This window comes from Anguilla rostrata, chromosome 13 (genome assembly GCF_018555375.3).
Source record: "Anguilla rostrata isolate EN2019 chromosome 13, ASM1855537v3, whole genome shotgun sequence".
NCBI classification, from domain to species: domain Eukaryota; kingdom Metazoa; phylum Chordata; class Actinopteri; order Anguilliformes; family Anguillidae; genus Anguilla; species Anguilla rostrata.
In genome coordinates, this window is record NC_057945.1 from 39,763,532 (window position 1) to 39,835,276 (window position 71,745).

A 71,745-nucleotide genomic window follows, 5' to 3' on the forward strand; every position below is an offset into this window, starting at 1 on the left:
TTCTCTAATTATTTTTCACTGATGTTCTGCTAGAAGAATGCCTTTTGACTGCCAGAGAGTTTGAAAGACCCATCTGATTCAAAAAACACAATGTGTGTGGCGTGCTTGCACTGGAAATTGAACTCTGACGAAACTCAAATGTTGCAAACACTTTGTCTCGCCCAGATGTGAAAAATTTGTCACAAATGCCGAATTCTATAACTTGTGAAAGCCAGAGAGAGGGTCCATCCTTGACTTGTAATAGCATTCATAAAAATATAATATGAAAAAGCTTCTGATGAAATAGAATAGCCTGTGGAAAGTGGAAAAAAAAATTGTAAAAGTGAAAGTGTAAAAATTGCACAATTGTTTATATGTACTCCCTCAACTTCAGATGTGAAAGCGAAAGTCTGTCTTAGGCCCTGTTTACACTTGGTTTTAAAATGTGTTTCGGTGATCCAAACACAAGTGGACAGCTGAGACACATCGCTGTTCACACCTGTGTCTATCATGCGTCTTACAACGTAAACAGGGTCTTGTACACTTATACACTACACTTATACATAAATGACCGAACATATCTGGACACCCTTTGGTCTGGGGCTGTTTCTCATGGTTAGTTCCAGTAAAGGCAATTATTAATGCTATAGCATACAGTGACATTCTAGATGATTCTGTACTTCCCCAACAGTTTGGGGAAGGCCCTTTCCTGTTTCAGCATGACAGTGCTCCTGGGCACACAGCATGGTCCATATAGAAATGGATTTGTCAAGAACGGTGTAGGAAAACTTGACTGGCCTGCTCAGAGCCCTGTACCTCAACACCATCCAATGCCTTTGGGATCAATTGGAAAGCCAACTGCGAGCCAGGCCTAATTGCCCAATCAGTGCCCAACTAACTAGTGCTCTTCTGGCTGAATGGAAGCAAATCTGTGCAGCAATGCTCCAATATCTAGTATAAAGCCTTGCCAGAAGAGTGCAGGTTGTTATAGCAGCAAAGGGTGGACCAACTCCATATTAATGCCGATTAATTTTGGATGAGATGTTGGATGTCAGATGTCCACATACTTTTGGCCATGTAGTGTATTTGAATAATCAATGAAAAGGTCATTACAATTACCGGGGTTGGTGTGAAAAAGGAAGGATGAAATTAAGAGATGGGAGATGGAACAACAAAAGTAGAAAGGGAGGTCCAGGAAGAAGCTCGAGAAAGAGGAGGGAGGGTACAGAAATGAATGTTGTATAGAGCCTGAATGCATCTACTAAGACATCTGAAGGATACTGAAATCTGAGAAAAATGTAAGTTACTGTTGCACTGTTTGACAGTGAAATAACATTGTAAGGTTATTTCTATAGCAGGCCTTACAAGGAATCTGGAAGCACATGATATCTCACTATTTAAAAATTCTTTGGAAAGATGTGCCACTGAAAAATCCCCCCCCCCCCCTCCACCAATAGGCTTTTCAGTACCCTAAAAGCAATCACTGAGATCAGTGGAGAGAAGACAGAAGCCATCGGTCATTCAATAAGTCAAGTCAGGGGTTCTAATGATATATTAAAGCCATATATTTATATATACATCTGTTTATAAAATAAAGAATCCTTTTACACAAGATACACAAGCAAGCCAGAGAACAGAAACAGAGGTCAGCATTCTCCCTGCTGACTGAACAGTTCTTCACGTAAGGCACTAACTGAACAGAGATTTTTTTATCAGTTAGGAATACAAAAAAAAAGTATGTGTAAATGTGTCTAATTCACTCACTCTTCAGCTAATGGCCATAGTGCAGTTTCATCTTCAGAAAAAGACCACGATTCCTTGCTCCGATTCTCCTTTAAGACCAGTTCAGACCAAAGATTTGTGATTCAATGAGCCGCAACTGGGGACTTTTCAGTGTTCTAAAGCTTGCTGTCTGCGATTAGACAAGTTGAACTGCCTGCAGCATCAGGCGCCATCATCAGACGAGGCGGGTAGTTCCCACTGCTGCAACTTATCTCTGCTGCATCCTAAAATGGTTTCATTGCATCACAAAACTTTTGGTCTGAAATTGGCACTACACAGCCTTTCGTCCTTCACACTTGGCTTCAGGGCAAAGAACCAGCTTGTTTGAGCATCACTGGACCATAGACTGATCCCGTTTAGCTCATATACAGAACTTCATGTCCATCTTCTCAAGGACATTTATGATGCTTCAACATTTTACTCATTACCACAGACAAGCTCAACCAAACTTCAGAAGCCTTGGTCTCAGTCACATTCTACTGTCTGACATACAATGCACTGAGCAAAGTGGTCGAGTGTACACTCCCTGGTAGAGAAACCAGCAGTCTCCAAAAAAAAATTTAAATACACAAAATCATCCCTCTACAACTGCAAAAGGTGAAATTGAAAAAATATATATATTTTAAAGCTTTTTTTTAAAGCAGCTTTTCTGTTTTGTACTTTTCCCACCTCCAAGTAAAAATAAACAAAAACTCAAATGACATATTTCCCCCTCCCAAAAAAAAAAACACAAAATGGTCATAGCTTATGAACATACTGTTGCTTGCAGTCCCATAATTGCCCCATTCAAAACAATACAATAAACCAGATCTGCAGGGCACAGGGAGGGGGCTTGTGGGAAATGTGGTGTTCTTAGTGCTTTCACAAGGACAGTTAAATAAAGCGACATGACAGGGAAATGAAGTGAGGGGCTGGAACGGGGGTTCTACAAAGGTTCTGGACTCTGTCTCCCAGAATGCAATGGCCTGAGGGAAATCCTGATTTGGGGGATGCTGGAGGCAGCCTTCAGGTGTGGTTCAGCCAGTTGACGTGTCTGGGGGCCTTGCAGGTGTGCACGTCCACCGTCTCCTCGCAGTCCTTGCACTCCACCGCGCAGCACCACTTGAACTTGCACTCGCACTTGGTGACACGTCTGACGCGGGTGGTGTCGTAACCCCGCCCACAACACATGACCTCACAGCCATCGCTGCCCAGTGAAGACTTGCTGCAGACACGACCGGAGGTGCCCAAGGAGCCTGGAAAAAAGTACAAGACAAAGTCATATCATATGCAAGGTTGTGTGTGTGTGTGCGCGTATGTGCGTTGTGTGCATCTTTGTCAGCCAACTTACAGTGAGACAAACAGAAATCAGCTCCCCAGCTAAGGTCAACAATGCCCAAGTACGATACCTAGATGTTCAAAATGCTGCATACCCATCAGCTGGATACAGTGTTCTGAATTTAATATACTAGTACTGTTTATGAATAGCAAATAAGAGTAACCCATTTGTAACAAGCAAATAATGTTCACAGCTGTAATCGGGCCCATGTGCTGCACTGTGTGCCTCTCCTGTGCCTGGATGGGTGTAATGGATTGGCCAATAGGAGAGAGACAGGTCCTCTGTTTTCTTCTTCAGTTTTGAGATTGTTATGATCGCTTTGATGCTCACTCTGATAAATGCAGTCTCACTCAAGTTCATTACCCTTTTATGAAATATGGTTTTCTGTTTGAGAGACCCTGATTAAGGCTGAGTAATTGCAGACCAGCAGTGGCCAGTGTTGCCACATACTGATGATTTAGTGGCGATTTAGCAGACGTAGACTGGGTGGTTATTTTCTCTGCACAGTGTTTCGAAAAACCCCTTGAGGAAAAACAGCTACACAACTCCATTAGGACTGTACTGTAATGCATGATGTAATCCACAGTTCGGCATTCAAAAATGATGTGATGACATCATCGAGCCTGCAGTGGGGAGCGCATTCATCTAGACTGCACGCAGGGTCCATTGGGGTGGAGTATAAATTTTTACAACAGCAGCGCTTTTTTTATTTTATAAATTTGGCACCCAACGTGGGGGCTGTGCATCTCCAATTCCCACTCCAATTTGGAATGGCCAATCATCTGCAACCACAGTCACATCCATGCTGCGATCTCCACTGCTGATTCGCGACAGTATAGACATCCACGGTTCTACTCCGGAACACGTGATGTCACCAAATGCTTCTTTTCACACCGCAGACTACAGCTAAGCTTGCAAGGAGTGGAAGCGGAGGAAGACCTTTCCTATGCGGCTTTAGCATGCAGTCCACGAGTTCCTGATCAACCAGTGGGGGGCACTAACAGCACAGCAAAACAGTTATGGTCTAACCAGTATTTTTACACTTTTCAATTTCATAATCAAGGTGCCTACTTCTTACAAATTTGCATGTTTCCCATTAAAAATAACAAGGAGATATGGAGAGCTTGCTGAGCTCAGTTCAGCAACCCCACAGATACCACTGAACTGGGTCAACAGAACCCAAACATCAAAGCGCTTTGAATTAGGTGCAACTAGAGCGCAGTGAAAGGTCATGTGACTGTGAACTCTGATGGAAGAGACGGCGAGCCCCCAGCAGCTGGAGGTTGGGTCAGAGATCCTCCACCTCCTCCCTTTATTTACCTAAAGTCTGACTGCCTCACTACTCAACCGTAAAGACAAACAGCAAAGCTAGCAATTCTGTAGATCACCTGTGAATGATCTTCCCCTCCCAAACTTAATAAAAGCGGCCTTAACTGATGCCAACCATCTATAACGCAATTGTCTGACAGCACAATGAGTACAGGAAGTTTTTTTCAAAATGGGTTTGGTGTTTATAGAAACCTGGATGAAAATTGCCTCTCACTTGTCTGGTCTTCTGTAACAAGAGTAAGACTGATTCTGAAATTATGCTTTATGTAATTTGCTGCTGATCCTGTTACTACCTATTTTCAAAGATCCACCCCACAAAACACATATTAGCATACTAGTTGGGGAGCTGGACTTCTTAAAACTGTGAGGTTGCAGGTTTGATTCCCAGGTGGGACACTGCTGTTGAACCTTTGAACAAGGGTACTTAACCTGAACTGCTTCAGTAAATATCCACCTGTATGAATGTAAAGAATGCACGCTGTATAAGTTGCCTTGGATATGAAAAAAGCTTAAATGTGATGGTGCCCCAGGGGTCCACAGTATCTCGGGATCCGGACCCACCTGCGGCCTTGTTCCTGAGGCAGTAGTCTGGCGAATCCTCCACGTACACCAGGCTGTTCTTGATGGGCCTGCGGAGCTCCCTGTCAGCCACCGCAAACCCCGTGCCGTCCTGGTTCATGGTGACCTCTACGGCCCCGTTGTACTTCTCCCGGAGGTAGTCCCCCGTCGTGCGAAAGTCGGCCATGGCCTGCCAGCACGTCCGGAGCACGCAGGAGCCGCTGACGCCGTGACACTTGCACTCCAGCTTCATAAAGCGCTTCACCGCCTGCAAAGGGCAAAGGGTCACATGACCGCGCTATTCTGCTGGACGCTCACTGACTGGAAACATCCGGTGTATGACCATCAGAACTCAAGTACTTGCACGACAACTGACTGATGGACGTGTTTCCACACCATGCTTGGATTCTGCTGTGAATAAACAATCACTGACTAGAAACATCTCGTTGAGGACAATCGGACAATGGGAACTTGAGGAAACAGACCGCAGTACAATTTGTGAATGCATCAACAGTACGAAGGATATTGTGATACACAACAACAGATCTATCATAGCTGACAGGCACCAGGAATCAAGGTGCCATCTTTAAGCAAGTGTTGAAAGGTCCTCCACAGGCATGGAATTACGACCCACTCTCACTGTAGAGTTACCCTGAACGAGACATAAAGATTAAGGATGTTCTCCTGGAATTGTTAAATAATTTGTCTATATTTCCTTGGCACACATTTATTCCCTCACCTCAGTTTTGGCCAAGCAAACCTATCCTTTGGAAACTCACCAAATGAACTGCGATTACTTCACACTTTCAGTATGTGAGTGAGTGAGTTGCCTCACACATCACTGGAGAAAGGAGGAAAGCAGAGGACTCAGTCTAGCTTATAATACATAAAATATAAACTGTAAACTGGTCACTCGGAACCTCAGTGTCTGTAGGTTTCTACTCTGAGAGACTCTACACCAGTGGTAACCAACCTTGTTCATGAAGATCTACTTTCCTGTAGGTTTTCATTTCAACCCTAAGAAAGAACATCTCATTCAATAGCTGGAGATCTTGTTGAGCTGCTAGTTAGTAGAATCAGGTGTGCCAGATTAGGATTGAAATGAAAACCTACAGAATGGCAGATCTCCAGGAACAGGGTTTGGCAGCCTTGCTGTACAGAGACTGATTCAGAATATTCATCATCTGCCCTGAACCAGTTCAGCTACCCATCCCTGTTCCGAGATGTCCCACGATGCCTTTCCCCTGCTGAACGCTCTGCTTTATTAACAGTACTGTACTGAGCATCCCATGTGACCAGGCGGTTGACCCAGAGGTCACGGGGTCACGAGAAGGTCACCCACCGTCCTCCCGCAGCGGTTGTTGTGCAGGTTCATCAGCGCCCGCGCGTCCCGGACCGCCCGTTCCCGCGCGTCCACGAACGCCTTGGCGAACTTGATGCCGTAGTTGACGTTGTCGCTGCAGCCGCCCCAGTCGAAGTTGCCCCGGTTGTCGCTGGCGCGGCCCCTCTTGTGGGGGTCGCAGCTGCAGATCTTTAGCTCCCCCTGGCTGCAGGCCCGGGTAATGGCGTAGACCACTCCGGCCGAGGAGATGGCGTACACGAAGGCGGCTTCGCGACTGCCTGTGGAGGACAAACCATGACCAGAAGCGCCCGTCAACCCCCGACAATAAAGTGCATTATGCATGTACATGAGTGTCTGCTACATTATATTCATTTACCGGATGCTCACCTCAAGAGCATCTTACATGAGAAACATAAGTGCATTCACCTGATTCATATGAGCAATAGAGCCAGATCTGACTAACAACTTTCACAGAGCAGCTTGTACAGATGCTAAATCATGAAAGCACCAAAGAAGCTAACTATGTTAACCAGGAATCAAAGTTCAAATTCTGTGCATACAACACGATGGTTCCAATTTAAACAAAAATAACCACAGACCGTTACATGTAAATGCAATGTCAGGGTTGTCAGGTGGATCATTGAACGAACAGGCATATCACTTCTCCATTTTAAATATTATTATATGTGTAAGTCGACTCAGATGTTAAATGCTCTACTCTATAAACTGTTTAGAGATATCCTTCTGATACCTAATTTATCACTGCGCTTGTGTATTTTGATGGAAAGACGAGAATTGTGTTCTGGGATCCAAGCGGTCTGCTGCTACGTTTGCGTGAGCCATGATTGATGAGGACCGGCACAGTAAATGAGTTTTCATAGAAGCCTGGGTTATGTATATTCTGTGCTTCTATCTGTGGTTCTGTTCCCATTGATTAAACAGGCCAGTGAATGCACAGTGCTGGTTTTATTTCTGCATCAAGTTCTCTGAGATTTTTTTTGCCTGTGTTGCATGCTCACTAAATAAGTAAAATATACTGAAGATCACTGAGACCAATCAGATGCAGTCTCATTTTACACGCACCACATGCAGTATAGTTGTAATAATACACACAAGATTTGCCATAGTAAGAGCATCGAGAGAAATGCGTGCATACTATCTCCCACCAGTGAAATATTTTTTCCCGCTTTTATCATTTGTATACCTTATACATTGACTCCTCATACAGTTGAGCAAAAAGCAAAAATAAGTAGCACTTGAAGTTCTAAACTTAATTGAACTTAAATGAAGGTTAAGGATAAAGCAGATTGTAGGGTTGTTTTTATTTTGTTTGCTTCATGATGACAACAAACATTTGTTTGGAAACAGTAACTCCAGTTCACCTTCTTCTTCTCATGAAATACAAAACGTCTGTAGACAGAATCAAGAACCCAGCAAGCTATTCCAGAATCATCTGAGAGATGTGCTGTAGATAGTTTAACAAACCTGCTAAACCATTATCAATCGATTCAATTAATGATGTTTAGAGACTCCTACGTATAGCAAGCAATGTCCTTGGCTTTTTAATAGTTATGCAGAATAAGAACCCTTGGTGTGAAATGTCTCACTTGAAAGATGGCACCCAGAATACTTATGGACGAGGCTTAAATTCAGCATCAAGAGAAGCTGTTAGAGTATGATAAAGTAAAAAAGTAAAAAGTATTAAACCTACTGAACTTTTCCTTCCCAGAGGAAATGCTATAGCCAAATGTTCAAAGTATTGAGGTGATTCTGAACCAATGGACACTATATCAATCAAGGCCTAGGGTTTAGCGGGATGTTAAATGGTAGTGAATATGGCGGTAATTGATAATGGCGACAAACGAGCAAACTGGCAGCCGCAGGGGTTGAAATATTTCCACCATTCCATTAGCTTCAGGCCGTCCGTCAGAAACTATGAGCATCCAGGGGTCAGAGCTACTCTGCAGCGTTCCAGTGATAGATATTAAAGGATGATTTACGTGCTTCCCTGTCTGGCACACTCACATGCACATACACACTTGCACTCACACACACGTGTGCGCGGACGCATACACACATGTACGTACACACACACACACACACACACACACGTACCCTCCTCACACACACACATACCAGACAAGCTCTCCTGCCAAGCAATGTACCCTTGAGTTACATCACTGTCAGACTGCAGGGAGCCTGATCCGGGCTGCATGTGACTGTATCGTCCGCACCTGTGCGTGCACACACACACTCACTCGCACACGCACTCACACACACTCTACTTACTCATACTCACACACTCACGGACACTCACACGCGCGCCACACACACACACACACTCACTCACACATACACGCACTCACACACACACACTCTCACTCACACACACACTCACACACGCACACACACATACACGCACTCACACACACACACACACTCACTCTCACTCACACACGCACACACACATACACGCACACACACACACTTACTCACACTCACTTACACACACACTCACACACACAGACACACACACACTCGCTCACTCACTTACACACACACACACACACACACATACTCACTCACTCACACACACATACACGCACACACACACACACACGCACACACACTCACTGCGCAGCATGACGCGTCCAAAGACGGTGTGGTCGCGGTCGAGCGTGCTGCAGTTCCAGCGGTGGTGGCGGAACTGGTGCTGGCACTCGTGGATCCACTCTTTGGCTCCCCGGCCGATGGACTGCATGATGTCCGGGTGCCTCTGGCACAGCTGCCGCTGCTTGTTCACCAGGCCTGGGATGTTGTCACAGATGACCCCCGCCCCCAATGCGCCAATGTACCTGTGGGACAGAACATACTGTCACAACACCGCTAAAGCTAACTATCGTCAGGTCATAAAATCACATCTAAAGTATGACTAATGTGACTAATGTGTGTGCAAGGTCGACAGCCTATTTTAGGAAATTATAGTTCAATTTCTTCCGCTCCCTTAGATGTATTGTAGGATGGCATAGCAAACTGAATGTCTTGTAAAATGTATTCTATAACACTTGCATAGAATTGTGTTCTTATAATTTATTTAGCCAATAATTTAAAATAATGCATTTTTCTGGACACCAGGAAACCCTTGAATCTTTGACATAAGTTCTGTGGGATCTTTTGTTGACCTTAGCAAGTCAAGGCCAATGTCTCATATGAGATACACTGTGTCCTACAATGCAGTGTCCCCATCACTGGGCAGCAGTACTGGTGTTCTAACTGGCCCAATGGGAAGATCACTTCTTGCTGGCTCTACCACCAGTGCCAGCAGCAGCCCGGATCAGTTGTTTGACATGTGGATGGGTTTCCCAATTGAGCCAACTTCTGCCATAACCGATAAGAGGGAAGAAGGCTGGTGGGGCTGGATTAGAGATCACTTGCTTATATACCGTTCAAGAGTTTGACAATACACACCGACAGACTTTTCACTACAAAACAAGACCAGGTCAAAACCTAGTATATAGCTGGACCTCTCCGGCCGACCAATGGTGTAACTTCATAACTCGGCCAACCAATGGTGTAACTTCATCACTCATTCACTCTGTCTGATCACTCAGTCACAGACGTTCGCATTTGTAGGGCTGGCCCCGCTGTTGCGGTCCAGCCAAATAGTTCACCGGGATTAGTCAAACTTAAATTTAGTTTGTACTCTGAAACTGAATGTGTGCAGCAAGCATGCAGCGGCAATTCACCGGAGTGGTTCGCCAGTGAAAGCGCTGCAGTGTCAGGATCTCACAGCGCCCACGAGGCTGCCGTAAGCCGGCACATTTAGACAAAGCCAAGATACGGAACCCAACACACTGAGCGGATGAGGAATGTAGCACAGTGGGTAAGGAACTGGGCTTGTAACCGAAAGGTCGCAGGTTCGATTCCCGGGTAGGACACTGCCGTTGTACCCTTGAGCGAGGTACTTAACCTGCATTGCTTCAGTATATATCCAGCTGTATAAATGGATACAATGTAAAATGCTATGTGAAAGTTGTGTAAGTTGCTCTGGATAAGAGCGTCTGCTAAATGCCTGTAATGTAATGTAATGTAAGGAATGACACCTTCGTGGGGTTGCATCCCTGAGACTGAAAGCCACGGTGCGGTTAACGTGTCATCGTGCCAGGGCTCGCTCCCATGAGCCTTCATTCTCATTGTCACGGTAACGATCAAACTGCGACTGGAGACGGGGAGCGGTTTCTCCTGGTTCCTGTCGGCTTTCCCCCAAAATCCCTCCTGGCAGTGCTACCGTACGGAGGCAGCGTTTTGTTGTTTCAAATATTTTTTATGGGCTTTTTATAGCTTTATTGGACAGGACAGTGTAGAGAGACAGGAAGAACAGGGAAGAGTGAGGGAGACACATGCGACAAAGGTCGCGCGGTTGGACTCGAACCGCCGATGTCGCGGCTCGTAATGAGCATGTGGACAGTGCTCTACAGGCTGTGCCACGAGACTCCCCAGCAGTGCGTTTACTCTTCCTTCAGACAGCAAGCGGTCAAGACAAACCTGGTTTTGTCTGCTTCAGCTACGGTCGAGAAACGGGCAGCCCGGGGCGCCGAAACACTACTTATCTAAACCATCATGATGACAACTGCTTCTCCCCAACTCTGAATTATGAAGAGAGAAATGCACACAATACTAACCGGAATGGAAATCGGAAACCAATCGTATCATGGAGGTTCATTCATAGCCATTTTTCTTGCGAAGGAGAATATACTGTACCTCTAAAATGTGTCATTTAATTGCTGACAACCTTTCCATACTATTTCACAGCGGTGTTCAATGTTAGAAAAATGTTGCTGGAACACATACTTAGCCAACAGCGATTTACTACTTAAATGTACACTTAACCTTTAATCACGTGGTCCTAGCTGACATGATCTTCTGGAGATATTAACTTGGGCTTAAATAATGAGCTCATTCATGACTGCTGACCCAAATTTGCAGTCAAGCATACCAGAAAAGAGACTGTAAAAAAAAAAAAGTCATGCAAAAAAATTCCAAACGAAACGGATTCATTCTGGCACAATACAAACTAAAAGCACCTTGGATATGTTTTACTTTATCCAGGTTCCTGTAGGATAACTCGGCATCGTTTCTAAGCAACCTAGATATACAACCATTCTACAGCGGGACAACAATGGACAGGACTTACCGCAGCGGTCATCTGCTTTTTAGGAAAACAGAAACAGTTTTAATTGCGCAAAGCTGCATGCTGCAAGTTTCCCTTTTACTCCACAGGATTAATGTGAGCAGGTAAAAGCCGAGACACTGTGCCAGCAAAACTCTTCTGGACCACTCCTTAAAATTCTGCTCCTTCGTCATCCTGCACTTATTTTTACAATACCAGTCAAAACCGCTTCTTCATCCACAAGGCAAAGACAATGTGGGCTGGCCTGATGAAATGTTTTCAGGCATGAAAAATAAGCTTTCAAACTATGATCCAGAAACATCTGGTGGTGAAGACCTCAACATGTTGAATGTCTACATTAACTGTGTTAACATAACACAACCATGTCCTTTCAAATTTCAATCAAAATAATAGCGCACCTATGTTGTTAAATCGCACTCATCATATAATAATAAGCAAGTGTTAAATCACATCTAACAAAACCCAATGACTTGCCACTGACAATTGTCATTTATATTTGTCCTGCAAATTTAACAATGAGTGTCACATTATAAGGAACATTCATAACAACAAGTAATTATAAACAAAGTCATGCAATTGTTGATTTAGCATGCGTTGAATGTGACATAACCTCAAAAATGAATCGATTATTTATAACTGGTCTGGTGCATCTAGAATATTGGTCCTGCTGATCCTTCTCATGTATTGTATTCTGATAACTAGTTAATGAGGTGTGGAAAGACGTATAGGGTGCCTTTATGCAAGTACAACCGTTACAGACATTTATTTACCCCTCTCTCAGTAACACCCATTAATAACCCACTGGAGGTGGATAGACAAATTGGTAGATATAGATGACAAATTGGCATACCGATTGACCGACTATAATATGAGATGGTGATGTGAGTAAGTTTATATTGTAATGTATGAAACTGTGAATGTGAAATGTGAGATGTCTTGTTTTTCTTTTATGCAGTAGGATGTCTCTGATCCAAGATATTTTTCTCCCTTGGGAGACAATAAAGTAAACCTTAACCTGAAATGTTCAACATCTCCACGACCTACTCACAAGGATGCAGATACTAAACCATCAAAAAGAACAACCTGCCATAGACTCTTTCACTTAGTAGCGAACAAAATACATACAACAAGTATCTGTGAGAGAGAAAGTACTTACCACCACGAAGAATCCACTCTGGGTGTGAACAACAAAAGAAGCAATATAAAGGCAACGTATAGCCTTGAGGTAGCGTTTGAGCCTTCCGAAGAGGATACCAGGTTTCTCGATGCGCGCCTTAATCCCAATCCGCTGGTGGCTCCCGAGGCGTCGCTGCGATTCCTAGAAAAGCCTCGCGCTTTACTTAAACCGAACATTTTACAACCGTTTTCCAGCGAACAAAAGAAACGCTCCTTTGTCGTTTGATTTCCGTCAGCGCCGGTCAGCTGTAACGGTCGGTAACATTTTCTTCAAGTGAACAGCTCCGTCCTACGTCGTAAAAACGCGGTGTTTATTAGATTCACGCACCTGACATGTTCATTTACAATACCGTGTGAATTGTGTACCTGTATTCCATCCAAGTTACCAGGTAGTGAAAAGCAACGTTCATAATCCAAGTCAGAGGGGCTGCGCCGCCAATGTAATTTATCAGGACTTTTGGAAGTAAACGTCGCCTCAGTTATGTTCCATTTTCTCTGACAAAACACAGTACTCCCGAATTGTTTGGCCAGATGTGTCATTTTCTTTGATATTACGCATGGCTCCCTTTGTTGATGCAGGCGAAGAACAAAATATCGCTGGACACTTTGGCAACTGATCCTTTTTTTCCCAATTTGATATTTCTCGTTGTCTAGCCTACTGACAGTAATCAGTCCCCGTCAGTGATAAACCCACGTTCTGAACTGAAGAAATTCTGAGAAAAAAAGCAACCAAAAAACAACTGTAGGGGCGGCGGGGAACTAAACCGGACAGCTCTCTTGCCGCTCTGTTCTCACTGGGTTCAACCAGCGGGGGTCGATGGGGTGTCTTTGGTTGGGGTAGTGGGGTATGCTGCTGTCCCCTAATCTTCGGACAGGAACGGAGAGATGCAGAAAATGACGGCACTATATCACCTGACCCTGCCAGAAACAAATGCAAACAGTCAGACGAGCTGCCTTTTGAAAGACGCCAACACAAGTGCTGAAAGAATGACGCCGCACACTTGCATGCAGGCTGTGAGTCCGCTATTCATGACCACGCCCAGAAATTTCGATAATTCATTCAGTGCGATAATTCAGATCAGACATGGATCAGTGTTGTCCGTAGATTGATTAAATGCTAAACTTGTAAAGTTAATTTAAATAAATAATAGTACAATTTACAATTTGGCCATTTAACATCGTTTAAAAAAAACCACTCGCGTTGGTAATAATGAAAGCTTTCGCTCAAAATTAATTCAAAAAGTGGCATAATTCTTTGCAATCAAATGTTAAAAAACCAGCCACTTTTACGCAGATGAATGAATTTTGCGAGATGCTTTGTGAAACTTGTGTCAAGATATTATACATAATGAATGACGAACTACACATATTAATTATTTTTTGAGAAAATAGCTACACGTCAAATGTATATTTACAATCAACGCTATCATCAGGGACATTTAGCTGCATATTCTGGGACACGTTCAAGCAAAGCTTCCAATAAAGAACAAACACCACGCACAACTTTCGCCATAACTTTCGATGTTAAAAGTGAAGAAAAATAATTAAAAGGCGTCCTAAATTCGTTATCACGAAATGTAAATAGATGGTGGCGGTTTTGTTTTCCTACAACCACTGAAGTATTGTGCATGTTCTGGACTCTGATAACATGTGCACAACGTAGAACCGTACATTAGCTGGTCTTCTAACCAACGCGCAAATATTGTGCCACTGCGCGCAAGGCACAGAACTAAGGCGCATATCAAACAAGGTAGTCCTCAATGTCAAGTTCTCAGAATAGTTCGTGAGATAGATGTTCTGGCCGGCAGTTCACCTGAACGCAGTTCTGAGAATGGGCCCTGGTTGGGATTCTCTACACTAAAACAGCTGCAGATTGTAACATCGGTTTAAGAGTGGATGCAATGCTCCTGGATTTTAAAATACAAAAAACAAATATTTGGACAATGTTTGCCATCGCGCGTAAACAAAAACAGTTATTTTTTAAATAACCGAGTGCAGCGGTTATGATTTTGTATGTCTGGTTAGAGCTCTAAAGACAAGAAAAACAACAGTATGCTTTCACCAGCTGTTTCGAAACGGAACCAATGCCCCAAATGAACACGATTACTCGTAGGCCTAACGCACATTAATTTGCCTGAATGTAAAAAATAAAAACCACTCACAATTTTTTATAACTGACTGATTCAAATACCTAGTCCCTGAGTGTTGTTAAATTAAATAGACTAATTAAAACGATTTAGTCTTAAATGCTTTCAGTAACGCTAACTTTATTTCTTAAACGTAAGAAAGGAGCACAGAAGTACGCCCTTGAGCTAACTAAAATTTGCCTAAAATTTTACTTTTTTTTCGTTGACTTCCTCAATGAATTAATCTTTATGGATTGGTATATATTTGGTAAAAAAAAATAATCAGGCTAATAAATATTTTGATTTCTTAGCAATTCTAGATGGCACTAAAATTTTATCTGCTCCTTGTTTTCCATGCTATCAACCCCGACGACACCAAAATACGTTTACTTCTGAATTGTATGAAAGATGCGGCTTTTGGGGTAACATTACGATGAACGAACATGAGCCAACGATGTTTGGCGGACTGTTTGACAACTAACTGGGAAATGAAAATTAACTTACTGAAACAGGAACATCGAAGACAAACTCCGGCAACTGAGGCCTGAGCTGGTAAAAAGCCTGTAGCCTGCACAGGAGCGCGTCACACTGCCCCCGGACACCAGGCGGTTACAACTGACCAAGGTAGGTCGAGTAAACAATGTAAAGGCGTAACTTGACGGGATGGCATACCTGCCATCCCAATAAGTCACGCGCGGAGATTACATGCATGCTCAAGATTAAAATGACGACAGTGATAATGAAACCTTTTTTTTTTTGCCTGGTATATTTTGGCACTTTACTGTTGCTTAGGAAACTACATGGACTGAACCCGCTGCCATCTTTTCGGTGGACTAAGTATGTTCCGCATGCTATTTGCTAAATCGATCTAACAAGATAACACGTTTCTTGTTTAAAAATATAAATTTATTGGCTGCATTTAAATACACAAATCTCGTTTAAGCACAGATTAGTTTTGTTATATTTGGAAAACCTGTGCACGATAACGCAATGGGGAAAGACACAGTCAGACCCTCCACCTACTCCCTATAGTAAGGATAATGATTTTTTTTTAAATACATATTTTCCTCCAAAATTAACTAGGTTAACTAGGACTATATCATGGACCTCAAACTTTGGTCTTGGGGAGCTGCAGTGTGCCGACTCTTTAGATAAATGAATGACTTAAAATTAAGCACTTAAGTGCAGGAACACATCACAATCCAACAGCCGCTGTGGCCTTCCATGATTTGAGTTGGAGATCCCTGGACTAGATTATGTCTTGAGAGAAATTTGGGTTTTCATATTTGAGGGCAGTGAGGTCTGATAAACACATTCAATTAATGTCGTTTTGTTTTGTTTGTTGTTGCATTTAAAATAATTTTATCAGTAAATAATAAGTAGTCGAGGTGTAAATGCGGGTTCTTTTTATTCTTTTATAATGTCTTTTACATTCTTTTATAATGTCTGACGAATGAGCGTGTGGCTACAATTTCAAACTCAGAACAAAAAAATGTTTAGTGGATTATTTCAGGAACTGGAGGGGAACAACCAGGGAACCTATTTTTAATCCAGTAAGCCCATTATTCATTTATTTTGGGAACTGACATTGCCATTGCCCATAAGTATGGTGCATGGCTTATTTCACAGTATGAATTAAAATAAGCAGATGAAACAATTTTATTTCATATTACCTTCAACTGAACAATGACATGTTTTTTTCCTTGACATCCTTCAATCAGTTGTATTTCGTAGTTACTAAATTAGGCTTAATAATGAAAATAGTTATGGTCCATTTTAATACAGAGAGCTTGGAGGTGAGGTACCTGAGGTGTACCTGGTACTCTCTTTAATCAAGGACTCTGTGTCAGTGACTTGTTTTACCTTGCGCACAGGCAGCACACTGGCCAGCGCGAAAACAAAAAAAAACGACACCCAAAACTGTCAGTAACCCGAGAACCGGACTTCCCCTGTAGCACTGAGGGACAGCTCCATCTATCCAAAAAGCAGCGCTGCGGGTTGAGCGAAAGAACCCCATACCCAGCCAGCTCTGATCTGAGGCTCTGAACGACGGCCAGGGAATGAGGCCGGGGTCGGGACGCAGGTATGCGGGCGGTGAACCTGATCTCTGTGTGTCAGCGCGTGTATTTTGGGGCCCAGGGGGGGGCAAGGGGGGGGAGGGGGGGTCAGTGCAGGTGGTTCCCCGCCTGCCCACCTGTTCGCTCCAGAGCTCGCCGTGCTTGTGGAGGAATGCTATGGGGAGCATCGCTGGCAGACGCAGACGCTTTTACAAAGATAGTCTCTGACCTCACTGTCATTTTAATGGGTAATCGCCCATCGCGGCTGTGTGGCACAAGGACGTCTGGCTGTGTGTGTCTGCCCTCTCCGAATCCCTGCTCTTTATTAAACCTGTGCAGTATTAATTCAGTTAAATAAAAAAAATAGTCATCCATTTTAAAAGAATGACCCAGTTTAATGTGAGTACCGTAAGATGGCTGTGTGTAGCTGCCCTCTCTGAATCCCGCCCTGCTATCTGCTCTTTATTAAACCTGTGCAGTATTCATTTCCTTTAAAAAGTTTTTTAAAATAAAGTCACCCATTTTAAAAGAATGACCCGGTATAATTTGAGTACCGTTACCTTCCTTGTTTCCTGATTACAGTTTTACGTTTTTAGGTCATTTAACGTGGTTTTGAGAACAACTGAAACGTTGTGTTCAAGGCAGCGGCTTCCCCCTTTTAGAACAGAGGCACAGGGGCACCGCCAGAACTTTAAAAAAAAGCTTCTTTGAGGATTTTCCAGCTCAGGACTCCATGCCGGACACCGTGTGTGGCAGGGCTCTGGTACAAACCGTAAGCACGGGCTGCATGAATGTGCGGGTTCACTTTAATCAGCACAAATCCACGAGCATTAGTCCTAAACCAAAGCAAAGGTCGAAAGCTATGCATCATACTATAAATACCGCAGAGCTGGCTGATGTGGTGCAGGAGGATGAGGATGGCGGATTTTCCCATTTGGTAGACTTTCGTAGCTTAAAGGATCTGCGGCATCTTACTCAGTTCATCATCTTGTATTTATAGCTCTGTTGAAGACAGTCACGCCTTTTCTCAGTTCCATGGTTACCAGGTTTAGGATTCCTGTCTCCTGCAACCTGTAGTTAATTCTGTGAGTATAAGACAAGGAAGGAATTGGTTAATGCTGTGTGTTTCCTCTTGCCCTGTCACACACACACACACACACACACACTTGCAAACTCACAGATTTGCATACACACACACACACACACACGCTTACATACACACACTGACACCCACATGCTTGCGTACACACACTCTCACCCACACACACACACACACACACACACATACCAGACAAGCTCTCCTGCCAAGCAATGTACCCTTGAGTTACATCACTGTCAGACTGCAGGGAGCCTGATCCGTTCCGCATGTGACCGTGGCTTTCTTTGTCCCGGAGGCCGGATGGGTCGCATTGTGCTCTGATGTCCCGGGTTGAGTTGCATTGTGCTCTGATGTCCTGGGATGAGTCGCATTGTGCTGTGATGTCCTGGGATGAGTCGCATTGTGCTGTGATGTCTCTGAGCGGGGATGAGTCGCATTGTGCTCTGATGTCTCTGAGCGGGGATGAGTAGCATTGTGCTCTGATGTCCCGGGATGAGTTGCATTGTGCATTGATGTCCCAGGTTGAGTTGCATTGTGCTCTGATGTCCCGGGATGAGTTGCATTGTGCTCTGATGTCCCGGGAGTAGTCGCATTGTGCTCTGAAGTCCCGGGATGAGTCGCATTGTGCTCTGATGTCCCGGGATGAGTCGCATTGTGCTCTTGTGTGCTGGGTTGAGTCGCATTGTGCTCTGATTTCTCTGAGCGGGGATGAGTAGCATTGTGCTCTGATGTCCCGGGATGAGTCGCATTGTGCTCTGATGTCCCGGGATGAGTCGCATTGTGCTCTGATGTCCCGGGATGAGTCGCATTGTGCTCTGATGTCTCTGAGCGGGGATGAGTAGCATTGTGCTCTTGTGTGCCGGGTTGAGTCGCATTGTGCTCTGATGTCTCTATACTATTACAGACTGTTAGAGGCTGGAGCATGCCACTGAGTTCCACCATTTACAGTTAAGACCTCCGGCAGGTCAGAGATCACAGACCTCGTGACATTAACTCCCCCCCCACCCCCCTCAGCTGTAGACTTAGGTACAGAGGCAGTGCAGTATGCTGACTGGATCCTTCTCTCGCCCTTGTCTGTGACCCAAAATATTTGAGACGGAGACAAAAAAAATAGTGAATCGGACTCACACAGCTGACTCTTCTCATTTCTTGTCATTTCCAACATTTATAAATTTCCCCCGAATGCTGCTGGGGTGGGAAAATGTAGGTTGAGGTTTTGCGACCATTTCTGTGCAGTTGCTTAAGACTTTTTTTTCAACCGTTTAATATAAATATTCCACATATCTGTGCATTCTGTCAACTGTTTTATAGCTTCCTTTCTTAAATCTGAATTTTTCGTTCCTACTCTCTCTCTCTCTCTCTCACACACACACACACACAGGCACACACATTATTAATTAATGCATTATTATTCATTGTTTAGATTAATTCAGAGGAGCATTTGGATTTTGTAGTTTTGACAGTCATAATGGTTTCGCAAAACTGATTTCTGAACAATGACGATTATACTGGACCTGTTGATAACTGGGATTGTATCACCATAGATCGACCATTAGGGCTACTTTTTCAAGGAATTATATTTAATTTCTTGTGCCCTTTGGTCCGTTCGATATTTAGCATAAATATCAGACGGACCAAAGGGCACAGACAGCCTTTTCTCTTTAAAGCAACAGCCAAGCGGTCAAGGTTGTTGTGTATAGGCGTGATTAATCGCGGCCGCGGTTCTTCACACTGCGCGCGAGTAAGGGCGCGCGCACTGTGGGAGAATGCGTCGTCAGCAGAGCTGTCAAGTCGCTTCGGAATCGCGGCGCATTGATTTGGCTACGAAGCCCCGCAGAAATCCAGCGCCAGACAGCGGACCCGCGGGCCGCAGTCCAGAGGAAGTTAAGGGGGAGCAGCGAGATTAGTTCGCTGAATCGCTGGCCTTGACGTTGTTATGATTGTGCAGCTAATTGACGGCTAAGCCAGGCAAGTGTTTGTTTAGCCCCATAAGCTTCCGTTTCCTCGCTGTGGGGGAAAAATGCATACCCTCATTAAATATGCAGTGATGGCACATAGCAGTGTCTGAAATCTTCAGTAGATTGATCTTTCAGTTAGATACTGTGGCGCTGTAAAATTTGAAACTGAAAAACCAGTAGGGAAGGTATCAGAAAAATTGGAACAATTCCTCAGAGAGAATGGTCAAGTTTGGGATATGCATTCAGCATGATGTGTTGACAGGTTTTCCCTTGAATGTTTTCTCTAGACCATGTTGATCGGTTTCCGTTTGTGCAATGTTGTGAAGGGCCATTCACTGGCATTACAATTAGGAGCTCTCATTACAGGACCAATTCACTGGTGAACTCATATAAAGATTATATGAGATTATGTTCAAGGGGATTAAAGTGAAATACATGAGATGTTTCAGGTTGAGTTCTGTTAGCAGAACAAGGGGACATGAATGGAAATTAGCAGAAGGTCAATTCCAAACAGACATTAGGAAGAATTTCTTCACGCAGAGAGTAGTCAATGTGTGGAATAGCCTGCCAGGTCACATAGAGGCAGAAACTCTGGGGATTTTCAAGACCAGGCTTGATACAGTGTTAGATACCATCTTGTCTGTTGGTGATCAGAGCACTAGGTACAATTTAGATAAATGTCAAACATTGTTGTGCTGAATGGCCTGTTCTTGTCATTATGTTATGCTTTGTCGTGTTATTATTACTTTTAAATGAACTGCTTACCCTCTCCAGAACATTCAGTCAGAGTCTTTGTGATTCTGTTTGCTCAGTGACGCTGATGATACCTTTACCTTTATCATTTCTGTAGAAGCTCATTTTCCCATGAACTATGCTAAGAGCTGAAGCTTTGAACCCATTTCCGAGGTGCACCTGTACTTGCGCAAACAATTAAAAGGCAGACTGGAGGACCATTTAACAAAAAATTATATGAATTAACAATAAACTTTAGAAAATACTGGAATATAAAACAAGGACTCTCCCTGGATGGCTACTTTGAGAAGCCATGAAACTGATATGAATTCATATCTGAAGACCTGGGTCACTGTCAGATGTATTACATGGATCTGGGACGCTACACAGAAAAATAACCAGTGTTAAATCAACTCGAGCAGTGTTAAATCAACTCTAACAGAGACCAAAGGGGACACTATTATAAAATTACTCTTGTAAGAGTTTATTTTATATTGATGATTTTGCTGTGTAGCAATGGGATATCTACTCTGTTGATATTACTTGTTCTGTTCAAGTTTATAAATAGAAAATATGTAATGATTTCATATGACTTGATATTTTAAGGTCCATCCGCGCCACAGTATTCCCACTGAATGTAAATAAGTAAATAACTTGATCCAACTGCGCCATCTAGTGGATACATTCAAAGCCACATGACAGGAATTTAAAACGAGTAAACAAAAGACTGCCCAACTGCAGTAAACTAGTTCAGCAAAAACAATGTTTGTTTGATATTTGGAGCTGGACCAGCGACCGCTAAAGATACACACAGATCCACTGGGGAGATTTACTTTTCATCGTCTGACATCTGCCATGAACTTGCAGACCGTTTTGGTTTCTGTGGAGCAGAAACAACACGACACTGATTGCAGTTCAGAGCGAACTCTGCAGACTCGGATATTTGAAACACGTGTGATTTCAAAGGCTCCTGAAACTGGGTGTAAAGGACATCCTCTTCTGACCGGCCAAGCCAAGAGCCGCAAAGAATAGCAGATTTCTGTGTACGTGGACCAAAACACTAGTCATAGCCAGATTTAATGAATGGGATTTGCTTTGTATGCTTTAAAGAGGATATAATAATGTGCCGTGTACAGTGCATGTTTTTATAGTTAGAATATGTCTGATGAAGATAACAATAATAAAAGACAATGGGCCACATTTTTGCTGACTAAGCTCAAACTCGGCAGTTTTTCCTGAGCCGAGTTTCAGACCCCAGGAAGATTTTTTTTTCTTACTTTTGTTCAAAACGCGTAATCGAAACTAATTCTGAGGGTCCGTATCGACACCAGTCAGTGACCGTGCAGAGGTCCAGCACGCTCGGGCAGGTCTGACAACACAGACATTACTGTGTGATGAAAGGAATGAAACCGAACACGTGCGTTTTATATTCCGTGTTGATATTAATGAATGCCATTGTACAGAGAAACACAGCGATGTACAACAGGAGGCCTTTTTTATGAAAACAGAGGACAACAGAAATGCCCTGTCTGCAGGAAAAAGATGAAGAGTGACACATCTCCCAACACAGTGCTCTGGATCATTTACATGAACGTATAAAAGACTGTGGAGAGAACGACTGTGAATTAAAATAACAGGAAATTTCCAAATGCATCTGTTAGAATGGACTGCACGTTGTCAACTTTAAAAAAGTTTTCTAAATTCAGTGTCTGCCAGCCTGATAACCATTCTATTTGGCTGCAGACACAAAAAGGCAGATTTATGCATAGTTTAATCTTAGGATACAATATGTAAAAATAGCATACATGGTATCATGGTCTTACTCTGTAAAAAAAAAAAAAAAAATTAAGATTCAGTGTATTTACTTTTATCAATACATTTATCAATATAGACGTGCACATCCTTGTCCGCTCACACACACACACACACACACACAAACGTACACTTTTAATAAAAAAAACAGTGCTATTGGATTTGGTCCTTAATGTCAAATGATGGTGGTGATCGGTGAAACAATTTTGAGGGAATATATATATATATCGATTAATATACATAAATGTGCATAAATTACTTTGCTTTTCTTACAAACATGATTTTAAAATGTAGAAGCTGGCTTCGATATGCTTAATGTCAGAACCTGTCCATATGAACAGTTTGAAGGGAGAGAATCCCTGTCCTGGTCTAAAATGCTCGTGACCTTGTGCAAATGGAGGTCACTTATCTGGGAGGTTAAGTGCCGAGCCGGGTGGGTGAAAAGCACAGGAAAGCTAACGAGGCTAAACTAGCATTGGGCGGACGGTACCTTCTTCACTGGCTTTTGAAAGATTCCACTACTGCCATTCCGTGGCCTGAAAACCTGCCCCTTTTGATTTCCCTGTAAGCAGAGACAGTTTTCCCTCACCATTATTGGAATCAATCAATAAGCCAAATCACCCATGAAGTACAGAATAATAATCATTGAATGAGTGACGCCTTTTATAGAGACTTCTGAAAGGAAAGGCCTGTAGTTTGGGTTAAAAAAAAAACCCCACTTAATTACATTTGCAGAAGCGTAAATAAGGAGCCTTCGTTGTCTCTCCTCTCCTCCAAACTGAGGCAGAATAGGCCTTTTCATAAAAGCAACCAATAAGAGTCCTGCCTTTTCATTTAAACAACCAATAAGAGAGGCCTGCCTTTTCATAACAGCAGCCAACCAATCCCATTCTAGATTGTGAGGAGGAAGCCATGGAGGATCAACTCATGGCAAAGGAGGGAATATCAACCGTCAGAACTGAAGCAGTGGGTAAACACTCACTCTCACTGACATTTCACAGTGTTGCTGATGCCCTCCAGAATTAATGGACTTCATTTCCCAGCAGCACTCTGCTACTTTATGTCCTATCTAAATGCATAGCAGCTCTCACCAGCTTCCTGATTCCTAACTGACTTCTTTTGTTCTGTTCAAGACAGAGAAAAAGAGAAACAAAAATGTATGCTGCTCACCTGAGCGAGCAGTTAGGCACTTCAGCCAGAACTATTCATTACATTTTATATTACATTTTACTCATCATTCACTCGCTGTGTTGAGTTAATATCAGTACCCATAATGGTCGAGATTAAATTTCTGCACCCCTGTACAGGCGGAGATAATGTAGGAAAGGTTTGAAGGTGAAAAACTGAAATAAATAAACTGGACAGTGTTTCAGATATCTGAGTCTTTGAGTATAGGGGGGTGTGTCAGGGTGTAATGTGCGGTGGGAGGGGACAGGGGGCGCTGTTGCACAGGTTAGCTGGTGGAGGACAGGACCAGGTCTGGCTCTTTGCTGCCCTCCTGGCTGCTGGTGAGGCTGCAGGTGCTGGAGAGATCGTGGAAGTGGCTGGCCCGGGGCGAGGGTCCGGGGGACATGGGGGTCTGGGCCAGACCGGGCTTTTTTGGGGGTATGGGGGGTGGGTGGCCCCTCTCGGCACGGGGAATGATGGGGGACTTCACTCCCGGGGAGATGGGGCTAGTGACTCTGGCGGGGGTGGGGGCCGCGCCCAGAGGTGGGCTGCGGCAGTCGCTGCCGGTGGGGGAGCTGGGGGGGGCCGCAGGCTTAGCGCCGCCCTGCTGGCCAGTGAAGCGGGACAGCGCCTGGGTGAGCGTGTTGCGGGCGAGCTGCTTCACTGAGGCGGGCTCTGGCGGGGCGGAGGGGGGGGTAGGGGTGGAGGGGGTGGGCGGGTCAGCGGGAATGGGCGGGGTGGGTAGAGCGGAGGGGGTGGACGGGGCGGAGGGGGTGGGTGCGGTGGGTAAGGCAGACGGGGTTGGAGGGGCGGCTGGATTCGGAGACAGATCTCGGGGGGAGCGGGGTGTGGCGCCGCCCTGCTGGTCCTGCTCCGGCTGGCCCTGGAACTTGTGTCGCGTGGCGTGGAAACGCTGGTGGATTCCCGCCTGGTAGGACGCCTGGTAGGAGGGGCTGGATGGAGCCACGCCCACCGGATGCCGGGCCAGGAGGGGGGAGGAGCAGGGGGAGGAGCCGAGGGTGTGGCATGGCACGGGGGCGGGGTTTTGCTGAGGTTGTAAAGTAGGGGGCGGGGCCCTGTTGTCACACCCGTTTTCCTTGCAGGCCTCCGCCTCCCTGTCACTATGGTGCCCGTTCAGCTTGTGTGGGGCAGAGGAGTCACCGCTCGGCTTCTCCCCCGAGTCAGTCTGGGTGCGGCTCTCCTCCTCCGCGCCTCCTCCCAGCCTGGCCAGCGCGCTCCTCAGCTGCTCCACCTCCGCCTGCAGCTCCTGGCCCCGCCCCTCCTCCCTCCTCAGCCACGCCCTCAGCTGCTCCTTCTCCGTGTCGAACTCGGCCAGCTGCTCCTCCGCCCGCGCCTCCGCCCGCAGGGCCTGCCTCCGCTCCGCCTCCAGCTCCGCCCTCAGCGCCTCCGCGGCGGCCCGCTCCTCCTCCAGCCTGCGGCTGAGCTCCGCCCCCCGCTGGCCCTCCTTGGCCAGGGAGGAGGTGAGCTGCTTGTGCTGCAGACGGCTCTCCTCCAGCTGCGTCCTCAGCCTCCTCTGCTCCTTCTGCATGCGCTTCACCTGGGAGCTCTCAAAGCCCAGCTACACATATACATGTACACACCACAGATACATACACACACACACACATACACACCACACACACACACATACACACACACCACATGCACACACACAGGGGAAGAAAGAGGAGAAAACAGCTCATCACAACAATGAAGATGAAAGGTTAGAAATTATAGAAGGACCTGTGGCTAGTTATTTTCCTCTTCTGTACACTAGGGGGAGACAATGTACATTATATAAGCTTTCCGTGTGGGGAAAATTTCTCTAATAAACCAACAAAAATAAAATAAGTGAAAACGTTCTAAAATATTTTTGAAGATTTATGTTACAGGAATGTTTTTGAATTGTTTAGTTGCTTAGTTGATTTGCAGTTGCAATGTGACTGCTGACAAGTTCACCGGACTTTTTGTCCACCATCCAGAAATTTAATTGAAGCAAAGCCTATACACACATTTGCATTTTTCATGAAGAGTGAGATTAACAGTCGAGCTGAAATACTGCTCAAATGGGGAAATGAAACCGGCCGCTGTCATCAAAATAAACAAGAGCGAATCGGTTGTGCTGAACACAGCGAGCCCCTCGGGCCTCATCGAGGTGTAAATGAATCAGCGTGATTTCACACAGACGCGCTGCAGCTCCTCACGGGGCAGGAGTTCTGATGACGGGGCGGCGGCGGCGGTAACGGGGCTAAATAATGGCGGTAATCTCAGCCGTGAAGCAGGCCTGGGCTCTGCGCTCTGCGCTCTGCGCTGTGTGGGAGAGCAGGAAACGGCTTATATAACGGCACTTTGTGTGTGTGTGTGTGTGTGTGTGTGTGTGTCTCCGCCTGTCCCTGATCGACCAGGCTTCGCGCGGGGCCTTCTGTGCCCCCCCCCCCCCCCCACATAACCAGACAGCCAGCTTCCCCTCCGCTGACTGCGCTGGAAGGGGCGGAGCTTCCGTACACGCTGGCCCCTCCCCCCGTCTGCCCGAAAAAGAAAACAAAAAATGTAGCACGGTTTCCATGGCAACTTGCTTTGGGGAACCAAAAAAAACAGAAAAAACACTTATGCGAAGTCTTTGAGAAAAACTGGATGAATGACAGCAGAAAAAAAAAAGGCTTCAGCAGACGCTTACCTCAGTGATACCAAACCTCTGCAATGCTGACAGATGGACTTGGGCCCTGAGTGCTGTAAACTGCGCCTTTCTCTCCTGCTGGCTACGTAATAGGGACTCTGTGAGTACTGAGTCTTTGCCTCTCTCTCTATACATCTTTTAAGGGCCTCATTTGGCTTTTCTTGGAGTTTAATACAGTGCCTGCCCACAAAACAGTCTGCATGTAATGTATTTTGTGATGTAATGTGATGTAATTTCACATCCGTGACGTGTTCATATGGACAGACCTCCTGTTTTGGAGGTTTATGTTCGCTGATAAGCGCCAGTGGAGAGGCCGAAAGCAGCTCCCTGAAACCCTGATTTTTACTGTGAGAAAGCGCCGCTCTGCTCCAGTCTCTAATCAGCATGTGCCCGCGTTATGTAGGGGCGTTAGCCATGGAGAGCCGTGGCGGTCCAGGTTCTGCGAGGCGGGGAAACGTTTATCAGACGCTGGCAGAACGTTGAGAGAACCTCACCTGCTGCAGGAGCCGCTCCCGCTCCTTCTCCAGCATGCAGGTGACATCATCGCCTTCCGCCGTGTCCTGCGCATGCCGCCGCTTCTCCTCCTCCAGGTCCGCGATGACCTGCCGTGGACACAAGGGGGCAGCGGTGGAGAGTCGAGGGGTCAGGGGGCAAGTTAAAGTCCTGCCATGTGTCTTCCACTCGTGCACTCAGACAGCTAATATCACTCATTAGTTTGACCTCCTGACTGATGACGTGGCTTCAGACTGACGCTTGACTGAACAAGGCCTCTGCCCTCGCGTCCTTTTCTCGAGTCCTTCCGTGGGTGGAGCAAAGGAAGCGAGGAGAGGACGCAAGGAAAGGATGAAAGGAGGTAAAATAAGCGATGAGAAAGAGCCCTTTTGCTTTCTGAACCTGGATTTTCCACCTCTGGCTGATCAGAGCTGAGGGCTGTAAGCCACCCTAAATCCCTCTCAGACCTATTAGACACAGGGGAGAGAGGTCCGGGTACTGCAGATCTTAGCTGGATCCAGTCCCTCTCGTTCTCCATCTTAATCTGCTCTTCCTGTAGTGACTCACCTTATTATGCTGATTATGGACGTCTGGGGACGCACATAAGAGTCACTGTGGTCCCCAGGACACAGACTACAGTGCACATTACACACATTTTCCCCTAATCGCCCACTAATTGAATACAGGCGGTAAACTGGTTGTAATGTTCTGTGGGGTTATTCCTGGAATGGCTTTCAAATGGCGCTTCATACGAAGGTATCAGGATTTACGCGTCTGATTTGAATCTAGGAGTCTGTTCTTCCATGTGTATTTCTACACAGATTATTCTCACTGTGTGTGGTGGTGGTGGTGGTGGGGGAGCCGAGGGGCTTGGCTTTTGGCTGGCAGTTGGTGACCATTTCTCAGGCGATCATGTGAGCCTCGCACACCACTGTCATGTGACGGGGTCCTCATAACTCCTCAGAGTGTGACTGTGTGACATTCGCTACAGTCTGATTCATATCTGAGTAAGGCTGCCGATGCCTTTCTGTTCCCGTGACAAACAACAGCCCCTTGTGGGTTCCTGTCAGGTCAGTGTGATGCAAAGACTTGAGGCTCTTTCACACAAACAGTGCTTTTGGTTTTGTGTAGCGGTATAGCCGCATCTTTACAAACAAAATTAACTGTTTTTTTAAATTTCATTCTCAGAAAGGGCCAGTGTGGGTGCAGGCTTTCATTCCAACCAAGCAGTTACACATTTGATTCTACTAATCAACCACTAGTACACATTACCACATTAGTAGAATCAGGGGTGTAACTGCTTAGTTGGAATGAAAGCCTGCACCCACACCGGCCCTTTCTGGATAAGATTGAGGACCCCCTGTTCTAACTGGTTCAGGAAAGTTATGTTGCAGGAGGAACAAAAGAACAGAAACCTTAAAATTCAGATTCTACTCAGAACTAAATGATAGAATTTTTTTTTGTTTTCAAGCCCGGGTTTTTATGAAGTGGGATTTGCGCGGTGTTATAAAGCGGTGGGTTTTTTTGTAGCGGGATTTGCGCGGTGTTATAAAGCGGTGGGTGTTTTTGTAGCGGGATTTGCGCGGTGTTATAAAGCGCTGGGTGTTTTTGTAGCAGGATTTGCGCGGTGTTGTAAAGCGGTGGGTGTTTTTGTAGTGGGATTTGCGCGGTGTTATAAAGCGGTGGGTGTTTTTGTAGCGGGATTTGCGCGGTGTTATAAAGCGGTGGGTGTTTTTGTAGCGGGATTTGCGCGGTGTTATAAAGCGGTGGGTGTTTTTGTAGCGGGATGTGCACGGTGTTATAAAGCGGTGGGTTTTTTTGTAGCGGGATTTGCGCGGTGTTGTAAAGCGGTGGGTGTTTTTGTAGCGGGATTTGCGCGGTGTTGTAAAGCGGTGGGTGTTTTTGTAGTGGGATTTGCGCGGTGTTATAAAGCGGTGGGTGTTTTTGTAGCGGGATTTGCGCGGTGTTATAAAGCGGTGGGTGTTTTTGTAGCGGGATTTGCGCGGTGTTATAAAGCGGTGGGTGTTTTTGTAGCGGGATTTGCGCGGTGTTATAAAGCGGTGGGTGTTTTTGTAGCGGGATTTGCGCGGTGTTATAAAGCGGTGGGTGTTTTTGTAGCGGGATGTGCGCGGTGTTATAAAGCGGTGGGTTTTTTTGTAGCGGGATTTGCGCGGTGTTATAAAGCGGTGGGTGTTTTTGTAGCGGGATTTGCGCGGTGTTATAAAGCGGTGGGTTTTTTGTAGCGGGATTTGTGCGGTGTTATAAAGCGGTGGGTTTTTTTGTAGCGGGATTTGCGCGGTGTTATAAAGCGGTGGGTTTTTTTGTAGCGGGATTTGCGCGGTGTTATAAAGCGGTGGGTGTTTTTGTAGCGGGATTTGTGCTGTGTTATAAAGCGGTGGGTTTTTTTGTAGCGGGATTTGCGCGGTGTTGTAAAGCGGTGGGTGTTTTTGTAGCGGGATTTGCGCGGTGTTATAAAGCGGTGGGTGTTTTTGTAGTGGGATTTGCGCGGTGTTATAAAGCGGTGGGTGTTTTGTAGACGGGATTTGCGCGGTGTTATAAAGCGGTGGGTGTTTTTGTAGCGGGATTTGCGCGGTGTTATAAAGCGGTGGGTGTTTTTGTAGGATTTGCGCGGTGTATAAGCGGGGGTTTTTGTAGCGGATTGCGGGTGTTATAAAGCGGTGGGTTTTTTGTAGCGGGATTTGTGCGGTGTTATAAAGCGGTGGGTTTTTTTGTAGCGGGATTTGCGCGGTGTTATAAAGCGGTGGGTTTTTTTGTAGCGGGATTTGCGCGGTGTTATAAAGCGGTGGGTTTTTTTGTAGCGGGATTTGCGCGGTGTTATAAAGCGGTGGGTTTTTTTGTAGCGGGATTTGTGCTGTGTTATAAAGCGGTGGGTTTTTTTGTAGCGGGATTTGCGCGGTGTTATAAAGCGGTGGGTGTTTTTGTAGCGGGATTTGCGCGGTGTTATAAAGCGGTGGGTGTTTTTGTAGCGGGATTTGCGCGGTGTTATAAAGCGGTGGGTGTTTTTGTAGCGGGATTTGCGCTGTGTTATAAAGCGGTGGGTGTTTTTGTAGCGGGATTTGCGCGGTGTTATAAAGCGGTGGGTGTTTTTGTAGCGGGATTTGCGCGGTGTTATAAAGCGGTGGGTGTTTTTGTAGCGGGATTTGCGCGGTGTTATAAAGCGGTGGGTGTTTTGTAGGGGATTTGCGCGTGTTATAAAGCGGTGGGTGTTTTTGTAGCGGGATTTGCGCGGTGTTATAAAGCGGCTGGGTGTTTTTGTAGCGGGATTTGCGCGGTGTTATAAAGCGTGGGTGTTTTTGTAGCGGATTTGCGCGGTGTTATAAAGCGGTTGGGTTTTTTGTAGCGGATTTGCTGCGGGTTATAAAGCGGTTGGGTTTTTTGTAGCGGGATTTGGCGGGTTATAAAGCGGTGGGTGTTTTTGTAGCGGGATTTGCGCGGTGTTATAAAGCGGTGGGTGTTTTTGTAGCGGGATTTGCGCGGTGTTATAAAGCGGTGGGTGTTTTTGTAGCGGGATTTGCGCAGGTGTTATAAAGCGGTGGTGTTTTTGTAGCGGGATTTGCGCGGTGTTATAAAGCGGTGGGTGTTTTTGTAGGGGATTTTGCGGTGTTATAAAGCGGTGGGTGTTTTTGTAGGGGATTTTTGCGGTGTTATAAAGCGGTGGGTTTTTTTGTAGCGGGATTTGCGCGGTGTTATAAAGCGGTGGGTTTTTTTGTAGCGGGATTTGCGCGGTGTTGTAAAGCGGTGGGTGTTTTTGTAGCGGGATTTGCGCGGTGTTGTAAAGCGGTGGGTGTTTTTGTAGCGGGATTTGCGCTGTGTTATAAAGCGGTGGGTGTTTTTGTAGCGGGATTTGCGCGGTGTTATAAAGCGGTGGGTGTTTTTGTAGCGGGATTTGCGCGGTGTTATAAAGCGGTGGGTTTTTGTAGCGGGATTTGCGCGGTGTTATAAAGCGGTGGGTTTTTTTGTAGCGGGATTTGCGCGGTGTTATAAAGCGGTGGGTGTTTTTGTAGCTGGATTTGCGCGGTGTTATAAAGCGGTGGGTGTTTTTGTAGCGGGATTTGCGCGGTGTTATAAAGCGGTGGGTTTCTTTGTAGCGGGATTTGTGCGAGGGCCTACCTTTCTGTGCCTGCTCTCGGCGGCGGCGAGCTGGGCCAGCATCTTCTCCTGCATGCGCTTGCAGTGGGACATGACCAGCTTGAGCACGGCCAGGGGGCTGGGGGGGGCCGCCGGGGGGGCGGGGCTCACCTGGCCCGCGGGGCTCCGCCCCCTCATGACCTCACCGTCCCGCTGCAGGGCCAGGAAGGGGTCGCTCAGGTTGTACTTCCCGTAGCGCTCCTGCACAAAGGCATCTCTGCGCTGGGCCTGGAGGAGAGAGGAACATTGGCTCAGACCAGAGGAACCAATCACAACACAGCACAGATCGGAGCAACCAATCACAACACCGCTCAGATCATGAGAGGAACCAATCACAACACTGAGAGAAGACCTGTCCAAACCTGTGTACCCTGCATGTGTAATGCATAACAGATATGCACACACTGCACACACTCACATACACGCACGCCCGCCAATTATATAACTCCACAAGGCCACCTCTGCTACAGCTGCAGTCCCACTCATAATAACGCACAAATGAGTCAGCAAAGCCAGTGTCTCTCCCTCAGTCTCCCCCAAGGGGACTGGGCTAAGTGGGACTACATGGGACTATGTGGCAGTGACATGACCTGTGCGTGGATATTTCATGTACTGTGAACTGAATCACATCAACAGTCAACTAAACGTGCCAGTTTAATTTCAGTGTGGAGTTTCAACCACAAGTTTAAACCTCAAGATTATAGAACTGCATTAAAACTGTAACACCTAATCCTTATTCCACATCCTTGGACAGCTGTTCCAGTTGTAATGCAGTTCTGTGGTCTAGAGGTTTAAACTCCAGCTAAGCAAACTGCAATCAAGCCGACGTGACTATCAGCATGTTGTTTACCTACATTTCATCCTCATGTGACGTCAAAATGTCTGGTGAAAAAGTTGAGAGAACATCTGTTTTTTTTATCAAGAAGACATAGGATTGACTATCAATAGAATCTCAATAAGTTGTTAGTTAGTTCAGTGTCACCTTTGGCAACTCAAACCCCAATTTTAGAAGTATTAAATCAGGGCTGCCCAACCCTGTTCCTGGAGATCTTTTGTCTTGTAGGTTTTTACTCCAACCCTAACAAAGCATGCCTCATTAAACAGCTAGAGATCTCATTGAGCTGCTAATTAGTAGTATCAGGTGTGCCAAATTAGGGTTGAACCCAATACCAACAGGATGGTAGATCTCCAGGAACAGGGTTGGGCAGCCCTGTGCTAAATCATAATTGAAATCATTCCTGAAAGCAAATCAAGCATGTGATCACTGAACCATAAAACAGCTATAAACAGTGTCGTATGAAAAGAAATCTTTCTTCCCATTTTATCAATAATGGTGAAATGATTGCATGTGTTTCAATCTGAATGTATAAGGATTATGCACAATTGACTGCATTTTATTGGTACCTCCCCAGGAACATCCAAGCCAATTTAGTATGTGTAGAAGAAGGTAATAACCCAGGTTTTGATAGATTGATTTAACTTGCATGATGAGACTAAGCATGAGAATGTGGCAACAACCCGGATATTTGATTGGATGACTAGTTAGTGACAATATGACTGAGCATGAGAATGTGGCAGCAATCAGACTTTTGATTGGTTGAGGAATAGGTGGCAGCGTGTGTAAGCATGGCAATGCGGAAACAATGCAGGGATTGATTGGCTGACTAAGTAGCCAAGAGGTTATAAGTGCTGAGGTTGAGTTGTTGGGAAGAAAAATAAGGCAAAAATTGGAGTGTGTGGGCTAGGAGACTGGGGACTTGATGCAGGCATTAGTTCGTTTGTACGACATGAAATGCAACATTATTTCAATTAACTTCATTTATAGGTTTTACTGGCCTAATTCACAAGCAAGATTCTAATGAGTTTAACGTTGTAGACTACTGCTTGCTAAAGTAATCACCCTAACCTTGCTTTGTGCTCATCTGCGTCTAACCTGCAGTATGCATTTGCACTGCAATGTAAAATTGGGGAAGGCATTTGCTAGCATGGCCAGACCAATACTTGTTATTGGAGTTTCCATTCTGTGCGCTCCTCCCAGTTACCTTGGCTCAACTGGCAGGTGTTCTCTCTTAAAACCAATGCCTGTTCACTTCAAGATTGCATCACGGTGAAGTGTTCAGCTGTTATCTTTTGGAGGAGTATAGTAAATGCTAGATCTTATGATTGGGCTACTTGTATGGGCAGGAGTTGATATGAGACCTTCAAATAGGTGTGGTTGTATTTCCCCTCTCCTGCTCAACAGGTGGATTTAGAACTTTGAGTAGCCACCTCAATCAGATCATTCACAGCTCCTCTCTATAGCCCATATGGACAATGAGCTCTTGGCTAACCCAGAATGCATCAGTGACCCATCTGCATTTCTGTGGTGGTGACTTCAGGGGTAGGCAAGCGTCTTCACATCTCCTTTTAAGCCATACTGGCTTCTCTCACTGTAAACTAATTCAGGTAACGAGTCGAACCTGCTTTCGGTTCCAAACCTCCCAGAAATGCTCTTGGACTTGACATTTAGACTGTTCTTCCTCTTCAGTGCTGTTCACGACCAGTTTCATGTTTAATCTGGCTTTTTGCCATCCGGTAGCCCCAACCCAATAGCCGCCAAAGTCCCATGGGTCATAATGATCCATGTACTGTAGGTGTGTGTGTGTGTGTGTGTGTGTGGTTCTTGTTTTCTCTGAGCCTGGCATGGTGTGTGAAATGCACACAAACACCCAAACTCACCCAGGCTTGGTTAATGCCCCACATTCCTTCCCCACTCCCATCTATTGCATAAGCCCTGCTGGGTGTCAGGTTATCCTCTGATACTTCCTCTGCCTGAGAACAAATTGAGAATGTGAATCTATCTGCCCAACAGATTAAAGGATTAATGCAGAGACCAGGTTGAGCTGTTAACCTTTTGGGGTGTTTTTGTTTGAAGACTCCTTTCAGGGAGGTTGTGAGGGGTGCAGTCTCAGTTTTTGGGAGGGGGCTTTGAGGACACTCTTGAACTCTGGGTAATGTTCAGTCAATAAGCTCTGAAGGATGGTCTTCCTTCCTTGGAAAGGTATGAAGGACATAGGTCTTCATTCCTCTCACTATCAAAGTACCATAACACAGTTAAGCAAGTACAGCTTTGTGTGTTTTTGTGGAGAAACTTGGAGCTCTGAGAAGCTCTGGGATTTTAAGGTTTTTTTGTGCTTTCTCACACTGAGTTTTTGGCTGCCCGAGAGCAGTTTTCCCCTGCTGAAGAGACCCAAGCACCTTCCTGCCACATGCAGGCGAGGACTTTCTGCAGCTGGTGCTCACCATGGGGATGCAACTCCAGCGGTTTCCTGTTTGACCGAAACATCTGTAACCTTTCTTGCTTGCTGGCCATTTTTCAGTGTTTTTCAGAACAATGAACCCCTACCATGAGTGTGCAAAATTGGAAAAGTGTCTGTTTATGAATAATCCCTTGTTAAACTTTTTTTTTAAATTTTTTTTTTTAGTATGACCTATTTTAACTTATGATGGGGGGGGGGGGGTCCCCTGGATGCCTTTGAGTCTGGGTGGGAGGTCCCTGGACCAGAAATGTTTGAAAACCCCTGTTTTGGCTCAATGTTCTTATGGCAAGTTTATTTTATCCTGTGTGTGTGTGTGTGTGTTTGGACGACTATCTGAATGTGGTGGCCATGGGAATAAAGTCACTGGCTGCAGCTTAAATTCTCCCCCCCCCATTTGGGGAGAGAGGGAAGGGGGGGGTCCTGGGAACAGTGGGCTTGTGAAAGGAACTCAACTCCAGACCTACAGGAATCCAGTCCATGACCGTGAAATGCACATCTCAGGTTATGAGCAAACGGGCAGCGCTGCAGGGTATCATCTTGCTTTCTGGCAGAACACCGCCGATTTCTTCCCGACCGGAACCGTGGCCAGAGCTAACGCGGGTGTTTTAATGAGCCTGGAAGCTGCTTCACTGCAGAGCAACGCACGGTTTACATCACGGGGAGAAATGTTTCAGAGATCTCTCATCAGCCACCAGAATTGGCAGCCAGGGTGCGTGCTTTCAGCGCTGAACCAAACACCGCCCCTCCACCCCCCACCCACACCCCCACCCCCAACACCCGCCAGACTGGCTGGTGGAGTTCGAGCAGAAACTCGCTTTTAATTTTGCGTGTGAAGTTATGCGAGATGAAGGAGAGCAGGGGGCATATCTCTCGCGCGGATCTGGCTCGACCCGCATCCTGGTCCTGACAGATAAGCCTCGAGCGGGGACACGGGATTCCCAACAAAAAAACAAAAACACAAACTCCAGTGAAGTTGTGGGAACCACTGGCGAACTCAAAAAAATCTCTGCAGAGGGTTTTTTTTTTTTTTTGTGTGTGTTTCAGTGGCCCAGAGGCCTCAAAGAATTTGCCGTTGTGAGCCAGGCGTTCTCCTCTCGCCAACGCAAGCCAATCAAATCCTCCTTGGCTCCGCTTCCACGCTTTATCCCACACGCTTTCCAGGGGAAATTCAACATGGAGCCCCTCACTGGAAATCAGAGGCTCGCCTGGCTGTATGCGTCCTGGCACGAAGGCCCGTTAGGCCTCTCAGCGTCTGTCAGTTTAAATAAACACTCCTGACAACATCCAGATTTAATACTGGTCCGCTGTGCTGAAGCCTCCGTGCGGGCAGGCAGGCAAGCAGGCCCCAGAGTGGTGGAGCTGGATCCCTACGCTGCTGCACGGGTGGCGTTCCGTCCACCCGGGCTAGATGGCGCTAGGCTAACGGTAGCACGTTAGCAATGTAGCTTTCTGCACCTGAGCCAAAAGCAACCTTGACCGGAATCCGCCGCTCGGCTGCCCAGCTTCATTACGAGCCATTATGCCGATTTGGCCCCATTATCCCCGTTGCATTTCCTTCGTCTATTTTTAGGATCCTCCGGCTTAGAGAATTTTTTTTTTTTCAGGCAGTGACTTCTGATAGTCGCTAATGAGCCTGGGACAGCCCTTTGATCCGCCAGTCATCTCCTGGCCCGGTTTATCTCGTTCGGTTACTGTCTCTAGGTCAGGGGCTGCCTGCTCTGTTTCCTGGTCTGTCCAGGAACATGCCCAGTCCCTACTGCCCCGGTCCCTATTGCCCCGGTCCCTATTGCCCTGGTCCCTACTGCCCCGGTCCCTACTGCCCCGGTCCTTACTGCCCTGGTCCTCATTGCCCAGTCCTTTGTTACAAATGAAAATGATTGGGGGCAACATAGCTCAGGAGGTAAGAGCGATTGTCTGGCAGTCGGAGGGTTGCCGGTTTGATCCCCGCCCTGGGCGTGTCAAAGTGTTCCTGAGCAATTGCTCCTCTAATTGCTCTGGTGAATGAGAGGCATCAACTGTAAAGCGCTTTGGATAAAAGTGCCATATAAATGAGGTCCATTTACCATCCATTTACGATTGACAGGTTAAGCAGGATTGGAAATAGAAATTTAACAGTAGTGAAGAATTTGGTAGATTAGTTTTGTTTTTTACAGGTATGGGTTCATACCTTGTACAGCCTGAGGGACTTTTAATGATTGCATTGTGGGACATTTATTAAGTGCCTTGCTCAAGGCTATGACGGCAGTGTCCTACCTGGGAATCGAATCCCTGACCTTTAGGTTACAAGGCCAGTGCCTGACCCATTATAAAATCCTGCTCTAAATGAGTAATGAGTAAATTGTCATTGGGTAGCCTGTCCTGGACAAGGGAAATTTCCAAGCAGATGGGCGATGGTACACTTGCTTTGAAATGGGACCAATTTGACAGCCATTTTGGCTCGATCTTCAGCCTTTTCTTTTCTGTCACAACATAGCAGAGGCTACTGCAGTAACGTGTCACAGCTTGCCTTACATCTGGCTCAATGCTGCCACACACAAACTGTTCTGTTCACATGGCTACACCTGCAGTCACGTGCTGGTTTTGTGATGTCATTGAATGTTTCTCCTATGACATGCCAAATGGGGCTTTTTCCGGTCTAGGCTGCTTGTTGAATAAGGTCTTTTAAAGAAATTACTTTCTTTTTTTCTTTTATATATAAAGTTTTTAAGATTAAACTTTTTGAAGTTTTATGATCGGGGAAAATATGAGTTGAACACTGTGTGTATATGCTTCATTTCACATTATTTTATTTGTGTCAGTGTTCTGCAATGTTATCATATCCATTAAAATACTCCTTTAAAGGAAACAAATCCTGAAAATTATGCAGCAGAGCAAAACATAAGAAAATACAGAAATTTTTACGGTCCTGCTTTTTACCATCTGAAATACTGAATGTGCAAGTCCTCACATTGTGTCTTCACATAAAAAAAACCAAAAGAAAACCCATTCCCTTAAAGCAAGCCTGCTTCCCACATATGCTGTTAAATTAAGCCATCAATCAAATTTAAGGATTTGAGGTTATGATGTTGTTATAATATTCAGATCTCTGTAAAGCTATGACTTGTTCTTTAAGTGTGTGTTTATTAGTCTGTTAAATGGACTAGGTGTTTCAATTCAGAATTTAATTCTCTTCCAATTATGTAATTCATTAATTTTGAACAATTTATTAAATTAACCATGAACACAAATGCTGGCAAACCTTTTATGCTCATTTAGTCTTTATTATGACTTAACTGAAATTTACTCTGGAGATCTGAACAAAGCAGAAATTGTATTTTTTTTTAATTCCTTTATTATGTTTTTTAAATACAAATTTCTGCCTCCCAAGGGGTCAAGTCCTATTTCCAATACCCTCAAACTGGGTCTGGAGCATTTGATAATGCTATTCACGCATTTCCAATATAACTAGATTGGCTTCTAGAGAGAGCATTCCAGTATTCCTGGTAGAACAAGGAAGTATCTGTTGTGAAACTATTTACTTGGTAGCGTTTCAAGATTACCAAGTTTTGGGAGTACAGTACTGCATCCAGTATGTCTGCGTTACTACAAAGGGTGTTGCTTAGTGTGGTAATTCTGTTGTATTTGTGAATATGAGTAAGTCTCTGCAGCGATATGCAGTGTAGCTGATTCGGCCATATTGGAGATGCATGGCCTCACAGGGCACTGCAGGATCATCCTGACCACGCTGGGAGGAAGTGAGGGGTCCGTGTTTGTTAAAGCAGGAATGCTGGGCCATGTGGCGGTCCATGTGACACGAGGCCCGCTGGAGTTTCTCACTTCCTGTCGCTAACGCAGCGCAGCGCAGCGAGGCCCCCGAGAGCAGCTCTGGCGGGGGGAGATGACCCATTATAGCCCCCCCTCCCCCCCCCCAACACCCCCCCCCCCGACCGATACAGCCGGGCCGCTCCCACACGGCAGGGTTAAGCTCTGCAATAACAGGGACAAACGCAAAGCGCGCTCGTTCAGGAAGCAGAACTGCCGGCACCTACGCACAGACAGACACATACACACACACACACAGACAGACATGCACACACACACATGCATACACACATGCGCACACACACACACGTGTATACACACACAGACAGACATGCACACGCACAAACACACACAGACAAACACACACACACACACACACACAGACAGACATGCACACACACAAACACACACAGACACCTACACACAGACAGACATGCACACACACACACACACACACACACACAGACACACACACACACAGACAGACATGCACACACACACACACACACACACACACACACAGACAGACATGCACACACACACACACACACACACACACAGACACACACACACACACACACCTACACACAGACAGACATGCACACGCACAAACACACACAGACAAAACACACACACACACACACACACAGACAGACATGCACACACACAAACACACACAGACACCTACACACAGACAGACATGCACACACACACACACACACAACACACACACAACACACACCACGACAACATGCACACACACACACACACACACACACACACAGAGACAGACATGCACACACACACACACACAGACACACACACACACACAGACAGACATGCACACACACAGACACAAACGCACACAGACAGACATGCACACACACAAACACACACAGACACCTACACACAGACAGACATGCACACACACAAACACACACAGACACCTACACACAGACAGACATGCACACACACACACACACACACAGACACCTACACACAGACAGACATGCACACACACAGACACACACACACACAGATAAGATCTGCAGCTCTTTGGGCTGTGCATGGCCTGCTCCAGAAGGATGTGTAAGAGCTGCTGCTCTGCACTGCTTATCACTGTCTCCCTCTCTGACCTGCCCAGGAATGCTGTGGTGTGCAGGTCCTGAAAAAGCTTCAGCACACGCACAGTGCCTCACTGGACTAATTCATTTATTTTAATGCATTTATGTTTTTTATGTTGCTTTGTCAGTTTTGTTCAAACGCCTGCAGGCTAATTGTGCAGTTTCAGCTCAGTCACATTCCTCTCAAACGCAGTGGTCAGAATGGTTTAGTCTGAGCTGCACAATTCAGACTGAAACCTGAGCCTGGACAGAAATGTGTGTGTGTGTGTGTGTGTGTGTGTGTGTGCATGCCCTTTTCTGCCTCTGACGGCTCTAGCTTCCTGCCTCTGTCCTAACACACACACACCGCTTTATCACATAGATATCTGGCTGAGAGGCTGTGTGGCCTATCTCTCTCTTCTGTCTCCCTTACTCTGTCCATCTCTTCGCCTTTTGTTCCTCTCTCTCTCATCCTCATCCTCTCTGGAGTGTCATTCCAATCCTGTCCATCCGTGCCAAAATCATGTCCTCCCTGACTGAAACGCCCACCCAGGAAAGTCTTAACCATCCCGGCAGAAACTCCGCACGGGCTGCCTAACACAAGCCTGAGGACTCAGGCTGTTCAGACAAGCCGTCCCCGAAGTTTATTCAACGGACCAGGGCTCAGATCAAGCTTCATTTCTCATTTTCTCTAACTTTTATCCGTTGGCCCCGTGGAATACTGACTTGGCTGCAGTGTTAGAATCTGTTTGTTTTTTTTGCACGTTGCAGTAATTACTTCTCTGTTCTATGAAAAATAAGAGACTGGGGGGTGGGCACTTCTTGTTTTAGAGGAAGTGGCCAGGAACAGGAACAAAGTACAAAATTTGGGGACCTTGAAGTTCTTTGGTTTTTGTGTGCTCCTATTTAGAGAGAGACGGGTCATATGAAAACCCTCCTAATTACTCATTCCCGCATTGCCCCAACTTGCAGGACACAGATTGCAGCAATAATATCCCACTTGTGACCGCAGATTTGCTTTATGCTTTATGATGACAAAGCAAACCCGGAACTATTGAGGAACCTGCAGAAAACGTAGCTGAATATGTCTCATAAGAAGGCCGCAAAGGTGAAAGGTCAAGAGGAACGCTCTCGCGTGTCAGACAGCTGTGGCCAAAGAACCCCACAAAAATGTCACAAGTATCTTAGTCATATTTATACTTGGGTCTTATTTCTATTATTTTTTTTGCTGAATAAGACAAAAGGATTGGCAATGACGTGAGTCGGTTTGACTCATTTCACAATTTGCCAATTGGATAATTTCACTTCAAGAAAAGTTAAGCAAAGAGCAACTTGAAACAAGCTGATGCTTTCTACTTGCAAGACTAAAACGCTAGAGACTTTTTACGGTGTGTCGGGAGAGGAGAGCTGCCTCGGTCTGAGTGCACCGTGGGCCACCGCCAGCCAATCAGGAAGCCGCATGTCAGGGATAGATGGTTTCCCTAGCCATCACCAGCCAATCAGGAAGCAGTAAATCAGGGATGAGGCGCTTGCCCTGGCCCAAGTTCACAAGGAAGATCTAATAGTATGCAGCAGGAAAAGGAGCCTTCTCATGCAACGCTGCAGACAGCCGGTTCACTCCAATCGCTTATTTTATCCATCCTCGTCTCCTCAGTCCTCACGAGACCTGGGAATCGATTGAGGTCCGCCATCTTTAAGGACATTCCAGTTTGTTAAATGCTACTTGGAGGAGCGAGGAGGCTCCTGGAGGATGCTTCAGTGAGGATACATGAGTGCAGCCTTAGCGGAAGTCTTTTTTTTTGGAACATGTGACGTATAAATGATTCACATCTGCCACATCTGTAATTGACGTGGCTTCAAACCGACACTTGACTGAGCGAGGACATTCCATTTGCCCAGTACACGTCCCCTCGATTCCTCCGTCCTCGTGTCTCATCCTTGCATCTCTTCCTCGCAGCCTCCACTGGGTGGCGCTAAGGAGCGTGGAAAGGATTCGAGGAAGAGATGCAAGGAGTGAAAATAAGCCACTGGAATGAACCCAGAGTGAGCTATTAAAGCAAAAATGTTCCTTCTGGTTTCTTGGCCAGACAGGTTCGGGCTCTTCCTGCGTGTGTGTGTGTGAAACGGGGGAGAGTTAGACCTTTGGTTTTCGACAGCCGCCATTGTCGCTATGCCTATCAGACTGGTGAAGAGTCCATAGAACAGGCTGTCTGAGGACTGAAGGCACTGCTGTGCACACAGGGGAAAAAATAACTAAACCGCACGGCTGCAGGCAAACTAGCCTAGCCGATCCCCGTGATCCTGCGTCAGGGAGAGACTGTCATGTGACAAGCTCAAGGGCGAGGTGGAAGAGGCCGTTCACTGGAACGGAAACGTGACTAATTTTATTCATGTGTTTATTTTTTAAAAACTGGGCCCTGGAGGCGTGGAAAGCAGCGCAGGTCACTTCAAAAGGCCGGCAGGAATGGCCTGAAGGCAGGTGGCCAGGAGTGGCCTTTAACGGCTCACATGTTTCGGTACCTGCAAGCGTGCTTAATCCGGAAACCACGGCAACGTACTGGTGCCCTTTCCTCTCCCATCCCCCCCACCCCTCCCCACCCCCCCAGGGCTGAGTTTCAGCCTGGACTGCAGCAGTGGTGTCGGATGTGAAAAGACTTGAAAGTGCTGGAGAGGACTCCCCGTTTATCTGGCAACCCGCGCTGCCAAGCGACTCTGGGATGCGCAGCGATCCAGATTTTCATATTTTCAGAGACTTAAAAAAACGCCACGCGGCCGTTTTCGGTTGCGCTCGCTGGTGTCGTTTTTTTTTATTGTTATATATATATTTTTTTTTATTCCGCTGCTCTTGGAATCGCTTTGGGATAAATGGAGGAATTGGCCGCGTTCAAAAGATTATCCTTAAGCCGTGCGAAACGAAATGCCCACTGGCGCACGATCACGATGCACTCAAAACAGTCTCTCTCTCTCTAGAGGCCGGGGGAGAGACTCGCTGTTTGTTGACATTCTTTCCGTTCTGGCTCAGAAAAGCATGAAATTCAGGCCAAAAGCTACGCTTGTTTTAAAATATATTAACACCACTCATCGTCCTTAAATCGCCATGCCACATTTCCATGTTGATGAGTCAAGCCTGCAGCCACTGGTGATGTCTTAAAGATGTGACACACAAGCTAAAGAGCTCTCGCAAACAAAATCCCCGGAAGAGCCCACCCGCTCAGCTGAATGGAACCACAACTCTACAATCATTTTAAGCTTTCTGAAAAACTAATAAACTTGAACCGATGAACCCCTGAGAACGTTTTGTTCGATATTTATCCACGGTGCCTGAAGTATGTCCAGCCAAATGCTTCATAAAACCCTTGAAGAACACAGGGAAATGGCCAATTGTATGGTGGATCTAGCAATTATTGGTGCACAGGTTTTATTTTCTCAAACATCTCAAGGAGCCCCAGATTATTTTTGCTGGCCCAGTTTCATCATCTTTGGGTTTAACGGCAGGTTTGAAACCCCCAAATGTGCACCTCGAAGCCCCCTCTTCTGGGGAGTAAACCAGGAAATGGAAGATGGGCAGATCAAGACCTGTTCTCCACCCTGAATATCAACAGCATCAGTGTCCCACATCCCAGTGACCCACTACAGCATCAGTGCCACACACACATCCCAGCATCCCTCTACAGCATCAATGCCACACACACATCCCAGCATCCCTCTACAGCATCAATGCCACACACACATCCCAGTGACCCACTACAGCATCAGTGCCACACACACATCCCATCATCCCTGTACAGCATCAGTGCCACACACACATCCCAACATCCCAGCATCCCTCTACAGCATCAGTGCCACACACACATCCCAACATCCCAGCATCCCTCTACAGCATCAATGCCACACACACATCCCAGTGACCCACTACAGCATCAGTGCCACACACACATCCCATCATCCCTGTACAGCATCAATGCCACACACACATCCCAACATCCCAGCATCCCTCTACAGCCTCAATGCCACACACACATCCCAGCATCCCTCTACAGCATCAGTGCCACACACACATCCCAGTGACCCACTACAGCATCAGTGCCACACACACATCCCATCATCCCTGTACAGCATCAATGCCACACACACATCCCAACATCCCAGCATCCCTCTACAGCATCAGTGCCACACACACATCCCAACATCCCAGCATCCCTCTACAGCATCAATGCCACACACACATCCCAGCATCCCTCTACAGCATCAATGCCACACACACATCCCAGCATCCCTCTACAGCATCAATGCCACACACACATCCCAGCATCCCTCTACAGCATCAATGCCACACACACATCCCAGCATCCCTCTACAGCATCAGCCCCCCCCACACACACACACACAAACACACACATCCCAGCAACCCTGTAGGTCATTCCCACACAGACATGGCCTTTCCCTACATCTCACAATATAGCGCGTGCTCTGTTGTTTCAGGCAACAGCCACATGTCACACATTCCAGGAGGACATTAACCTCCAGAAAGGCTCGGTTTCACGGACAGTAAGACATCCAGCCAACGGTTCCCCAGTGAGCTCATCTCGTGACTCAAGACTCTGAATCCCACACAGGAGCCTTCCACACCAAAGGCAGACCCATTTAGTTCTGAAGTGCCAGATGGCATGGCCTGGCTTTCGCCCATGTTCTACCGAGAGGCTTATCTGAATACACAGGCCTACACAATCCATTTTGAGACGTGTAGCTTTGGGGGGAAAAGCCAAAGGAAGAAATCGATTCCTTTAAGGACCAAGGACTGCCATCTGACTGTGGCGTGACGAGACCTCAAAGGGATAAGATATCAGTTGAGGGCTGAGAAATGAAACGGCTCTGTCTGAGACACCGGGCCTGTGCTATTCTGCCTGACAAATGACCCATAAAACCTCTTCGGTTTAGGGAGGAAACTAATTTGATGAACTGGATGATGAAGCACGATTTATGCCGTGAAGTTCATACCAGGAGTAATAACTTTTATAGCTCGGACAATTGACTACTGAAATTTGACTGTACGTTGTAAAATGGATTCCATATTGATGGTTTATCTGCGTTATGAATTTGTGGCAGAGATACCGGTGAGAGGCAGTAACAGCCAAGCTGAGTAACGGCCAAGCTGTCGGACTCTGAGCGCCTGATTTACCTCCTCCCCCCCAGGACAGAGTTGGGGCTCGTGTTATTTTACAGGGACTCCCGAAATGCAGTGGGAGTCTTTAAGCACGGGCGGTCTGACCGCTCTCAGAGCAGCACAGACTGTGGAGAGTGACTGCTCCCCCAGACTAGGGGGCTGGTGTTTTGGGGGGGGGGGGGGGGGGTTGGGCGTGAAGGAGGCTCAGGAGAGGGTAGATACGGAGTTATGTCACATTTACATTTCGGCTGTATATCAGAGACCCGGTATAAGAGTGTCTTCCAGATTACATTCTTTTACATACCATTCATTTATACAGCCGGGTGTTTTTACTGAAGCGGTTCAGGTTTAGCAACTCGCTCAAGGGTACAATGGAAGTGGCCCACCTGGGAATCAAACCGGCAAACCCTTTTTTTTTTGAGTGGCAATCCTGGTTCTCCCCTGGTCATCGTGCTACCCTGGGCCTCATCAGCCATCTGTGACACGCTGGAGGTGGGCCTCCTCAGCCGCCTGTGACACACTGGAGGTGGGCCTCTTCTTCCAGACCGAGAGTAAACAGGCCCGGTCCCCACTGGGCTTACACAGAACTATTTACGGACTCCGTTTATTTTTTCACTCCGCCATTCCCAGGCCTGCGGACGCAATCAGCCGCACCGTCCGCCGCAAAGCCCCCTGGGTGCAGAAGCGCGTCTGTAAATCTGTGCCGTAAATCTGCAGGGCTCGAGTAACTCTGCAGGAGAGCTGGAGTAACTCTGTAGGAGAGCTGGAGTAACTCTGCAGGTGAGCTGGAGTAAATCTGCAGGAGAGCTGGAGTAACTCTGCAGGAGAACTGGAGTAAATCTGCAGGTGAGCTGGAGTAACTCTGTAGGAGAGCTGGAGTAACTCTGCAGGAGAACTGGAGTAAATCTGCAGGAGAGCTGGAGTAACTCTGTAGGAGAGCTGGAGTAAATCTGTAGGAGAGCTGGAGTAACTCTGCAGGAGAGCTGGAGTAAATCTGCAGGAGAGCTGGAGTAACTCTGTAGGAGAGCTGGAGTAACTCTGCAGGAGAACTGGAGTAAATCTGCAGGAGAGCTGGAGTAACTCTGTAGGAGAGCTGGAGTAAATCTGCAGGAGAGCTGGAGTAACTCTGCAGGAGAGCTGGAGTAAATCTGCAGGAGAGCTGGAGTAACTCTGCAGGAGAGCTGGAGTAACTCTGCAGGAGAACTGGAGTAAATCTGCAGGAGAGCTGGAGTAACTCTGTAGGAGAGCTGGAGTAACTCTGTAGGAGAGCTGGAGTAACTCTGCAGGAGAGCTGGAGTAAATCTGCAGGAGAGCTGGAGTAACTCTGCAGGAGAGCTGGAGTAACTCTGCAGGAGGGCTCGAGTAACTCTGCAGGTGAGCTGGAGTAACTCTGCAGGAGAGCTGGAGTAACTCTGCAGGAGGGCTCGAGTAACTCTGCAGGTGAGCTGGAGTAACTCTGTAGGAGAGCTGGAGTAACTCTGCAGGAGAGCTGGAGTAAATCTGCAGGAGAGCTGGAGTAACTCTGGAGGAGAGCTGGAGTAACTCTGCAGGAGAGCTGGAGTAACTCTGCAGGAGAGCTGGAGTAACTCTGTAGGAGAGCTGGAGTAACTCTGCAGGAGAGCTGGAGTAACTCTACAGGAGAGCTGGAGTAAATCTGGAGGAGAGCTGGAGTAACTCTGCAGGAGAGCTGGAGTAACTCTGCAGGAGAGCTGGAGTAACTCTGCAGGAGAGCTGGAGTAACTCTACAGGAGAGCTGGAGTAACTCTGTAGGAGAGCTGGAGTAAATCTGCAGGAGAGCTGGAGTAAATCTGCAGGAGAGCTGGAGTAAATCTGCAGGAAAACTGGAGTAATTCTGCAGGGCGGGCATAACTCTGCCAGGGCTGGGGTAACTCTGCTGGTTCTGCAGAATGCTGTAGATTTGGGTCTTTGCACCAAGGCGAGATCTGAGATCCACCATCCACCTCCCATAGGAGTGGAGCTCACTAACATTCAGAAACAGAGGATTATGGAATTGCATGCATGCAGGCTTTACGTAAGCAGGTAAGACCAGTTCAAAGCAGGGTCTCGTTTTCACTGACCACCTGACAATGACTCAGTGGCCATATTCCATCTCATGTTCTTTAGTCATAGCCTTTTTCTGTTTGTCTTTTCTCTTTCTTTGTTTGGTCTTTGAATTTGCCTAAAAGATTTCTGCAGAATCAAAAGCAGACATTTGCTTACACAAACACTCTCCCAGCTGAAGCGGTGAGCACAGGTAGAGGTACGCAGAACACGGCTGACATCACTGCACAGGTACGAGGGCCAAGCCCCACCCGTGTTTAAAGCATTAACACCCTCTGGCGTGAAGTCCGTCGGCTTTGCTGCTGCTTCAGTCCTACCTGAGGTGAGCCGTGAGGGCGCCCTGGCTCTCTCTGCACCTGACTGGCTCAGCTGTTACTGGATTAAAAAACAAGGCCTGCGGCCCTCTCAGGACACCCCACGCCACCCCACCCCCCCCCCCCTTCACAGGACTTTTATCAGCAGGGACAGATCTGGCACGCTCACGTGCACCCCCACTGTCCCGAAAGCCGCTCCACTAACTACATGTGGCTCCCATTTTCCCCGTAGGAAAATAATACGTAAATGGCCAAAAACGGCGAGATTCAGGAAAGAGATTTAATTTGCAGTTCTGGAAACATCCGTGGGATTGAGCGCTGAAGGAGGGACAGAACTGTGACCGTCACACTGAGTCGGACTGAGCAGGGGCACCGTCGGGGATTTTGGGCCCCACGTTGGGCCCCACCCCACCCTACAGCACAGTTTTGAAGGCCCCTGTCAGTAATAGGGCCTAGGAATCATCCTAAACTCCCCCCCCCCGAATATGGCACCCCTCAGTCTGTGTTACCGAAATGTAGATTATGTAAAGGCACTGACTGAAGTGAGGTTTGTGACGGGACAGTGTGACAGCTTGTGATTGGCCTGTAGGGTGTGACTGATCGTGATGGGCCTGCAGGTGGTGATGCGTTGTGATTGGCCTGTAGGGTGTGACTGATCGTGATGGGCCTGCAGGTGGCGATGCGTTGTGATTGGCCTGTAGGGTGTGACTGATCGTGATGGGCCTGCAGGTGGTGATGCGTTGTGATTGGTCTGTAGGGTGTGATGCATTGTGACTGGCCTGTAGGGTGTGACTGATCGTGATGGGCCTGCTGGTGGTGATGCGTTGTGATTGGTCTGTAGGGTGTGATGCATTGTGACTGGCCTGTAGGGTGTGACTGATCGTGATGGGCCTGCTGGTGGTGATGCGTTGTGATTGGCCTGTGGGGTGTGACGGGTTGTGATTGGCCTGTAGGGTGTGGTGGGCCTGTAGGGTGTGACGGGTTGTGATTGGCCTGTAGGGTGTGACGCGTTGTGATTGGCCTGTAGGGTGTGATTGGCCTGTAGGGTGTGGTGGGCCTGTAGGGTGTGACGGGTTGTGACTGGTGGCTTTAGCGTAGCGGCGCCGCGGAGGCCTACCCTCAGGGACTCGATCACCAGGTCCCGCGCCTCCAGCTCTCCCTCCAGAATGCTCAGCAGCGTCAGCATCTCCTTCTGGCTCAGGCTCTCCACACTCATCCTGGATTCCTGAGGGGAGGGACGGCAGACGGTGAGAGATGCTTTCGCAGCCGTGAGGGGTGAGGAGTTAGGAGGTAGGGGTTAGCGGGGTTAGGGGGTAGGGGGTAGTTTGAGAGCAAAAATGAGTTCCTCTGCTGCCACCTCTGGCAGAGGAAGAGCCCCATGCACTGGCACATGGAAGGCCCAGTCCCCCCTCCTCTTCTTCCTCCTCTTCCAGCCACCCAAAAACAGACCAATCTCCAGTGGTAAGCCCTCAGTCTGGTCTGCTGTACATAATGAATACCAAGCAGAAGGGGCCCAAAAGGCCAGAGTTCAGGTAGTGAGGATCAACAAGGAAGGTCAGTCCCAAATCCGTTCACTGTTGTCTACCTATTGGAAACAGGCCAGCTTGTAACCAGGAAGTTATTAACATCCTTGCGAAAGTCATTCATCCCCCCCCCCGGCTCGAGAACGAGAGAGAGAGAGTCTGTTGTATGTCACGGGTTGTTCTCTCCTCTCCTCCTCGGTTTCTGAGGAAGACTGTGGTTTTGTCCTGGGCGGATGGGGTTGAGTGGAGATGGCTGAGACATGCGGTGGTTTGTCACAGGAGAACCGTGCGTGCCCTGTGCCAGGCTTCTTCTAACTGGGCCCAAAAGCCGCGCTCCAGCGCCCAGCGACTCGGCCCGGCCCGGCCCAGGCCGCGTCAGAACCGCCCACCTGCAGCCCCTCGTCAGTACCGCCACTCTTTACCAGGAACAGAACTGCTTCAGCTTCGGATTCAGTGCCTGCGTAGGCCGGCACTCGTGCTGAATGGGCTCGCTGCCCTTTGAAAATTTAAAAATACGATTCACAAAACATAACTACGTCACATCCTCCTGGGCTTTTACGCACGTGCTCCCTCAACGCCGACTCAGCTGAACGTTTTTTTTTCTTCTGTTTTTCCTCCCCGCCCGGTCGTGGAGGACGAGAGGAGCGTGTCACTGTCGCATAACTAAAGCAGAACAGCTGGCTTGTGGGGGGAACCTCACACTGACTACTTTGAACATTCAGCAAAAAAAAAAAAAAAAACTTCTGCGTTGCACGAATCTCAACAAGTGGTCACATGACCACTTCTCTCTCTCTCTCTCTCTCTCTCCAGTTTCCTCTGTGCTTAGCCTCTCTACCCCGTCTCCAACGGCAACTTCAGAAACATGCATAACGACAAGCTGTGGAGGCATACTTAACACACACAGCAGTAAAAAAAAAAAAATTAAAAAAGCTAACATGAAGCAATAAACAGCTTATGCAGCAGTAAACAGCCCAGGCAGCACCTCTGAACAGTCCTTCATTCACGCTTGATCCGTCTGAAGACTGCTGTCTGTGTGGGCTGCTCGATCAGCCAAGAATCCAGTCCTTCCATACACAGACAAGGGCAGGACTGACGCGTGAGATCGTGCTGTTGGACCATGGCTCACAGTGGCCTCTTAGAGAGAGAGAGCATCCTCTGGGCTCCCTTGATTATCATAAAATAATCTCAGATGGGCCATTGGAATAGGCCTGCATGTGTCCAACTGCTTTCATATGCATTTATTTTCATTTTTATTGATGGATGTTTTTGTCCTTAAAGATGAAGGACAGGAAGTCACTGCTGCCTTATGTTAAAAGTCTTGAAATAAAAACCCGTTTGAATAAACGAGAGCGAGGGGAAAATACTACACGACGGGGGGAAAACCCCGCTTTTATTCCAAACTTTGACTTCGCGCTCGTGTGCGCGCGCAGACTTCTCTGCCGCACAGAGCTCCAGTCTCTCAGCGTAACGGCACGCGGAGCTTCTGCAGCCCCTGCGGTCTGTGGTTTGGCCACTCGCACAGCACGCTTATTACAGCGCCAGTCCGAGAGAGAGAATGCATTCAGCGCTAACGTTTCTTCCCACAAATTAACTCCACACCTCCCTCAAGTTTTCTGCGTGTCGTTTTCACCCCTCCGCTAATTTCACGCGCTCGTAATTTTTTTTTTGCCAATCTGAGCGAGCCCGAGCGCTGCTGTACTCATGTCATTGAAATACATTTACTAGAACGTTCGTTATATACGTTGCAGAAGTACGGCACAGCAGTACGGTGTACTTAATGTCCTTTTAAAGGCACGGCTGTCGCTAGAGGGGTGAAAGGTAGTGACGATTATAGGGGCCCACAGCTTAAAATAAATAAATTTGTTTCATTTAAAAAACGGGACCCAGAATTCCTAGCTCCACACAGGTCTTTATCTGAGACGCTGTTCTCGCTGTGGTCGTGGGTCACAATCGGCGGTGTTTGTCGTAGGGAATAACATGTGGGAGGGAGGTAAAAGGAAATGTGGGCTAAACTGTGAGAACTAAACATTCCCAGGCTCCTCTTCTCTCTCCCAGTCCCCAGGGCTCATCCTTTATTCTCCAGTTCATATTCCAGCAAACGCCCCCGTTTCCTTGCCATGCAGTGTCCAAAATATTGGCGGGGTTCTCTTTCCGTGGGCTGTCTTTTAATTCCATTTTCAGTGAACGATTCTTCAAACGGGGACACGTCAATCTAATCTTTTTTCTTTTATACTTTTTGCTGCTTCTGAACACTTTTTGCTGGATTCAAGATGCTGCTCTCTCTGAACTCTGCTTCCACAAACTGATATCACTGGCCGATGATGAAAACGGCATTCCACGTGACGTGAACTGCACGGGCTCAGCTTCAGACCATCGAATGAACGCTGTAGCCAACGGTTACGAGAACAGTAGCGGTCAGCCAGCAGGCTCGTGGCATTCCAGAATGCATTCAGATTATAACAGAATTCTCTTTCTGCAAAGCCTGTTAGGGATGAATTTGCCTCCACTGGTATGCAATCTTTTACGGCCTTATGGAATGATGTGTCTGTATCTGGTGCATCTCTAAGATATGAGTTATGCATTAAACTCACGATGTGCTGTATGTTTTTAACCAAACAAGCCTGGACGAACGAATGCTAATGATCTAGATGCAGCCACCCCTTTTAATCAGCGAGAGAGGGAGGCCGGACTCTATGACAGCAGACACGATATGATGGCTGCACGTCTCACGATTTATGAAACGGAAAAGAGCCGCATGGAGGGGGTGGAAGGGTGTGAGAACTGCACCAGGGTAGGTATGGATCTCACTGACCGAGAGCCCCAACAGAGATTTATGAATGGACTGAACACCTTCATCTCTGACGTCATTTGTCATCTACACACCATGGCACATTTCTATTAGGTGGACTCATAAGGTCATCTAATGCGTCTGTTTCGATATAGAGCCACACAAACACTGTCCAGTTGACGTGTGGAAAAACGTGCGCATTCCAACAGCCTACGGTGGAAAAGTTTAATAAAGATTTCAGGGCGTATAAAAGTAGGCTACCCATCTTCTATCTTTCATTTGTTACTAATTTAATAAAGTAGCGAGACACCGGTCGAGCCACATTTGTCCCTTTTCAGTCGCCCTAGGGGAGAATTCACAAGTTATAACGAAGCTTGTCACCTTCGTCAGCAAGTGCAAATTCAAGCTTGACTGCATTTGTGGCCACCTCCTGGTGGCGTCACTGTTACCTTGAAAGAAACGCCCATTCTGAGTCTGCTCCGATCCCCAAATGGGAGAAACAGCGGGACTGCGGAGGGGCACTGCATGTACCCTACAACCGTTTTTATACACACTAAAGCAGACACGTAAGGCTGCTCAGAAGTTTATCTGAAAATTATAATTATGATTGAAATGGTAGGCTATATTTGGAACGCAATACGTCCTTTAGAAATTGAATGGGACACGTTGATTGCGTTTCCAGCACAAGGGACCTTTTGATAAACACTAGGCGAAGTCAAAACGAAATTAGTTTTTAACCCAATTTAGTGGGCCTGGACAGTTAAAGGGTATTGAAAAGCAATGTTATGCAATATGACTCGGATACGAACCCCAAACTGAAACAGCGCGCAAAGTTTTCCCAGGAAATCTACTGACCAAACTGATCAACATCAAAAAGTCTAAATGCACCATTACAGTGTAAATGTTAACAAAGAGTGAGTTTCCATTAAGTGTTGTGATACATGATGCACTTTGCATGGTTATTTCGAGAGCCATTTAATCTGTAGGTCAACATACACTCGGTCTTAAAACAAGGTATTTTCACTGTCTGCATACTGTAAGTAGATGTCCATTCTTCCATTAGCTATTTTCTTGTATTTTGGTAAATCTTTTCAGTTGAAGTTGCCGTTAGCGGGGAAGACTATAATCTATAGCCGATTCGAGTTTAATAATTAGTTTGTCCCCCTTTCTTTGCAATATCCTAGTTATTGTTTATAGTGCTAGTGTGGTATAAATACGCCTGGATTTCTTCCAACTTCACAACTTCAGAAGTTCCCATTAGAACAATATGTGCCAAAACCAAACAAAATAAGCAGTGAAACCCAAGCGACGATAAAAGAAGACAAAAATGCAACATACCCTCATGTGTCCGGTCCTTTTGAATCTTTAATTTCCCCACATCCAAACGGAAAAATGCAACAAAATTCGATTTACTGTGACTATTCTAATCCCAGCGGAAACTGTGGGATGGCAGTCTCTCACAAAACAGACAGCCTATGGGGAGGAGGGATCTCGTAGCTTTGGCCAATGGGAGTCGTTCTCGGTGGAAGGGGGCTTTGAGAGGGGCGGGGTTGTCCCGTTGGTTTCAGATAAATCTCTTTGTTTAGACTTTTTTCCTCCTGTGCTTCTTTGGACGAGTGCTGTTCAATGAAGTCACTTCCTGCATATTCCACATGGCTACCTCGTACGTTTCATAGTCATCTTGTGATCGTCTTTTCCTTATGGTGGAGTAATGCGTTTCACTTTAGTAATTTGACGGTGTAGCTGTAGCACACAGCCTCTGTCTGTAGTCAGATTTGTTAAAACTTTCACACTTTTCGACACGGTGTTACGGGACAATCCGTGCAAGTGTGAGAATGGAATGCATTTGACGGGTCACAAAAGCATCTTAAAAACAAGACGGGAAAACGCATTATCAAAATAAATGTAGCCTAATCGACTTAGCTTTAACGTACCCTTTTAATTACATTACATTACAATCACATATCCAGAGCCACTTGCATCAATGGAGAACATCATTGGTTAGTCTCAGGAATGCAAGTGAGGCATTACCAAGAAGGCACAAACTAACTACTTAATTAGCCGAACAAGCGAGCAATTAAATAATTAAATCCACATATAGCCTAAAATATGTTATATGATGTAACATAGAGCCATGTTCTTGACTTCAAGGATATTTAAATTGTAGAGTGTGGATGTATTTCAATGGCCACTTTTGAATGACTAAACCCTAAATTAATACTAAACTCTCCAGTGAACTATTTTAAATAGCCAGAGGATGTGACATTTAAATGATGTGACACTTAACTCATTCGCCTTTAAAATAGCAAAGAAACCTGTACAAGAACTAATGAGTAAATTGGTATTTAAACGCCATCTGGTGGCAACGAATATATTTTACATTCCTACTCTCTTGCAACGGTTAACGGTACTCTATATTGCAACACGGAGATCTAATTCCTAACATTTCAGTATGTGGGGGTACATAGTATTTTTTCCATTTATTAAATTTTTTCTTGACGTTTTAATCCACAGTGACCTAGAAAGGTTTCATGCTTACAATCCATGAAATCAGTGCTCATCCAGGTAAACGGTGGTAAAAGTGTAATGTCACCAGTCCAGAGGCATTGTGCTATATATTATGCTATAGTCTTTTCATATCAATTCGGGAACATGAACTGAAGTAAAAAGAGTGGTTCTGGGTTTTACTCAGATCAGTTACACAGCTAACTCACTAATCCTGCTTCATGAAACTGGGCCCAGAACTGTCAGTTATCCAGTTTTGGCATGTATTAATGTCTCAGTCATGAAAGCACACTGATGTTATTAGTACACCAAGTTGTTTTGCCTTGGCTCAGAATAATGGAAACAGACATCAGTTAATCGTGTCTCTCCCAGTGAAGATCAAATGAACATTCCGTTTATCTCAGCTGTCCCATCTGTGAATGTGAAATGGTTTCCTGTGCGAAAGCTTGAGGGACATGTTGATTGTTTTTTTTATTTTTTATTTTGCCGAATTCCAGTGAACATAAGCAGCTGATTTCCCATACTAAGCCAAGATGGTTACCAAGAAAACGATTTACAAGATTGACAAACTTCCTTGTGGAAGACACAGTAAAACGGGCATTAGAAGAAATAGAAGAAAAAAAACCTTGATTGTTTTTCTGATTTCAGTCTGTCTGATTTCCAAAACTTTCAGTGAGGTTAATTACTGATTGTATAAGAGGTTAAATCTAAGTTTTTCTAAAGTGTAAAAAAAAAAAGTTTGTAAAGGGCAGTTTTCTGAAAACTATCATTGCGCACACACACGCACGCACACACACAGGGCTCTTACTGTAAGCAAACGCGTGAATTTGAGTAATGCAGGGTCATCAGTCGGCAGTTTTGTTTCTCACCTCGCCGAGTGCTGAGCTCCTCCTCCTCGGTCATAAATAACCCGCTTATGGCGTGCCGTGGTGCCTTTAATGAACAGTAAATTATGAGGGCCGGTCTTTTTCCAGATGAGCAGCTGCTTATTAATGCAGTCCCTGGGCAGCCGCGTAGCGCCGGGGCTGAAGTGAAGTAGCTAAATCCCGAGCGGTTAAATTCATCTCGGGACCTGTCAACAAAGCGATGTGTCCACGCCACACGCTTCCTCGGTGAGTTATTGCCCTCGTCACAGTGTGGACCACACTGCTGTGGTTACCACATCTCTCCTCCACACTGGCTATTTGACTCATATGTGTTAGACCCCCCTTGTAGTTGAAACTGTGACCTCGCGCTGACTTGTTGATGATTGTTATGATTTTTTGGCTGGACCGCAACAGCGGGGCCAGCCTTACAAACACGAATGTCTGTGACTGAGTGACTGAGCGATGAAGTTACACCATCGGTCGGCCGAGTTATGAAGTTACACCATTGGCCGGCCGGATCACGTGTGTTAGGTCCAGCCATATACTAGGTTTTAACCTGGTCTTGTTACCCTTGAATGGCAGACAGGAGACTCGCATGTGATCGCGCTCTAAAAATCATGATCATGACGGGAAATTATTATTCATTCGCTTTCATTAAGAATATCTGCACGGTTGAGCACTTGGAGATGTGTCGCTGTTAAATGGCAAAACCCATTGAAATATTTGGTGGAAGAAAGAACTATGCAAAGCAAACTATCATTTTTATTCACCTTCAGCTGTATGTCTCCGCTGTGTTTCTGGCAGTTCTGTCACACTGGGAATAATTTTTGCCAAACAAATCAAATATTTCATGTCTATGGTTTAAAATGACAAACACCAATCAGATGTTACACCAGCACAGTAGCCAGAAATGCTCACATGGTTGGCTTTGCATAGAACCAGGTGTGCCAGAACAGCCTGGGTGGCCACTCACAACTAGGTATGGTAGTTCAGCTAAGATAAATAAGATAAATGGCAGAGCCAAGATACTGTTTAGGTGGCCGTGACACACCCTGGCCCACACATGCCTGTGCCAGTGTATTACACATTTATTACACATCTATTACACATCTACTAATGTCATATTACTCAGAGGGGACTTCCTGTAATTCATCGATTTTTTTCCATCCTGGAATTAGAGAAGACTACGGCTATAAAATGGACTTTAAACTCATGTATTGGGCACTAATCCCAGAAATGGTCATTACTTTGTGATGGTGTCCCCTAGTTACTTATTAAAGCACGGAGGTGGAAAACCCAGGTGCAGAAAGTAAAAGTCCGCCCAGGTATTTTATTCCAATCGCTTGGATTTACTAATTAGCACAATTCTTCAGCCAGGAGGTCGAACTAATTAGTGAAATCAGCTGGCTCCAGAGTTCACGGGTGGAAGAAACGCATGGCAGGGCTTTTACTTTCTCTGTTGAGGCGTATCCTTCAACTAGCTGCTGCTTAGCAACAGGAGGTTGGCGTGACGACACTGGCTGGTGCCTCTGCAGCCTGGCTGACCCGCGCCGTTTCAGACGCCTGTATCAGTGCAGGAATCGCAGGAGAGGGGAGACTGTGGCGATGAGCATCTATCTCTGAGACAAACAGCGGGATTTATTGTCCCTCTTTGTATCCTCACCTTTGTGGAGCCCTTCAAGTTGATAGCCTGCTCTCAGCTTGTATTTTTCCGCTGTATTCAGACAGGGTGAAAGCAGAGAGTGTCACAAAGAGAGAAGAATTCACAGTACAGAAAGTGTAAAAAAAAACCCTGGCCAGTATGGGGGTTTTTGTATGTGTTTGATAGTCTGAAACTCTACAGATATCTTGCTTCTCAGTCTCGCCCATCCAACAGCAGTTTTAAACTGCACTCAGCCAATCAGAGGCTGTGTTTGAGGTGGGCGAAGGTGACTCCAGTGAGGAGACTGTGTCAGCCGTCCCCTCTAATAGCAGCTAGCGTTGCCGTGGTAGCACCCTTGTGTAGAGTGATTCATGGCTGACCGGCATCTCCTCAATGCTACATGCCCCCCCCCCCCGCCCCCATTTCTGACTTTCCTCAAAGTTAATGGTGTCCTTATTGGGTCTTTTCCTCCAGGAAGTCCCATCCCCGACCCCCCCCCCCCCCAAACCCCCCAACCTCTCCTCTATCCCTCAGTGTCCCACAGGCTAATACCACCATTCCCACAGTAACCCCCGTGTGTCTCAGGTGTACAGTGTGACTTACAATGGAGGTGAGTGGGCAGGTGGCTTTGACCACAGCGGAAGCATCCGGAAGCTTCCAGTGGTGGTGTGGTAGGGGCAGGAGGGGGCGATTAATGGTTTTGAAAGGTGAAATTAATTCTCCAGAGCTGAGAGGTGAACTTTTAACAGTCAATGTATAAATATAATCCAGGCCAGTATTTTTTAAAAGCTGTTTCATTAAACTGTCAATCTTTTGCACACCAGATGTAACATTATGACATCATCATATAATGTCTGCATGTGTTTTTTTCCAGGCTGAAAGCAACACAATTTCTGCTGTTTTGGTAACACTCTGAACATGACAACATGACATAGCCATTGCTCATGTTGTTCATTTGCGCTTCACTGTCAAAGTTGTACCACACATGCACATGGGGAAAATGCACCTCAACTTCTGAACTCTTAACTGGAACTAAGTCATTCAAACACAGCACAGAGTGCTTTGAGTCTGCACTGTGTTGATGTATTTATTTTTTTAAAATCTGAATTATTAAAATCTGAATTGTTTGCTAGATCCCTAGCAGATGCCACATCAGCCAGCAGAGGGCAGTCCTGCACAACTGAGCACCAGTGATATAGTCACTAAAAACTGTAAAACAGACCAGCATCTGCTATAGAAGGCTAGGGAAAAAAAAAAGATTTGGAGAGAGAGAAAAGAAAGAGCAACTGTGTCAGTAACAAATTTGTCTCATTTGGCATTTATATTGTAAGTGCGCATGCAGCTATTTGGAAACTTACAGACCGAAAACATCAGTGGCAGCTGTAGAGCGCGTAAGTGCATCTCGTGTCAAAGTAATTTAAAAATGACGACGGCAGCAGCAACAATAAATGGCAGCAAATGCAAGCAATTGAGTGGCCTATGCACCCTCACTATGATCTGTGACCATGTGCATTCCCGTTCTCTGGATGTTATTAAAGGGGGAGGGGGGGGTCTGTACTCTCTGGCATCTCCGCCATCGCTGGTGTCAGGCCTGGATGAGCAAAGCAGGAAGGCTGTGCATGGAGCTAGCACCCCTGTCATGTAAAAACCCCATTAACCGCTAATGAAACCTGTACCAGAGAAGAGAAGACCAATGGCTTGGGGAACGATGCCATGCAGGACACTTGACCCATGAAGAATGCCAGCCCAGCCGAGTCCAGCTCAGCCCAGATCAGCCTGTTAGCGTAGCAGTGTGACCGTGCGGCTCTCACTGTTAGCATAGCAGTGTGACCGTGCGGCTCTCGCTGTTAGCATAGCAGTGTGACCGTGGGGCTCTCGCTGTTAGCATAGCAGTATGACCGTGCGTCTCTCGCTGTTAGCATAGCAGTGTGACCGTGCGGCTGTCGCTGTTAGCATAGCAGTGTGACCGTGCGGCTCTCACTGTTAGCGTAGCAGTGTGACCATGGGGCTCTCTCTGTTAGCGTAGCGGTATGACCGTGCGCCTCTCGCTGTTAGCGTAGCGGTATGACCGTGGGGCCCTCGCTGTTAGCGTAGCGGTATGACCGTGGGGCCCTCACTGTTAGCATAGCGGTGTGACCGTGCGGCTCTCGCTGTTAACATAGCAGTGTGACCGTGCGGCTCTCGCTGTTAGCATAGCAGTGTGACCGTGCGGCTCTCGCTGTTAGCGTAGCGGTATGACCCTGCAACTCTCATTATTAGCGTAGCGGTGTGATTACCTCGACAGACTAAAGACCCAGGTCCCACGCTGATGGTGTGTAGAGTTATAGTGATTCTTTCTTTAGTCTGAGCATGTGAGGTCATGCTGATCTCCCCAACACAACCAAGAGGATTGACCAACTGGAGAAATTTCTTGAATGGGCATCATAGTTTTGGGACTCTGAGTGCAACATTGTTTAGGGAACTGGTGCTTTCAACTCCAAGGTTGCGGGTTTGATTCCTAGGTTGGGGCACTGCCGCTGTGCTAATTCAGTAAGACACTTAACCGGAACAGCTTCAGTTAATTTCTGTTCTCTTCTCTAACCCAATCTGTCCCCCAACCACACCCCCCAACCCCAAATTCACAGAGCAATCCAGCTCCGCCCCTCTCCTGCTGCAAGCCCTTCCCATGATGCAACCTGGAGACCCAGGTGCATCAGCATGCAGCTCCTCATCTGCATATTAATAGAGACTTCTTCTTTGTTTGGGTTCTCAGGTTTTGCCAGCTCGTTTATACTTGAGGCTATAATGTTCCCACAGCCACTCTGTTTGCTCTGATAGATTCCTCATTATCTGTGTATTAGCATTTAGCTTATCTTTAATCTATTAGCACCGGGCCAGTGGGCAGGGGACGGGCTGCTCCTGAGGTTTCTTCCCACTGGGGTGTTTTTATTTCTTGTCACTGGGGAGTTTTTTTTTGAAGGGGGGGGGGGGGTGGCGGCGGTGGGCTGGTGGGGTAGTGGGGTGGTGGGGTGGTGGAAGTTCAGGCTCTGTTTTCCCAGTTTTTTTCCCCCCATTTCTTTCTTTTTTTCCCCATCTTTGTGGCAGTGTCTCTAAAAAGCACTGTACAGATAAAATTGAACTGGAGTAGAGTTAGTGAGCCGGATAAACAGATTGTATATACAAAAGAATATACGCTGTGTAAGTTGTTGTGGATAAGAGGGTCTGCTAAATTCCTAAAACCTAAAGGTAAACGACACAGGTTGAATAGGACAGGGAAGGGGTTTGATGGATTACCTCATATGTACCTGAGATCGTTAAGCTAGCCTCTCCCACCTATTATAATTTAAGTCTTATGACTACAGACTGACTTCCTAAGCCGGGTATCAAGATCGATGATAAATTCCACAGAATATTGCTTCTGAAGGCAAATTTATACGGTGCACCGAGGCACAAAGTGTGCCTGTATCTATATCCCTCAAACAGAAGGGAAGAGTTTAAACAAAACTGCAGCATCAGCATTTCAGTGTTTTGTTGTCTTTGTTTTTTTATTTATTTTTTTTTGCTTGTAAATGTATATACATATATATATATATATATTTCTGTCTCCGCTCCCGCTGACGTGATCACTGAGATGGCGGGTTTTGCGCATTCGTAAACAATTTGCGCGCTGTTGCACTGGCATGCTGTCCAGAGTGTGCCAGGCTGAGAGAGAACCTCACACTGCTGTGGAACTCTCCGGGTTCTCGAGAGAGAACCTCACACTGCTGTGGAACTCTCCGGGTTCTCGAGAGAGAGAGAGAGAGAGAGAGAGAGAGACAGAGAGAGAGAGAGAGAGAGAACCTCACGCTGCTGTGGAACTCTCCAGGTTCTTGAGAGAGAGAGAGAGAGAGAGAGAGAGAGAGAGAGAGAGAGAGAGCCTCACACTGCTGTAGAACTCTCTGGGTTCTCGAGAGAGAGAACCTCACATTGCTGTAGAACTCTCTGGGTTCTCTGTGTGGCTGGCTGTAAGCCTGTTAATAAAGAGAAACCCACAGTGTCTGCACACACACTCCCTCACAGAAATACTGTATCCTGCAGGAGATTACAGAGCTTTCCACTCTGGATAAAGCAATACTAGACGTGTGAGTTTGGGGGGGAGGGGGGCGTGGGGAGGGGCGGAACTGTAATTTACTTCTCCACAAAAGTGGTGTAGCTACCAGGAGAGGAAATATTATTCCTGGAGTTGTCGGGTCTATGCAAACTTTACTGAATGATTCAGAGCGCATAATATTTTAACTTTTTTCCCCCCTCCCCTGTCAACATCATAAATAGCCTCTTTGCATGAAGTATGTACTCCCTGGGACAGTAGATATTTTAGGCAGGGAGATTGCAGCTTCGCTGTGCATTTGGTCTGCTCTCCTGGTTACTCATTGTCCTCTTTCAGGCACTGCATCCTGGAGTAAATTGTGCTGAAACAGTGTTTATGTTGTTCTGTAGAAGTTTACAGCTGCAAGTAAAGTACAGACACACACACACACACACACTTGTATAGTTCCCTAGAAAGTGCCAACTCAAGGTGAATTTCTTTTATTTTTATTTTTTACCGTTTTGAAATCTTTGGTCCCAAGAACAAAGGGGCAAAGAAAGTTGTGTGCACTGTAAGAATCCAGCATCCTATTTCTTGTTGATAGTTTGGCTGAGGTGTCCAATAAACCCTTTGTAGCGAGATGGAACCTGAGTCGAGCTTAGTAATGGGTCCCTTAGCACACATAACATGAAGCATACCGTCAGGGCAGTGGAACTGAGGAGTCTTTCAAAGATGGGCGGGTCTTTATAAATGTTCTCTTAACCATAGACTCCATGGCTAAGGCTAAGCTGCAGTGAAACACAGGGGCTATGCAGAAAACTTTGGATACGAAACAATTGCATACTGTTTTCAAACAGAGAACAGTTGGTGAACAGAGCATTTATTCAAGAAATATGATCAAATGCAAGTGCCAGATACTCATATATTAGAGTTTGGGGAAAAAAAAATAGGCAAATGCAGAATGTATTCCTTAATGTGTGAATAATTTCTTAATAAAAAAAGTTAAACACAAAAGGTGGTTTAAGAAAAGAAACCACAAGAAGGGTTTGGGAGTCCCTGTTCTGTTTCCAAAAACACAATCCACCGATACTTTAAATAACCGATTCAATCCTTCCGTTCATAAAATAAACCTTCCACGTGTGCAGTTAGGCTGCAGTTCCACCGAGAAAGCCATTGTCTGGATTTTACGCTCTCATATTAAACAAAGAAACAAACAAACTGATTGTTTCCACTCTTGCATGAAATTCATTCAGCTGAAATCTAGCCGACTCTCCGTGGCGAGCCTGGAGTTGCCGAGGTCTTCCTACCAGGGCTTGGCCCCAAATTTATTCCAGGCTTTGCTAGAAAATTAGATTCTTAATTGCAATCTGTTCCACACTTCTGGTAAAAGCATTTTAATCCATCAATGTGAGTGTTGTGGATAAGAATGTTCTCTCTCTCTCATTTTTATTAAGTGGTCCCTAGGTTTCTCTTCAGAGCTGAAACAGTTCCAGACCGCAGAAATAAATCCATATTTGAGGCCTACGCGGGACGATATGATGTAAATATGACATGTAGACATGCAGCTTCTTCTTTTATGCGAGGCCAGAAACAGACTATCACTGGCAGATGTAATCTTCATGGGGCCCTGGGGCATTGTGGGATACTGGCAGACTCACTGAACTGAAAAAGACACTGTTTGGCTATTTCGCACGCAAATGGAAAACGGGCTATTACATATGCAAGCTTTCTATTTTTTATTCGTCCTTCGTTTTTCATCGTTACGTCGCGTTACATCACACTCCAGTCATTCGACAGAAGCTCTTATCCTGAGCAAATGAGTAGTAGTGAACATCAGTGTTGCCACATTCGTGCATCCCTGGGGGATTCTCCACAAAGGTGCAGAGACTCAGTGTGATATTTACCTCACAAACACCCGCTTGTATGGTAACAACAGAAGGTATGATTGGAAAGTCAACCACATCTCACACGCCTATATTTTCACGGTTGCCGTGTTCCTGGAGACATACCATCTTGTAGGTTTTCATTTCAACCCTAATTTGGCCATACCTGATTCTACTATTTAGCAGTTCTACAAAATCTGTAGCTGTTGAGTGAGGTGTGCTTTGTTAGGGTTGGAGTGAAAACCTAATGCCCAGTAGATCTCTAGCTGTTGAATGAGGTGTGCTTTGTTAGGGTTGGGGTGAAAACCTACAGGACGGTAGATCTCTAGCTGTTGAATGAGGTGTGCTTTGTTAGGGTTGGAGTGAAAACCTACAGGACGGTAGATCTCTAGCTGTTGAATGAGGTGTGCTTTGTTAGGGTTGGGGTGAAAACCTACAGGACGGTAGATCTCTAGCTGTTGAATGAGGTGTGCTTTGTTAGGGCTGGAGTGAAAACCTACAGGAACGTCTTTATTGATAGAGGGAACCTTACGTGTAATGGACATAGATAAGCCAATACGATCTAGAAAGTACTCTTGCAGGATATCACCCGGACTGCTGTAACATGGTGTTAAGCAAAGGAAGATATTTCAGAATTCACAATGACAAAATGAATTCACCAGACAAATGCAAACTGGTAATTTAATCACATAATTGTTTTGACGCTCACCAACTGGCTAAATAATTCCTTAGCCTCATTTAACCTGTCAAGTGTTGTGAATTTTAGTGACAGTTGATGATGGCTGGGTCCGTCCACAACTCTGCAAAGCAATCATTCTGAAAGCAAACCAGTCCATTGCAGTGATATGGCCAGGATGTATTTGACTGACAGTTTTCATGAACTTTCCCATTATATCTATGCCATCATAACACCTGTCGGGATAACAAAAACTGTTTACATTGTGTCAGGCCATCAAGCTACTGAATAAATCAAATCATTCACCAAGAATTGTGTCTCTAGCTTACAGAAGGCCTACTGAGAATGTGGCATGATGGGATATCTCCACACCCCTCAAAAAAAAATTTTTTTCAAAACTTTTCCATTAAAGAGAAATCCAGTTTTAAAGTAACAGTGGCAGCGTTAATGAGAAGATTTAATTTAAATGCTGAAACAGCCAAGAGTTGTTTTCCCCCGATGGTAAAAGTACACAACACAAACAGTGTTTTTCACACTGAAATGTACTCTACTGCAAGAACTGTCACCTCATACTGTCACATTTTGTCAATCAGAGCCAATCCTGAAGTTGCAAAAACTATATGGTTACAGCACGTTTAACTTGATTGTTTTACCCCATTTATGGTAAATGGGGGAGGCAGTGTAGTATAATGTTTAGGCAACTGGGCTTGCAACTTCAAGGTTGTGGGTTCAGTTCTCACATGGGGCACAGCTGTTGTACACATTAAGCACGGTATTTATCCTGAACTGATTCAGCAAAATACCCAGCTGTACAAATGGGTTTTATGTAAAGAATATAAACAGTGTTAAGTAGCTCTGTGTCTGCTAAATGCCTAGAACATTACAGAACATTACACTATGTACGTTGTGTCAGTGGTTGGTCACCTACTTTCATTAGCGAATGCTTTTGTTGATTGGGAACACCATGAACCAAATAAAAGACGGTGTAATTCAATGCAATGGGCAATTAGACAGAAGAACACTGCAATTGCAGATGCCCCTAATTAGGTAAAGCTTTTAAACGAAGAAAAACATCCAGCTTTGTGTGTCTCTGTCGCAAAGTGCCAAAGTTGTGACCCTGTGTGCCACCTGAGTTACGATGTCGAGTTGTTCCCCAAACAGCAGATCCCTGCTGGAGGTACAGTGTCCCCCAGACACCAATCAGTGCAGAGAAATGAGCATTTTCGCCAAAATCGTTTTCGCCCCCCCTCAGCATGTCCTCAGTCAGTGTGGGGAGCTCAATCGCTGACGTTCTCACGAAGGCCGATGTGTCGTGTGTTGTTTTCTTGGTCAGAACACAGCGGGCTTCCACCTCTGATGTGATTGGTTCTCGTCATCTCTGAAGTGATTGGTTCTCTCATACGCAGCAGGTCTCCACCTTTGCAGTGTTTTGGTTCTGACCACCTCTTATGTGATTGGTTGTCGCCATCTCTGAAGTGATTGGTTTTCTCTACACAGCAGGTCTCCACCTCTGATCTGATTGGTTCTGACCACCTCTTTTTTTCATTTTTGATTCAATTTATTTGACAGGGACAATGTACAATTTTTAACATAAATTTCAGCAATAGAAATTGCATTGTACCAGATATAGCTAAGAGCTCATTTTCATCTGCAGTCCCTGGGCAGGTGTGATTGTTTGTGACCACCTCTGATGTGATTGGTTCTGACCAGCTCTGATGTGATTGTTCTGACCGCCTCAGATGTGATTGGTTCTGACCAGCTCTGATGTGATTGGTTCTGACCGCCTCTGATGTGATTGGTTCTGACCGCCTCTGATATGATTTGGTTCTGACCAGCTTTGAAGTTATTGGTTCCCAGCGGATCTCCACCTCTGATGTGAATTGGTTCTGACCACCTCTGATGTGATTGGTTCTGACCAGCTCTGATGTGATTGGTTCTGACCGCCTCTGATGTGATTGGTTCTGACCGCCTCTGATATGATTTGGTTCTGACCAGCTTTGAAGTTATTGGTTCCCAGCGGATCTCCACCTCTGATGTGATTTGGTTCTGACCAGCTGTGATGTGATTGGTTCTGGCCAGCTGTGATGTGATTGGTTCTGGCCAGCTCTGGGTTAACAGGTGAATGGGGGCGGTAGCGGCAGTGGTACCGGTGCTTGCTGCACGCATGTCCGGCCGGTTCCGAACGGCCCGGTGGAAACGGGACAGGCCCCGCTCGGCAGGAGCTCCGCCTCGCTTTCCCCCCTGAAGAGAACAACTCTCCCCGCACCATCGGAGCGTGGTCGTTATGGCAACGGCGTGGCGAAGGGATTTCAGCCCGTCTGTGAGGAGGATTTGGATATTTATTTCAGAATGAAATTGTGGAAGCAATCATGTTTTTTTATTTTTTTATTTAAAAAAAAAAAAAAAGTTAAAATCCGTCGAGTGTAATTTGAGTCTTACTCAAATCTCAAAGCTGAGAATTAATATAGAGGATTTCAGTGTAGTGCTCTTTGATGTTTATTTAGGACAAGCAGACGCTGAATACAGAGTGAATACCAAGATCATTCTGCTGAAGCTTAGAGTTTCATTTTATTTTATATACCCTTTCATACTGTGATGATAAAGTAAAATTACAAATGAAGAGTAAGTGTTTGTCATGTAATAATGTTATTTAACATTTGGTGCTTGTAAAATTCTTTCTTTTACTCTTAAGGCCCATTTTCTTTTTGATTTGATTGGCTGGTTAGAGCTGTGTGGCTACCTGCTCAGCCAATGGCTGCCATACCTGTGATTGTGTTAGAATTGATCAGCCAGTAATCATCGCCCACCTTTTCATTCCTTATAGCCTTCGATAGGTGAACCTAGGATAAAGGAAAGGATGCACGGAGGTAAAAAAAAAAAGGGAATTCAGCCTTAGTTTGAAGTGTTACTTCCTGTTTGACCCCTGTTAACCTTCACTGCAGTGTGAGAAGCAGCATGTGGTAAAAGCATAGGGTAGACATGGGATGAACTGTCCAATGGAGTGTATTCAAAACTTTATTTAAATCCTTCAATATATTTTTCATATGATTGCTTTCATTATGCCTCCTACAACTGTATGTAACGTGTTTTATCAATGATTCCCAGAATGCCATACTGCTCTTCTGATTCGCCCAATAGGAGCGTAGATATGGGAGCTAAAACTTGCAGTTAGTTCATCAAAAGTGAAGACATTTGTTATAAGTTTTTTGGCTTCCAGCAACCTAGAGGACAATATGAATCTGAAGGAGCATTTTGATTCATGAACCCCCTGCCCCCCGGCCCCCCTGCCCCCCCCCCGGACCCCCCCCCCCCAGGCTGTTTCTTTTCAGAGTTATTTGGGAAACGTGTGAGTAATGGCCCACTGAACATTCATTTAATTTACAAAACTCTAGCTCCCCTCCCCCACCCCCCCCCCCCTTTTCCAAATGGGACCCAGAGAGGTGAGCTGTTCTCGTATTCGTTTCCGAGCGGCGGCGGCGGCGGCGGTGGCGGGAGGCGTCCCAAGGTCGTCGCGACGCGGCGCTCGCGCTGACGGATGTCTCCCCCTCCTCCCGTAATGTACTCCACTCCCGATGATTTCTCGCCGCGCTACAACGTTTCCTTTGTCCCGTCGCTCTCCCTGCCTGGTAATTTACATTTCAAGTGACCATTGAGGTGATTGATGGCTGCGCCGCGGAAACGAAGGCTCGTTTTTTTTTTTTTTTTTTTTTCCCCCCGCGACCTGATTTGCCGGCGTGGTGACAGATTGACAGCACTGGAACCGTGTGACTGCGCAAAACAAAAAAATGGCTTTGAAAGTTGCATTCGCTGAAAAATAGTTTAACAAAAACACAACTATTGCTAAAGCTACATAATAATAATGATAACAATTATAGTAAAAATAATAACAACAATGATATAATATAATAACAATAATAAATTGATTAAATTGACAATTTTTTTTACTTCAAAGCACTTAAATGGAGAAACTTGCCCCAAGCATCAGCAATGCCTAGCCCTCTGCCTGGGTGATGCACGGCAGCCATTTTGTGCTAGAACGCTCACCACACATGGGCTGAGAGGGGTGGAGAGGGAGGACCTTGGAGCCAATTAAAATGGCCAAACATACAACACTTAAAATACCAGTGATTTTTTATGAGCCAGGTGACTGTTTTGTGCTCTGCGGTCTCCGCAGAATGACGGGAGACCTCAGTGGCGATCGGAGGCGAGGCATTTCTCTTACGGATGCCGTCTAGCACTCCGATAGGTGCATCGGCTACATACGGCACATATTAAAAAACATGAAAACGTTTTCCCCATCCATCCATTACCTATACCCGCCTATGCCTGGTCAGGGTCGCGGGGGGTGCTGGAGCCTATCCCAGCATGCATTGGGACCTTCTTGCTGTGCTACCCACTGCACCACCGTGCCACCCAAAAAAAACATACCGATGTGTATATTATGAGACTGTAAAAAATATGTACAGAGATGTAAGATTGTTACTCTCATGCATGTAGGAGCAGGATTTGGCGCATTAGGAGATTTTTTAAACTGGAGTTTATAAACTGTAAATCACTTACTGTGCTCATAAACCATGTCCCAAACTTCCTCAAATTCACCAAATAATAAAAAATAAAATAAAATAAAAGGCAACTTCTTCCTCTGTATTCTAAGAAACATCATGTTTGGAGACTAAAGGCTGTGATTAAATATGCTCTGAAGCCAGCTGTGATCAGTGTGAGTCAATCTTGCTTTTTGGGGTTTGTAACAGTTGTAGGACTCTCCCCTTTCTGACAGTCAGTCAGCGTGAGTCGCATACGTATTATTTGCTAACACAATAGACGGCTGTGACTCACTTTGGACAGCAGGTGACATCATCTGTGACCGCAGGACATGACACAACCCGTTACCACGGCGATCTGAAAAGATGAGGGGAAAAAATCGAATCTGTGTTTTTTTTATTATTTTTTATATAATTTATTATTATGCTCATTCATGCCCAGTTTTAGCAGGTTTGACTTCTGGGGTATTTAGAAATTTTCATCGTGACTTAATCTAGATCAGTTGAACCATACCCTCCATCCCTCCGATATGGGGAAATCTATGACGTCTGAGCATTTATTTAAACTCTGTAGGGGTTGTGTGAATGACGTCTGTACCTTTTATTTTTTATTTTTTTATTTTAACCTTGCTGGAGTCGTGCATCCGGCATTTCCATTCAACTGTGAAGTTTTGAGATGCGGCAGAATTGACAGATCAGGCATCAGTGAACTTTATCTATCAAAGCTTTTGATACACACACACACACACACACACACACACGCACAGCGCTCCAGGGCAGGCGACGGGAACGCTGTGATCAAAGTGAACTCCACAAAACCTGCGCGCGTCTTTGTGTAGACTGCTCCTTACACTCCCATTGGATTTCAGAGAACATTAAACTGCGTGTGTGCGTGTTTGGTGTTTTGCCTTACAGTTGAGCTCAGCTAGCCGTCTGTTACCAGTGATGGCCGTGTGACGATTGGTCACAGAGAGCTGGTTACAGGGTTGGGGATTCATGCTGAGGAACCCACTGGGAGAGAGAGAGAGAGAGAGAGAGATCGGGTAAAAAAGAACACAAATAATCACGGTGAGAAATGGGCCACAGGTGTCGCCCCTGACACCTTCACCTGCTGTTCTCATTACAGTGGAATAGCAAGTGTGTGTGTGTGTGTGTGTGTGTGTGTGTGCACTTAGCCATGTGCATGAGCGAGCAGTACAGCTTACCCTCATTTAGCACAATCTTAAGGTAATTAGAGGGTGCCATGTTCTTGAAGAGGTTCATTCTATAGTTCTGTAAAAGAGTGTCTTTGTTGCCTTATGATCTACCCTTTGGCTGCACTGAGCCTGTCGAGCGGAATAACCGTACAGAATAACTGAGCTGTACGTGCACGTCACCGAGGCCTAACCAGATACTCGCTTTAAGAAGGGTGGTCATACGCCCAAAATAGGCCCCCGGCCAACGGTCCACATCTCTGGTACGCTACCCCCCTCTTCGGAGACACATTCTGTTAAACGACACAGCTCAGGAGGTAAGACCGATTGTCTGGCAGTCGGAGGGTTGCCGGTTCAAACCCCGCCCTGGGCGTGTCGAAGTGTCCCTGAGCAAGACACCTAACCCCCAACTGCTCTGGCAAATGAGAGGCATCAATTGTAAAGCGCTTTGGATAAAAGCGCTATATAAATGCAGTCCATTTACCATTTAAACAAATGTCGGGCGATTAGGCTCGGAGGGAAGGTGCAGCGATTCGCCTCGCTGAACCTCAGCCCTGAGGCAGGCTAACGGGCTAGCGGGCGCTCGCCTTACCCTCGGCCGGCGGGATCAGAAATGACCGCCGTTCATCTGCGGAGAGCTGGAAATATAAACGCGTTTCCTGGAAAGCGGCAGCCGCAGTTCCCCCCCCTCCCCCCCCCTCGTCGTGAGCCGACGCATTTGGCAGTTTGAACACAAACCATCCGCCGGCTGCTAATTGTCGAAACGTATTTCGACGGGACGAGCGGCCGTCCGATGATTCCGAAATCGCTCATCTATTTTTCCCCCCCCCCGCGCGCCGAGAACGCAATTATGCGTGTATCGAGTGAGTCACCGTCGCTCGCCCGCGGGGAATAATAGACGGCGCCCGAGCCCCCCGTTTCGCGGTGTTTGCGGTGATGCGTTTCGATGTTCTCTAATCAGTGCGGATGTAGGGGTCCCACGCGCCTCTTATCCGTGTTTATTGATCGGACGAGGCTCCTCGCTCGTGCGGAAAACAGATCCGTTTTCATCCTTCAGCACAGCCCGGCCAGGTGAGGCTTCAGCACCGGAACGCTAGTGATCACAGGAACATAAAATTCTAGCGAGTGTACCCACAAAGGCAGCCTATTTGCATTACAGTTGGTGTGTGACACCTCCAGTGAAATGAATATGGATCTGAAAGCAACCGTTGTGAGATTCAATAAGGGTTTGAGAAATGAAAAGGGCGTACCTCTGCATATCCGACTGGAATTATGCCGAGAGGTTAATTGGGTTTGGGAGAGAAATGAAAACGGATGATAAAAAAGGAAAAGGTCTTCATCTGATTACGGAAGTCCTGCTCGACATAACTCAGTCCCTATCACTGACAAGGGTGGCTAAGCATTCACTGATCCTGCAGCTCTGAAACCAGAGATTCCATTAAAGGGTGTTTTTGTACTCAGTTTTTTTATTTCCCAGAGAAGAAAAGTGTTTGATATGGCTTTAAATGTGCTCACGATATATCGTGCTCATCTATGCAGTGTAATACATGATGTGCTCTACTGAACGTTATGTATGTCTCACGCCGTGTGAATACTGTTATGCCTCTATGACAGTTGTAACCAGTGTGATGTGCTCTACTGAATGTGTAATCCAGTGTGTATGTCCTGATTTTCAAAAATTATCTTTTCTCACTGACTGTTAAGTGTTGCTTTACGATTTGGAAACGTTGTATGGTGGTCTCTCTGCTGTGTAAAATGTGTGGCTATTGTAAAATGAGTGCTTCGACATAGCTCTACCTGGACGAGCTGTGATGTAATACAGGTGTGACGACTGCACCTCTACTGGACGAGGAGTGTGTAATACAGGTGTGATGTGCTCTAGTGACAGGTGTAGTGCTAACATGATCAGGTGTGTGTGCTCTACTGACAGGTGGGGTATCATACAGGTGTTCAGGTTGTCGCTCTACTGACAGTGTGTAATACCCAGACGGTGTGATGTGCTCTACTGACAGGTGTGTAATACAGGTGTGATACGCTCTACTGACACGTGTGTAATACAGGTGTGGTACGCTCTACTGACACGTGTGTAATACAGGTGTGGTATGCTCTACTGACACGTGTGTAATACAGGTGTGATGTGCTCTACTGACACGTGAAACAGTAGAGTGCACTTTATTCAGTTTCTGAGAAAAGTAGTTTTCCAGGAACCAAAGCGGAACTTTTATTGCCAGCGTACAACCTAATCTGTTTACCTGTGAGCTGTAAAAGGAGTCATATTTTACTGATTGCTCCTGCTTTCTGCAATGGGGCTCATCAGCTCACCAAGTCGGAACACAATTTCTCTTCCAAACTGCCTGGCTTGGCTCATTTGAGTCTGGCATTTCAGCAGAATGGATGTGGAGGCAAGTTTTCAGCACTGCGACCAGAGAATAATGAGCTTCTGGTTTGGGCAGGATGGTGGAGGGTAGGGGGTGATCCACCCTACCTGTAATGCTGTCTGACAGTCGGGACGCTGCCACTTCCTGTGGTGCTGTCTGATGGAAGCGATGCTGTCACTTCCTGTGGTGCTGTCTGACAGTAGGGACGTTGCCACTTCCTGTGGTGCTGTCTGATGGAAGCGATGCTGTCACTTCCTGTGGTGCTGTCTGACAGTAGGGATGCTGCCACTTCCTGTGGTGCTGTCTGACGGAAGCGATGCTGTCACTTCCTGTGGGGCTGTCTGACGGACGCGATGCTGTCACTTCCTGTGGTTCTGCCTGACAGAGGAGTTGTCTCACCCCCCCGATACAAACCAAACACAAACGCATTGTGGTGTTAATGACGTGTATTTTCTTGTGACGTTAATGTTCACTTCACAATGCGACAGCTGTTTGCTGATGGAAAAGATAGAATAATGGCCTTGTACTGCCAATGAGTCAATGACTGCACAAAAAGAGTCAGTAATTTTCAGCTTTTTTGTTCCAAATGACAGTACTTTATGAGCCGAGATTAATTTGGGCCTAGAATTTGTTTCCACCATACGTACATGCCATTGTAAATCACTGCAAAGTGGTAGAAATCATGTCAGCTGGTGATTTTCTGCTCATAAAATTACACTGATTAGAATTCTGTCCTTTCCTCAGTCAAGACAATAATTCAAATACTAGCTAAGCAATCACCTTTCTAGGAGGTGTCTGAAGAACCAGAGGGAAAAAGTATGGGAATCTCTGCCTTACAGATAATTAGTGAGTCTTCTATCTCTGTCAGTATTTGCTGCACCATGTATCATATTTAAACATGGTTTGTGAGCATAGCATGACTGATATTTAATCAGTAATCATAAATACTTATTTACTGGTGATGTGGTTTTGTTGATATTTTTTTGTTCCTGGTTCCTGGCAGGTGTCATCCATGCTAG

The 71,745-nt window shown here is 46.2% G+C and overlaps 2 protein-coding genes and 1 long non-coding RNA gene across 5 annotated transcripts in view; 1 reads left to right on the top strand and 2 right to left on the bottom strand.

Moving 5' to 3' along the window:
- LOC135237447 (uncharacterized) overlaps positions 1–1,391 on the top strand; it is a 22,971-nt gene extending 21,580 nt beyond the window's left edge. Inside the window, exon 3 of the long non-coding RNA XR_010324828.1 lies at positions 1–1,391. This exon is cut by the window's left edge and continues 789 nt beyond it. This is a non-coding gene — a long non-coding RNA (uncharacterized LOC135237447).
- A 135-nt stretch (positions 1,392–1,526) lies between these two features.
- On the bottom strand, positions 1,527–15,416 carry LOC135237445 (protein Wnt-2b-A-like). Its single transcript, XM_064304587.1, has 6 exons — positions 15,306–15,416; positions 12,656–13,593; positions 8,943–9,163; positions 6,309–6,586; positions 4,970–5,234; positions 1,527–2,996 (listed from the first exon to the last, which is right to left on the bottom strand). The coding sequence occupies exons 2-6, from the start codon at positions 12,850–12,852 to the stop codon at positions 2,767–2,769; spliced, it is 1,191 nt and encodes a 396-aa protein (XP_064160657.1). The 5' UTR covers positions 12,853–13,593; positions 15,306–15,416; the 3' UTR covers positions 1,527–2,766.
- Positions 15,417–22,065: 6,649 nt separating this feature from the next.
- LOC135237755 (CTTNBP2 N-terminal-like protein) lies at positions 22,066–52,484 on the bottom strand. 3 transcript variants are annotated; one of them, XM_064305155.1, is made up of 5 exons: positions 52,336–52,484; positions 47,804–47,911; positions 30,927–31,172; positions 26,798–26,905; positions 22,066–25,205 (listed from the first exon to the last, which is right to left on the bottom strand). In XM_064305155.1, the coding sequence occupies exons 1-5, from the start codon at positions 52,339–52,341 to the stop codon at positions 23,913–23,915; spliced, it is 1,761 nt and encodes a 586-aa protein (XP_064161225.1). In that variant the 5' UTR covers positions 52,342–52,484; the 3' UTR covers positions 22,066–23,912. The 3 variants fall into 3 exon arrangements, with proteins under 3 accessions (XP_064161225.1, XP_064161227.1, XP_064161226.1); XM_064305157.1 differs by lacking the exons at positions 47,804–47,911; positions 52,336–52,484 and adding an exon at positions 31,927–32,053; XM_064305156.1 differs by lacking the exons at positions 47,804–47,911; positions 52,336–52,484 and adding an exon at positions 31,799–31,933.
- Positions 52,485–71,745: the final 19,261 nt, after the last annotated feature.

Excerpts from the sequence above, each read along its gene's own strand:
- LOC135237445 (XM_064304587.1), bottom strand. The coding sequence starts at position 12,852 with ATGTTCGGTTTAAGTAAAGCGCGAGGCTTTTCTAGGAATCGCAGCGAC. Across the intron at positions 6,587-8,942 it reads TGGACGCGTCATGCTGCGCA|GCAGTCGCGAAGCCGCCTTC; the intron begins GTGAGTGTGTGT and ends TGTCCTCCACAG. Across the intron at positions 2,997-4,969 it reads CCTCAGGAACAAGGCCGCAG|GCTCCTTGGGCACCTCCGGT; the intron begins GTGGGTCCGGAT and ends ACTTTTTTCCAG.
- LOC135237755 (XM_064305155.1), bottom strand. Across the intron at positions 31,173-47,803 it reads TGGTGATCGAGTCCCTGAGG|GCCCAGCGCAGAGATGCCTT; the intron begins GTAGGCCTCCGC and ends TCTCTCCTCCAG. Across the intron at positions 25,206-26,797 it reads GGGAGCGGCTCCTGCAGCAG|CTGGGCTTTGAGAGCTCCCA; the intron begins GTGAGGTTCTCT and ends GTATATGTGTAG.